Raw genomic sequence first — 72,089 nt, forward strand, 5'->3', positions numbered from 1 at the left:
GTAAAAGCATAGTTTTAATTTCAGCCCAAATTTATTATTTAATTTTAGCCCAAACCTTTTTTTTATTTATTAATTTATTATTTATTTTTGGCCCAAACCTTTTTTTTATTTTTTTATTTAATTATTTTCTTATTTTAGCCCAAATGATAATAAATAAGAAAAGGCCCGAAATTGTCGATCGGCACTTAAAATGCTGAATGAAATTAGGGTTAAAAATGTATTTAGACGGAAAAGCGGGTTGGGAATTCCCGCGCCACGGCAGGTACTCACCGTGTCACGGGAATCATTCCCGTCTGACGGTGGGATTTCCCGTGACACGGGAAATTCCGTGTCTTTTCCACGTAAACCCTTAACGTGTTTTCTTCCCCATTTACTGAAAATTTCCCGCGTCACACTAAAAATGCACCGTGTCACGGGAATGTTTCCCGTCTGACGGTGGGACTTCCCGTGTCACAGTACAGTTTTCCGTGTCGCGGGATACTTTTTTAGGGTTTTTATCATTTTAGGGTTCCGTGTGCTCCCTCAGCACATTTTCTCTATAAATTGTCCCTCATTTCTGAGGTACGGGGCATCAATTAATTCTCTATTTTTCTCTCTTCTATGCTTTAGCCTAAACACTAGCCTACCCTTCTTATTTCAAAATTCCTTCTTCAAGTACTCCAAGGAGTCCATACTTTACTCGTGGTTCTGTCCTTAAGCCAAGGCGTGAAAGGTAGAACTGTTTGAGGGTTTGGCCCCAAATCAACTCTACTTTGTTTAATTTAATTTAATTGTTGTTTTATTATTATTTCCTTGAAGTTACTAACTCGTTTATTATTTTGTAGTTGCAAACAAACAGAATCAAAGTAAGAATTATGTTCCTCTTATTTCGATTATTTTTCTAACGATTTTATATTGTTGGAATTATTGCTAAATTTCTTCCAATATTAATGTTTATTCTATTATTATTTATGATCACCATATTGCATGTTTAAAGGGAATATGTAATTGAAAATCACGCCTAATAAGATAATTTGGACAACCGGTTTAGGTTCCTTTTTAATCTTATTGTTTAATCAAGTGATCACGATATTTTAGAATTATGTGTTGCATTAATATTCAACCAATTTAGCTTAATAATAGTGTGGAGCAAATTGAATCATTGTTTGTATGTCTTTGAGATCGCAGGAATCACTTTTCACAATAAGAATCGAGTAGAGGCCAATACGGGCGGATGTGACTCAATGACTCACTTCGTACCATCATCCCCGATCCCCCTTTCGTGGTTCCGAACCATATGGAGTTAGTAATATCATGGATTATGAATGAGGTGTAACCTTCACGGGTCAATCGTTGTTGCCTATCGTTGTCCCTTAATCGTGGTTGCCTTTAATGATCCGTGAACGGTTTACAAGTTCCTTAAAAACTTGTTGGCGGCTCCCTACTTTCCTTTTCCCTAATCGTATGTCAATTCCCACTTCCTAAGAGTGCCAAGCATATTCACACATGCTTTTAATGTAGGCGCACTTCGAACGACGCCTACACAAACAAACATGGCTCAAACCATGGTTGGTTCACCCTATGCTAAATATTCCTCCTCAAAAGGCAAGTGGGAGTATAAGAATCTTGAAAAGTTCGAGAGCTTTGAAAGAGTTCAAGAAAAGTGAATTCGAAAATCTTGAAGAAATTTGAGAAGTAATCGAATCAAAACAACAATATGAGCATGATTCACCTCGTGTTACAAATGACAATGCGTGGTCTCATTAAGTGTAATGGGAATAATAACTATGTGTCGAAGGTAGTACATTCCAAGTGCACATCCTCTATTGTCGTTTCTCATTGAAAACTAAACAAAGTTGTTGTATGAGTTTCAATTGTTGCATCAAACCCACAACGATGACTAGCATATGTAAAACTTAGTCAAGGAAATATGATATCATATTGATTAAGAGTTCTAAAACATTCGTTTTGGAACATGATGATTATGCAAGTAACAAAGATGATTTGACAAGTTATGACTCCAAGTGGTTTAAAAACCAGGAAATCTGAAATAGATTTTAAGTCTGTAAGCAAGTGTATGATACTTGAATAATTTGCCTAATTGGGTGAGACTCATTATGAGCAAAACAGACAAGAAAGAAAAATGTTTTCTAACTAAAGCAAAGACCTATTAAAGGATTCAACTAATTCATAGTATAACTATGACTACGATGAAAAATTTATATTAGTCATGTTGCAAAGATCTATTAAAGATATTTTAGTGATTACTACCTTATACGATTTGGTAGATGGACTTCAAAACACTTTATTGAAATTGTTCATGAAAGAAGATTTTTATATGATACAATCAAAAGTTTGAAGATCCAATAATCCCAAGGATGCATAGCATCATGGAGTTAGTGTTCTTAATTTTGTGAGTAAATCAAATCGTTTGATGTTCTCGTAAAATGAAGAAAAGGTCTTGTGTGTACAAGATGTTTAGTGGGAGCTATGAAGTCTTCTTGGTCTAGTATAGAGAGCAATTGTTCATTTCTTGAAGGGTCAAGTGATGGCTAATGCATTTTGTATGAAAATCTTGAAGAAGAATGATGAGTACATTTGGGATTCAAAATCTATAGAGATAGGTTTTGATGGATGTTTGAGCTTGGTTAAGAAACTTATATTGATAAGATTCTTATAAAGTTCAACGTTATATTGAAAGGAGTTTCAATCCCATGTAACATGGCACATTGCTTATGATTCAATACTTTGAGAAAGGTAGATGAAATTAAGGTCTTGAGTGATGATCCGTATGCAGTTTACAAAGGATGCATCATGCATGTCATGGACTATTTCAGAAGTTGAGTGGGAGCTTTGGTTGCCACAAGATTGGATAGAGTACACCTATTTAATTAGGAATGTGTCTTGGCCCCTTGAAGAGGGAGAATTCAGAAAATGCATGGCCGTGCTCAAATGGATTACATAGTAACCATTTGTTTTGTAATTCTCACTTAGTTTTCAAGAAAACATTTGTAGACTAATATGATCACGACATGAGATCCAATCATATTATCAAATCAACACACATTGACTTAAGGAATTTGAATATTGCGCACTTGTCTCAGACAAGTGGGAGATTGAAGGAATTGTGTCTTCGATAAGTGCAATTACTAGATATATCAAGGATCACTATTATGGAGATAATATGTTCGTTCTTGTGGGGCGTCATCATCTGTTGCTAGACTATGAGAGATGACCTTTGAACTAGTCAAATAGTCCAAAGCCCGCTAGAATGGATCCTATGAGGTCACACACAAGGGTATTGGGTTAAGCAAGTTAGAGGCCCATTAATGGGCCTCATGAACAATTAAATAATCATGAAATGGATTGGGCTAGCATAGTTAGATTGGAAATAAGTTTTGGGCTTTTGACATGAGCTCTTATTTAGAGATAAGATCTATAAATAAGATCCATGCCTAGGGTTGCAAGTAAGTAGTCATAATTCACACACAATGTATTTTGACATCAAGGCAACCAATCCCAAAGACCCTAATTCCTCTCTCTAACTCACGGCTTTCTCTCTCCTCCCCTCGTCCGTACGGTCAGCCACCTTGGTGGCGCGTGTGGTGGTTCGTAGTGGTTCGTTGCTCGCACTTCTCCGTAGAAGGTCAATTGAAGAGTTCAATTGCAACTAACTAGCATTAGTGGAGGTCTTAATCTGTGCCCGTGGACCAAGTAGAGGAATCACGCTTGAGGTTCTGTATCTCCCAATGTTCTCGCTCGATCGCACGTGGAATCACGCTTCAAAGGTACGATTATATGTTCTTTATGTGTAATGCATTAGATCTTGGGATTAGGTATTGTATGAATATGATTCATGTTATTTCCGCTGTGTAGTACCTATAAACCCCTACAATTTTGTCTTTCATTTTTTGTTAGAACAAATAATGGGCATTTTGTTTTGCTTAGGCTGAATGTACTAGAGACTATTTATGTAGTAGTATATATTATTATATTCAATGTTGTGGCCATTTTTTCTAATTGAAAGGGCCGCCTTACCCCTTTGAAAGCTTCTTTAAGACCCATGCTTGTTTTCTACTTTGTCATGTGACAATGAGAGAAAAGCAAAGAGGGGAGGGTCAACTCTGCTATGCAAGTTATAAGTATTACTCACGTGGCTATTGATTGACCAATTTTTGCTTCCCTTGGTGTCTCATTGTAGGGTTTGTGTTTTTCTCCTTTTTCATTTGATTCATTACTAATTAATTTCTTGCATCGTCAACAATTTTGATGGAGTTTTTTTTTTTCAATGTGGGGTTCAGTTTTGGACTTTTGATTTGATTTTAGATGAATGTCTGAGCCGTAGAGAGTATCTTCGACTTCAGTTAATAAGAATGAAGCATGGGTAATTTTAATCGACGTCGCTGTTGATGTGCTGTGTTGCTACTTTAAATTGCTGTTGTTGAAACGTTATATTGTTTGGTTGCTGCTTATTGCTTGCTGCTTTCCCTATTCTTGCTTTAAATTGCCATTGCGTTGTTCTTGTTGTATATTGCTGTTGATGTTCTTGCTGTATATTGTTGCTGATGTTCTGCTGGGAGTGTTATTGATGCTAAATTGCAGGGCCGGCCCGGAGGGGTAGGCATCGAGTGCGACCGCCTAGGGCCCACGCCAGAAAGGGGCCCAAAAATTCAAAAAAAAAAAAATCAATTTGCATAGCTGTAGAATTTAAACTGTCTAAACTGTAGTTTTTACTCGTTAAAAAATAAGCTACTTTAAAAAAAATAATAAATGTATTTAGTTAGCAATTAATATTAAATTACTTAGATGTCAATTAGGTGGAGATAATTATGCAATATAACCTCCTCTTCTTCTTCTAATCTTCCGATTTTATGAGTATCTGTTTCAAAATATTATGCAAAGTTATTACTCCAGTATTGTGTATGGAGACTTATTATTCAAATAATTTAAGTTATTTTCATTGTCTTATATTTAAAGCTATTGCGTGTAAAAAATTTGTTTACGTAAGAGGCCATTTTCTTACATTATGCCTAGGACCCATAAATTTCTAGGAACGGGGCTGCTAAATTGAAGACTATGGCAGCCCTCTCCAGCTTTAAAAACTTTGTAGTTTTTTTTTTGGGTGATATTCAAATTTGTAATTTTCCTTAAGGGCAACAGTGTACCCTCAATTTATATTAATGAAATTTACATTAATGTTGCACATTATGCATTGCGTTTGCAAATATAAGTTTTACAACCATTAAGGTATTGATTGGTTGGCTTAATTCATATGTGTATTTAAAATTCCCATGAATTTATTTTGGACTTCTTGTTTTGTTGACAAAAATGAAAATGAGAGCAATGACAATTTATTGGAACTTTGAACTTCCTTAAAACATGAAAATTTACTAATTTATTTCCTCCATTATCAACCAAACAAGTTTGATAAATTTCCATGATTTTGATGAAGGAATTTAATTCCTACAAATTGAAATTTCATATGAATTTTCATTCCATGATAAATCAAACGACAACTAAAATGAAGGAATAAGGAGAAGACCCACAAAGAAAATGAGAGTGTGAGGAAATTTAAAAGGTGTGAGAATACTTTTTAGAGTGTAATTGTGTAAGGAGATGAGAGTACTTTTTAGAAACTTTTTAAATGTTAAGTAGTACTAATTTCTGTAACCAAATGTTATTACTTCTATTTCTTTTCGCAAAATACAAGTTTATATATTTGATAAACGAAACACGCAAATATAACGGGGTATTTTGGACATTTCCATCAATAATATGGGGGTATTACGGTAATAGAATAGGTGATGAGTAGGAAAAAAAAGTCACGTTAAAAATATCTGATACACATATGCTACATGAGGTGGTAAGCGGTCGTTGTCAGTGATAAAGTCAACCTGTTTGACGAAGTAACAGAGAAGTAGACGACGTTAGGGTATTAAAATTTAGGAAATTGGGGCAATTTGAATTGCAACAGGAGCTGGATCCAGGTTGAAGGAAATTGGTGATAAGGACTTACAGTTTGTTTGGATAAAGAAAAGAGAAGAAAAAGAAGGGGAGGGAAAGGAAGACGAGGGAAGAATGGTGAGTTTTCCATCCAAATCTCTCCATTGAAAGGATTAATGTCCAACAATTTAATCCTTTCATTTCTCTCCCCTCCAATTCCTCCGATCCCTTCGTCATTTGCTATCCAAATGAATGATAATCCATCTCTCCATTTCTCTTCCCCTCCTTTCCCCCCATTTCCTTCCATCCAAACACACCGTTAGTGTCCTGGCTTGACGAATCGGACAGTGCAAAGCAATTTTGATTTTGCGGTGAACCAATATCATTTGGGAAAACATATTCGGCATCGTGGGTGAAGCAGTTCGTCATCTCAAGTTGGAATTTGTCTTCCACTTGCAACCTATAACTTTACTTACTTTGTACGGCCATAATTCCACGGAGAAGGCCTCCCCGACTAAATACAAATCTCAGTGCTCCCGTAATCCAGACTAGATTCCCTTTCAGCTTCCACAACAAGGAAAACTCCTCAACTTCTTTTAAGGTGCCGACACGACTCAACCACCAACGAAAAGCTATAAATTTCATATTTGTCAGTGTAAATGTTAGTTAACGTCATGATTTGGAGCGTCAAAATATGTCCTAGTTTAAACTACGTGGAAGTACCCACAAACTCCTAACTCCAACAGGTACCAATGTCAGAGATGACTCAGACGCCACGAGGACAATATAAACATGCTTAATTAATCAAATCTATAAATTGGGGTGCCCTCATTTCTTTTTAATTGTAACAAAGAGGAATTATTTGTGAAACATTAAAAATTCATTTGTTGCATATAAAAAGAAACGGAGATGATATTAATTAATCAATGTTGTTCCGTAACAGTTATCAGAATATCAAATTGATAAATAACACCTTTAGAATTAAATTTTCAACCTAATTGTTTTTTTTTTTAATATAAATTTTTGTATGCTTAATCATAATAGATAGTTTAAGAGAAATAGAAAACGAGAGTACAACCATAATAAAGTGAGATAGATATGTGAAACTAAATGAAGAAAGTTCATAATAAAAGTTGCATTTTTGTTAAAAAAAAAAAAGAAAGAAAAAGGATGAATTTTAACACTTATAATTATCATAAACTTATATTAAATCGTAAAAAATATGTTAAAAACATTTTGCTAAATAATTTTTACGAAATTTGGGGGGGGGGGGGGGGGGGGGGGGCGTGCGCGTAGCGCGCATACCCACAACTAGTTAGAATAAAGATGGATCGGATATCTGAAAATTAGATTGAGGTGTTAAATGAGTGAGATTTTGTATCTTGTGTTGTTACTTTTGAGCTTAAATTATTTACTTTTGAGTTGATTGTAATGATTAAGTTTTGTACATTGTGGTGTGGTGTTGATGTTTCATAATTCTGTTATATTTTATTGTTGTTGATATGAGAATTAAGCATGGAAGGGTTGATTGACCTCAAATGGAGCACTTTTCAAGTATGGTTGACCTCCTTGGGCAATCAAATTAATTAAAAGCTCCAAATTGTTTACAGTTTATGGGGCTCCATGACAAGTTGCGGGACAACCAGGTGCTCTTGGTGCACCAGTGCAAGCAAATAGGCCACCTGAGCCACCTCCTTTGAATACCTCAACATCAGTACTAGGAGCTAGCAGCGCCTCCTGTTACTAATGGTGGTGCTCCAACTGCATAACAGCTTGGGTTCCAGGGTGCTCTTGTTGGCAGGTGCTTTGGAGGGAAAAATATGCCTGTTGTCTCTAGATATTATGTGAGTATTGAAGCTATCTGATGCTAATTGCTTATTAAAGTTGTAATTATGGTTTTGTTGTTGTTATTGCATAGAATTTGGGGTACAGGACAAGGACTATATATTAGTGAGCATATTGGGGCCAAGATCGCTCGTAATGAGTTTAATTTGTTATGAAGGAAACACTTAAAATTTCTTGTGTCTGTATTCTGCATTTTTTGAGCCTAATGTCTCTCACAAGGATCATGCTTATAATAATTCTGGTATTATGCCATTGCTTATAATAATTGCTTTAGTCATCTATTACTTAAGCAAAAACTTTGATACATCAGCTGTAATACTTAATAAATGGAAACTGTGATAGGGAACTTTGTTATTTGACCGTTGGGTGAAGCCTGCTTGATCCTTTCATTTGTTCTCATGAAATTTCACATTAGTCCATGTCCTATTTGTATGATATTACTAATGCATGTATGTAAATTCTTTTTTGTCAAATTAAGTGTAGAATATGTATCATGTGAAATTATAGATTGATAAATTTTGGTTGAACAAAATGCTACATTCTCAGTCATATATAGATTGATTAAAATTGCAAGAACAAAATGATGTTAATATCTCAATACTACTTCTAACACTGATTTTTTGTGCTTGTTTTGAGATGCATGTTTACAAGGTTTTTATTTATATCGCTTTAGTGCATTTTAAAAATGGAAGGGGGTGGGAATTGGGAGGGGGAATATATAAACAAGGCCAACATCATTAGCCCCATACTACCATGTGGCTCATGCCGTTGTGGGGAAGTAATTTTGGTGCTTACGGTGGGAGTTAGCTATTGACTTATTGTACTATTCACTATTGTTTTCCATCTCCAATGATTCACATTTATTGCATAAGTTTTCTAATTTACTTTTAAAATATTTTTATTTACTTTTTGAATGTTTAATATATATTAGCCTACTAGCTCAACATGATGAGCATTGTGCAAATGCACAAAAGATGTGAGTTCGAATCCCACGTAGGTTTATTTATTTGATAAAACTATTTTTTACCCTACTTTTGATATTTTTTTTGATTTAATTTTACAATATATCGATTTACTTTATAGTATATTGTATCTACTTTTTAGATATTTTTGATGATGACTTCAAAGTACAATCTATACCAAGTTTCTTTCTTTTTCTCTTTCTTACTATGAAACATTGTACTACCTCCGTTACATATTAGTTGCAACTTTGGGTATTATTTGTGAGAGATAAAATATTCCAAAGTTGCAACTAATATGTAACGGAGGTAGTATAATGATATTTTGGAAGAGCCGACCCATATATACTGTTGCTTTATGGTTTTTTAAGCTTTGATTTTTGAAAACTAATTTGGTTTAATTTATAGTTACTTTTGAGAAATTTCCAATTACTTTAGTGTGTGTTACATTTAATTTTAGAGATAACCTATGTAGGAATTGAACCTACTCCTCTATGCATCAGTATAGTGGTCTACCACTTGAGCTAATAGGTTTACTTTAAAGTCTTATTTATTTACTTTAGATTTTTTATTAGGTTTATTTTTAAATTACCATCCAAAAATGTAACCATTTTCGAACTAACCACCCGTTTAATTTTTTATTTTAAATTACCATCCCTTAAATTAAATAAATGCTCAGATTACCACCCATTTCAAAAATCCGTTAGATTTTCCGTCTGTAGGCCCCACCTAACACTTATTTAAACCATTTTGATTTATTTTTTCCATGATTTTTCTCTTTAAAAACGCTCTATATACTTTAATTCACATTTCCATCACCAAATTCAACCAAATTTCAAAGAGAAAAATGTGAATTGAAGTTAGAAGAGCTTTTTTAAAGAGAAAAATCGGGAAAAAAAACAGTAAAAAGGGTCAAATAAGTGATAGGTGGGGCCCACAAACGAAAAATCCACCGGATTTTGAAAATGGGTGGTAATCTAAGCATTTATTTAATTTAACAAGTGGTAATTTAAAATAAAAAATTTAATGGGTGGTTAGTTCAAAATTGGTTACATTTTTGGGTGGTAATTTAAAAATTTTCCTTTTTATTATTTACTTTAGAGACCACTTAGAATTATGATCGTTCTTTGAAATTTGACAATTGCTATTGGAAAGAAAAAAAAAAAGCTCAAATTGGTGAATGCACTAAAATAGCAGCAATTTAAGTAAGCTATCTCAAAGAACACAAACTAATCTTAATGAGGAAGGGGAAACAAACATCAGGTGTGAAAACAACTACTTTTTTCTCTCATACAATGAGAAAAATGAAGAAAGTATAGCATAATAATGAAGTTGATAGCTCCTTTACTTTTCCTGCAACACATTATATATACCTAGCATAACAACTAACATTAACGACACTGGCAATAGATTAATTTAAGAGAGGATTAGCTCACTTTTACAGAGATTTATTTTAATTTAAAAGAGATTTGATTTACTTGTATGAGATAAATACTTTCATGGAGATAGGTACCAGACCTAGCTAGCATAACAACATTGACAATCACTTCAACCTTACCATTTTCCACACAACTGACTTTGTTCTCCCTCTAATTTTGATTGCTCAAACTATAATATAAATAATAGTTTCAGTTTTTCTATTTACTTCAAACTATTATTTGTTCACTTTTACTTGATTTTTATCTACATTTTAGATTGATAAAACAATATGAAACATTAATAATTCAAATTAGCATAGATAGACGTAAAGCAAAACTGAACCGACATATTAAAGATAATAGCAACCAAATTAAAAACTTATAGTCGAAGCCACATTAGCAAAATAAGACTCTCAAAATGTACAAAGCTCCCACAACTTGTAAGTATAATGTATGGAAACAACATATGTTGTAACACCCCTAGACAACCTGAAATCATAGCCCTATTGATCACATCCTCAACCTCCACACCAAAATCGTTTAGCACCAATTAGCACAAATTTTCTTTTTACTTTTGAGACTAATTGTTTTACTTTTACTAATTTTCTAATTACTTTTAAACATAACAAGAAGCAATAACAATTCATATTCACTCAGTTTGTACGCAAGAAATTTGAATAATTCTCACCAAAATTACATACCTGAAAATTGATTAAGAATAACTAAGTTGGCCTCATTAAATATCAAAATAAGGACTATCATAATTCCAAAAAAATCAAACGAGGAGGTCAATGATTTGTTTAAAATATCTCCAATCAAATTAGTTTGCAATATTTTTCGAACAAATTCATAAACAAAATAACCCTCAAACCCAGAGATAGGAACAAATGGAATTTTATCAGGGTTGTATCCAACCTTCTTGAGGTATGAAGATACTTCCTTGATAGTTTCATCATACCTAGCCTTTGAGCACTTATGATTGGTGGCATCCATCTGTTACATACAATAAACAAACCAAAAGTCAGAATCAACCAATTCAGATACCAAAGTACATGATCATGAATAACCTTGTTACAGCAGCAAATCATTTGCCTGGCACCAAGGGTGAAGGCAAGAAGGGCGTGCTCACGGGTCTGGCCATCCTTAGAGATACCAGCCTCAAAAGCTCCAGTGGTGTAGTCAATAATGAGGATAGCACAGTGAGCCTGGGAGGTACCAGTAATCATGTTCTTGATAAAGGGGCATCAATGACAGTGCAGTAGTACTTATTAGGCCCTGCCTGGATTCCTTGAAATAATTAGGGGATTAAAATCTAATGGGGAAAAAATTAGCAGAGGATCAGGTATAGGGTAAAACTTCATTTTCCTACAGTTTGGCATTAATTCTAGAGTAAGGATTTCCTCCATTGCCTGCACTAACTTGAACGGACCTTGGTAAGCTCATAAAAATTGGAGTATAAATAATTTTTTGTTGGACTTGGCTTTGGTGGAATAAAGATGGTGGGAGTTGGAAGGTTGAAGGCAGGTTGGTAAAGAGGAGAATGAGAGAAATGGAAATCAGGCGGTGATGTTGAGGGGGAAATCATTTCACTGGGGGGGGGGGGCTGGGTAACTTTTACGCCCTTTTTTAGGGGAATATATTACTCCCTTGCAATTTTACTTTCTATCCAGGCAAGTAAAAGTACCAGAATATTTTACTCCTTTACTCTTTCCTCCCTCTTTACTGCCAATCCAGGCAGGGCCTTAGTCTTGAACTTCCTCCGGGCAATATCAATAGTATTACCACGCTCACGCTCAGATCTTGTCAAGCACCCAGGCATACTTAAAGGACCTCACCTATAGTGTCACGAATAACACCCCCTAGACCAACTGAAATCATAGCCCCATTGATCACATCCTCAACTTTCACACCAAAATCGTTTAGCACCAATTAGCACAAATTTTCTATTTACTTTTGAGACTAATTGTTTTACTTTTACTAATTTTCTAATTACTTTTAAACATAACAAGAAGCATTAACAATTCATAATCACTCAGTTGTAAGCAAGAGATTTGAATAATTCTCACCAAAATTACATACCTAAAAATTGATTAAGAATAACTAAGGGTCTGTTCACATTTACTGAACTAAGCTGAACTGAACTGAAGTGATTGGAGCTGAACTGAACTGATTGGAACTGAACTGAATTGAGCTCAAATGAATATTTTATGAATATTTTATGAATTGATTGGAGGTGAACTGAATTGATTGGAGGTGAACTGAACTGAACTGAAATTAAGTAAATGTGAACAGGCCCTAACTTGCCTCATTGAATATCAAAATAAGTAACTATCATAATTCCAACAAAATCAAACAAGGAGGTCAATGATTTGTTTGAAATATCTCAAATCAAATTAGTTTGCAATATTTTTCATAATTCGGACACATTCATAAACTAAATATCAAAAAAATCCAAACATAATTTCCAGCAAAATCATGTCTAATTTACAAAAAAATAAGATAAAATATCAATCAAAAAAATGTCGCTTAAACTTTTTATAAGCCTAGAAAAATTTTAAGCTTTATATGAATGGATTTCAAGTTAATTTATAATCGTTTACAAGTTCACAACCTCCGAAACTATAGTTACAATTCAAATTTCACTATTATCAACCCTAAATTCACCATACTGAAAATTAATTAACGATAAACCATAAGTATAGAAATTTAGAGATTTAAAAACGAGAAGAAAAAAATCATACCTCAAAAGCTGCTTCAATGGATTAAATAAAGCTCGAAAGTTGCTTCAATGGAGAATTGGAAGCTCAAAAGTTGCTTTGATGGAGAATTCATAGCAATGGCTTCAATGGAGGAGAGAGAATCGGGAGAGAGAGGGGAAATTAGGTGATCTCGATCTGAATACTACGTATTAAAATGATTTTATCCGTCCATTATTTTTTAATTTAACGGTTGTAATGGGCTCCTAGTTCCTATTATAGAATTGGTTGCTATATATATATATGAGATCATGTGAGACCGAGGTGAATAATAAGAAGTAGGAAGTAATCTCAGTCATTGATCGCACTCCATCTAATGGCTCACATTGTACCCGTTTTCATTAATGACATTCTTGTAATTTTGCTGTTTTTAAACTTTTTTCTAGTTTTTTTTTAACTTTTCAGGAAATTTCATTTACTTTAAGACTGATTTCATTTACTTTTACTACATTTTCATTTACTTTTGAAAAATAAAACTGGAAACTACTTAATAAAGTTAAAATATTACAAAAATTCCATCAATGACACGGGAAGCATGTGAGTCGTCCGATTAACATGATCTAAGGGCCTAGATTAGTTCCTAGTTCTTAATTTAGCCTTGATTCTCATTATATATATATATATATATATATATATATATATATATATATATATATATTAATAAAATGTGCAAAGTAAAAATCTGATTCAAAACTCCTCTACTTTTTCTTTCTCCGACACTCATCTCCTCAACCTCCTTCACTCTCCTCCTTATCTACATCTCCCAATCAAAAACTTTCCTCATCATCACCACCATTACCACCGCCACCTTCTCTTCCACCATTTCCATTCACTTCATTGAAAAAATATTTTACAATACGTGTTCGACTTCTTCGAGAAACTTACAATCCCAACAGATGAAACTTACCCTATAATTGAAACTCCTCTCTCTTCGGCAAGCCTAAACTCAAAGCGACGTCACACGCGAGTAATCACATATTTTTCTAGTGATCGGAAAGTACATTCGCCGGCAACGTCAATTCAATCCGTAAAATATGGTTTCTAATCTAATGTTATCATCAGCATACTCACCAAATCAAATATTCAAATTATTTTCTCAACTCTAAATCTAAATTAAAAGTTAGATATTGAATAAATTTAATGGAAGAGAAAGAAAGAGACAACACAAAGGGAAAATAAAACTAAAAAATGAATGTGTAAAATTTTTTAATTAAATATGCGTAACTTTTGTACTAATAAGCATAATTTTTTGTCTAAATGTGCATTTTGTTGCAGCATGAAAATGTGAATCGTTGGATGCGATTGTACGGTCAAGATTCCTTATCATTCTTCTCATTTTAAGATCATTCTCATATATATATATATATATATATATATATATATATATATATATATATATATATATATATATATATATATATATATATATATATATATATATACACTCTTCATAAAAACATCTATATATATACACTCTTCATAAAAACATCTTAAATTATGTAGACTTTTTAGTATAAATGTTGCCATAAATGGCAATATTGATATTAATGTTACATTTTCAAACTATAGTTTTGTTATTGTTATTTTTTCATGCAACAATTATTAGTTTTTTGTCTTAGACAAGAAAAAGGTAACACTTTAAGTGACTGTTGCCTTATATAGTCTAGAGCAACACTTTTTTTTTCTGTTACTTTAGTTCCAAGTAACAAGTAAATATTGTTGTGTTAGATTATTAAGAGTAACATTTTTGTAAGTGTTGCAATCTTAAGTGTTGTCTATTCTCATTTTTTTTTTGTAGTGCTATTTTCTTCTATCATGTTAGTATCATGTTAGGGATAAACCTTTGATTTTTGTTTAGTGACATGCTAGGATTTGTTATTAATCTTGTTAGTATCATGCCTAGGGTCTTGCTAATATTATTATGCTTTGAGAATATTATTGTGATGATGATGATTTGTTGCATCAATATTATGTTGCTTGATATATTACTACCTCCGTTACATATTATTTGCAACGGTTTGACATCAAGTAGAGAGGAAAAATGTCTAATGGTTGCAAATAATATGAAACAAAGGTAGTATTATTGTTAATGTTTGATCACGCCCTCACTTGCAGGTTTAAAGGGAATTTGTTCTTGAAATCAGACTTAATAAGATAATTAATAATTCTATTTAGGCTACATGATTATAATTCAAGTGATCACTAATAAAAGATTTGTTTGTGCATTAATATTCAACCAACATAGATTAAACAGGTTTAGGGTTAATATATTGATTGTATGTTAGTCAGAAAGCGCACATGAATATGAGAAGAATAAAGTAAAGGCCTACTTTTAGGGCAGGTTCAATCTCTTTTAGGTTGAATTTGTACCTTCATCCCTGAATATCCAGTCATGGTTCAAGACCACTATGGAGTTGTGATCTCATGGATCGTGAAGGGGTGTAACCTTCACCCTTGTGAACGGTTTACAAGTTCCTAAAACTTGTTGGCAACTCTTTTACTCTAGCTTCCTTCCCTTTGGACGCCACAATACTTAAGAGTATGATCACAATGGGGTTCAAGTGTGAGATGCTTGAACCCTACAGTTTTTGGCGACTCTAGTGGGGAGGATTTCTATTTTAATCTGTAAAATTTATTTTGGAAATAATTTAGAATGAGTGGATGAGACTCGAAACGTTCTAAATATTCATTCGCGTAATTTTGATTAACATTATTGGCATATGCATAAAAAGGTCTGTATTGGATAGACCATCCGTAATGCGTCAGAAACATAGGATTTTTATATGTAGGAAATTTGGGAAATATCTTTCAGAACTAGAATCGAAATAACGCTACAAAAAACAGGAAAATTCTAAGAACAGAAAGTTGCTGAGGCATGTAGGAACTGGCGTAGAGAAAACAGTGCCCGTCGCAGTGCGATGGCATTGTCGGTGTGCGACAGGACTAAATATGGTTTTTGCCATTAATAAAAATAATTAATTAGACTCCACGCGAAGACTCAAGCAGGAAAATGGACCATCACGCAAACAATAGGACTGTCCCAATGCGCCAGCATCGTCGCTTCACGACGGACACTAGCGTGTCTCCCCACAGGTCAAACCTCGGCGTCATTGCCGAAACGTTGGTCTGGGCCTGTTTCCAGCGTTCTACCTTAGAGGACAAAAACCATAGCCATACTAAGTCAGGTTCGATCAACTTATTTAGACTTTAATTACTTATATTAATTGATTAATTTATTAAGTAAAGTCCTTTAGTCATTAATTAGTTTATTTAAATTTAATCACAAGCCAAACAAACGATTAGTGTAAATATGCACAAGCAAGAGATGCACAAGTAGTCAAGTAAGCACAATATGATGCAATGAGTTTGCAACCTAACCATGACTCTAGTTCTCTAAAGGTCAAGGCACTACCAGAAAAAGTGGAAAAATTAACACATAATATAGAACTGTCAAGTTGGATAGGCGTTCTATAGAATTATATAGAATGCTTTTGTTTGATGACGGTTTTTAAAACTAAAATATATAAAACGCCTCTCTTTAATAACAGTTTTATTTGTTTTAATCAAATAAATAAAAAATATAAGCAAAAATCAAATTTGATAATATAGAACGCCTAGGTATGATCACAGTTGTAAGGAGAGTCAAACAGAATGCCGCTATCAGAGAAACTCTCTATCTAGTTGTACCATATTATATTAATAAATATTTTTTTTTTTAAAAAAAATCTAACCTAAACCTCTTTCTTCTCTTTATGCGCCTCTTCTTCTTCAGTTATTACCTCAAATCTCACCCCTCCATTTTCATCCCTTGAGATCCCACGATCTCAATCTCCTCTCACAAACATTCTCTCTCCTCCCATAAAGTTAAATTCAAACTTATACTCCTACAAACGAAATAGATCAACCGGTAGTATCTCCCATAAATCGATTTCACCTATATTTCAATTCTATTTTAAGCTTTAATCAAAGTTTCTCCAAACGTTCTTCCTCTTTTCCCTCTTTTTTGAGCTTCAAACTATCACCATCGTTCTTCACCAAACCCTGTAACCGCTAGCACTGATTCCAGATCACCTTCGGCTCCGATTTCGTAAACGGCAGCTGATTTGGGTATTTTATACCCTGCCAAGTGGCCCAATCAGAGCATGACACGTGTCACTGGAAGGGGCACCTACTTGGACCTTCCAGATGGTGACACGTGTCGAGCATATATTGCCCCCTGGGAATGGCGGCTTTCAAGGCCCAAATCCCAAGGGGCCCTTAAAAAACAGTGTGCCCTAATCCCTAGGTCACCAGATCCTAGGTAGGGCACACTTTCCAAAAGAACCCTATAAATAGGGTCATTCTTACATTTATGACAAGACAGAAAAAGATATACACCGAAAAAGAGAGAGAATATTCACGCACTACGAGATAATATGTCACTTACTACAGAGTTGTCATTTTCAAAGAACAGACAGCAGTTTACCTGAGCTTGGAATCCAAGCAGATAACTTTAATTCCGCACGTTTTATTACCGAACGTTTACTAACTTAATCTTCGGAGGCGGACCACCGACCATTCGGCGGTCCGTTTGCTTTGCAGGTACAGGCGCCCGTTGTTGAATCCAGTTTCAGTGTTGTAACTCTCCCAAGGGACAAAAACCCCCGAAACATTTGGCGCCGTCTGTGGGGAGAGTACCTGTGAAATGTCTTCACAAGAACCTGTACCAAATCCAGAGGTCAATCGGCCTCCAGATGATATACTGGTCCAAACGGACCATGACTCAGGTGACGACGCTGACGTCGAAACCTATGTGGATCCAAATGGATCCCTCATCTCTAAACGCATCCGTAGTAAGGAGAGGCGGGAGCGTAATCATTACCAGGCAGGGCCAAGCAAAACTGCTGGTCAGCCAAAGAAGCCCTCGGGGCGGCCGGTTGATCCTTCCTAGGCGGCAGGATCAACTCCGGTCACTCGAGATGAACTAATGAGGCTCCTGAGCAGCCTCAGGGGTGAAATCAAACTACTCGCCTCAAAGAAGTCGCCTACTCCTAGAATATGATGCAATGAGTTTGCAACCTAACCATGACTCTAGTCGGCCAAGAAGCCAGCCTAGGCTGGCAAACAGAAGTCGGTCAGGGACCGTCAGCCGAATCCTCATCCTGCCCCTACGGAGAAGGCCCGACCCCAATTTGACCTTACTCGGCTCCGTTTCCCGGAAGCGAGCACAAGAAAAGCCATCCGGCACATACATCCGGATGGTAGCAAGAAAACATTCTCTGATGCTCGGCAATACATTGAGCAGAAGAGGACCAAGCTATCAGAGTCGGCTTCAACGTCAACTTATCATGATAGCTTCCGGAACACCTCTGTGAGGTGTTCCCAGTCCGTACATGAGACACCAGCTAGTAGCCCTGGTACTCATATGATTCAGTCGGCCCAGTACATGGCACAATCATTGTACCAGGCGCCGATCTTACCTTACATGCAGCCTGCCCTCTTTGGAGGACAGGCGGCATACGGCTATCAGCCGATGGACTGGCAGCTTAGGCTGCAACGCCTTGGGGATCAACCCTCTGCTTTCTCCAAGGAAATAACTAAAGTCGTACAGCCGGCTAAAGTTAAAAATGTTCTGGTTGGAGCCTATGACGGGACCTCCAACCCAAAAGACCACCTGCTAGCATACACCCACCTCATGTATCTACAGGGGTTGGATGATGCCGCATGGTGTCGTTGCTTTCCAGCCACCCTGAAAGGCATAGCCCAACAGTGGTTTGGTAATCTGCCGGCTGGTTGCATAAATAGCTTCAAGACGCTTGCGTTCTTGTTTGCTTCAAACTTCTCTATGAATATCCCTGCCAAAAAGACAAGTCTTGATTTGGGCAATGTTCAGCAGGGAGATAGAGAAGGTTTGCGTTCCTATGTCAGGCGGTTCAATCTGGTCTAAATCCAGATTCATGGGCTGTCTGATGAGGTCGCCTTCACAGACTTCTTTAAGGGTCTGAAGGATGGGTCTACTTTTAAGTATGAACTCGTCCGCAAACAAATCTTTACTCTGCAAGGGGCCTTGCGAGAGGCGGAAGCCTATATACAGGCGACCGAACTCTGCTCCTCCAATAAGCAGACGGACCATAAGAAGTCCGACCGGCAGAAAGAGAGTCGGCCTGCTCAGCCGGCTCCTAAGCCAGAAGAGAGCAAAAAGAAAAAGCAAGTCTGGGTCATTGATAACTTTGATCAACCGGCCCAGAAGAAGAAAAAAGAGTGGGAACCGTATGTCCCAAGGTACGAGTTCCACAAGGACTGCTGCTCCATCCTCTTGGAAATTAAGGATCGGCTAACTCTTGAGAAGCCGACTCCTATGAAAGGTTCCGCTGAGAATCGGAACAAGAATAAGCATTGCTATTTCCATGAGGATGTTGGCCATGACACGAACGACTTCTTTAGTCTCAAGCGAGAGCTCGACCGTCTAGCCGACAAAGGACAGCTGAAGTCCTATGTGAAGTCCAAAGTGACTTCAAAGGCAAATCCGGGGCAGTCCAAGAAAAAGACTCCCCAGCCTGCTATGAGTGCCGAAACTGATGAAGAACCAATATACACCATAGCAGGCGGCTTTACTGGTGGTGGCCCGACCATTCGGGGCACCAAGGACCATCTAAGGAAGATGGTCAACTCTGTTGAGGAAGGGGATGCGGCAGGCACATCCGCCTTCCCTAAAGTTGTCATCACCGAGAAGGACAGAGGCAAAGTCCGTCGGCCGCATGATGATCCTGTTGTCATTGAATGCAAGGTCGCCAACCAGCTGGTTGGCCGAATTCTGATTGACACAGGAAGCTCCTCTGACCTAATCAGCCTCAAATGCTTATCCAATCTCAAGTACAAACCGGATAGCATGATGGAGGTCTCCCACACCCTTGTTAGGTTTGGGGGAGGACTTGTGCACCTAGTTGGACGCATTGACTTACCTGTCCGCTTGAAAAGTAGGGGAAACCGTCGGCACATGACCATCCGTTTCCTCGTGGTTGAAGAGCTCACAGCTTATAACCTCATCTTTGGCCGTCCCACTCTTAACGAGTGTAAGGCCGTCATCATCCCTGCACTCATGCTACTAAAGTATGAGAAAGATGATGGAACAGTTGGTTCCCTTAATGGGGACCAAAAGACGGCTCGAGAGTGTTACATCTCGGACGTCAAGCCTGCGCCCGTAGCATCCGGTCGGGGCAAGCAAACGATTGACCTCGACGATGTCGAGGAGGAACAGTCGGCCCCATCAGCCGGAAAGAAAAGAAAGACTGATCCGCTGGTGGTGGTCAAAAAAGAAAAACAATAGCAATCACTGATCGGGGAACGGTCGGATGATCTCCGTCCTCAGCCTACTGGTGAGCACATCGATATCCCTCTGGACGACAGCCGCCCAGAGCGGACGGTTAAGGTGGGGACGGTTGCACTTTTAGAGCTGGGTGAAAGCCTTCATCAGCTGCTGAGAGAATTCAAAGACATCTTTACCTTTGAAGTGGAGGAGATGCCAAGCATCATCCCGGATCTTGCTGTCCACAAACTCGTCGTGGATCCTAAAAAGAAGCCCATCCGGCAAAAGAAAAGAAACCATTGCGAGGAAACAAGTCAGGCGGCTGCTGCCGAAGTAAAAAAGCTGCTGGATGCCAAGTTCATTCGGCCATGCAATTTCCCTGAATGGGTAGCTAACGTTGTGTTAGTAAAAAAGCCGAATGGAACTTGGCGGATGTGTGTTGACTACACAGACCTCAACAAGGCATGTCCAAAGGATAGTTATCCATTGCCCAAAATCGACAGTCTGGTCGACTCAACAACCGGACATGCCTTGATGAGCTTTATGGACTCCTATTCAGGTTTCCATCAGATCCCCCTGTGGAAAAAAGATCAAGAAAAGACGGCATTCGTCACTGATCAGGGGTTGTTCTGTTATACGATGATGCCGTTTGGTTTGAAGAATGCGCCTGCTACTTTCCAAAGAATGATTAATACGATTTTCATTAATCAAATCGGAAGGAATGTAGAGGCGTACATTGATGACATGATAGTCAAATCCAAACAAAAGGTGGATCATCTTGCTGATCTCCGAGAAACATTCGCCACACTCAGGCGGCACAAGGTCATGCTAAACCCAAAAAAGTGTGTCTTTGGTGTTGAGTCTGGGAAGTTTCTCGGATTTTTTATTGATCAAAGGGGAATAGAGGCCAACCCTGAGAAAATACAGGCGGTAATCGACATGCAGTCGCCCCGTACTGTGAAGGAAGTGCAAAAGCTAACAAGTTGTCTGGCGGCCTTAGGGAGATTCCTCAGTCGGTCAGGCGACAGGTGTCTCTACTTCTTCCAGGCAATCAAAAAGAATACCAACTTTGAATGGGGGGATGATGCAGAGGTGGCCTTTCAAAAGCTGAAAACTCATTTGTACTCTTTGCCAAGGCTTGTCAGCCCCTTGCCCAAAGAGAAGCTCTTCATGTACTTAGCCGTCTCTGACCATGCCCTCAGTGCCGTTCTCTTAGCTGAAAGAGACGGCACTCAGCTCCCGGTGTATTTCATTAGCCATGTTCTGAGGAATGCAGAGCTTCGGTACCCCATGGTTGAGAAATCCGGCCTTTCCCTATACATGGCCATCAAGAAGCTAAAATCCTACTTCTTGGCGCATGCAGTAGAAGTCTATACTGACCAACCGATCAAACGGCCACTCACAACCATGGAGTCTTCTGGACGAATGCTTAAATGGGCTATTAAAATGCAAGGATTAGAAATCACTTTCGAACCAAGGAAGGCAATAAAGGGGCAAACATTCGCCGACTTTATTGTTGAAATGACAAGGCTGGAAGTACCGGACAATACAGACCAGGTTTGGAAAGTGTATGTGGATAGGAGCTCCACTGTGAACGGCTGTGGTGCAGGGATTATCTGTCAATCTCCTGAGGGAGATAAGTACGAATACGCACTACGGTTCAAGTTCCAGGTCTCTAACAATGAGGCCAAGTATGAGGCCCTGCTGCCCGGCATTCGGTACTGCAAGGCGGCAGGGGCAAAGAAGATAGCCGCCTGCTCTGATTCTCAACTGGTCGTACTCCAGGTTAATGGAACGTACGAGGCCACTCATCCGGCCATGATAAAATATTTGCAGGCGGTCAAGAGTGAAGTTGGGACACTTGAAGAATTCCATCTAACTCAAGTGCCCAGGTCTTCAAATAATCAGGCGGATGCTCTGTCAAAACTAGCATCATCCGCCTCTTGTGAAACGCCTCGGTCGGTCTTCTGGGAGGTCATGGAAAAAAGAAGTATATCTAATGAAGACCCCATTGGAATTCTCGACCAAAGCTCTACCTGGATGGACAACATCCGGGCTTATCTTGCAGACGACACGCTCCCTGATTCACCCCAGGAGGTGGCTGTTCTAAAAAAGAAAGCGGCAAGCTTCGAGCTGAGACAAGGGGAACTTTTCAAAGCTGGTTTCTTGAAACCCCTATTGAATTGTGTTACCCCAGAAAAGGGTAGAGAGGTCCTCGAAGATTTGCATGCGGGTTTCTGCGCCTCCCACATAGGCGACAGGTCTTTAGCTGCCAAGGCCAGGCGACTCTATTTCTCGCCAACTCTGGAGTCGGACGCTATGGAAATGGTTAAAAAATGTGACAAGTTTCAAAAGTTTGGCAAGCTCATCCATCGTCTGGCCACGGACCTGACGGCCATCCACTGCCCAATTCCCTTTGCCAAATGGGGCATGGACATACTTGGGCCTTACACCGCGGCCCCAGGTGGCAAGCGCTACATATTGGTAGCTGTGGATTATTTTACCAAGTGGGTAGAGGCGGAGGCAGTCAAAAACATTAAGACAAAAGATGTCATTTCCTTCATCTGGAGGAATATTATCACTCGTTTCGGGGTGCCCATGTCTATGGTTTTTGACAATCGTCCTCAATTTGAGACGCCTCAACTCAAGACTTGGCTGGGAGAGCAAGGGGTCTCAAGCCTCTTTATATCAGTCGACCGCCCTCAAGCAAATGGCCAGGTTGAAGCCTTCAATAAGCTAATCTCAGACGGGAGTGAACTGGCTGGTGGCCTTTGGGCGGATGAACTACCACACGTCCTCTGGTCCATCAGAACGACTGCTAAAGGGGCGATTGGAGAAACCCCGTTCCTCATGGTGTATGGTGCAGAAGCTGTCCTGCCCATTGAACACTATGAGTCGACTCTTCGAGTCATGTTATATGACGAAGAAGCTAACTGGGAGGCCATGCGGCTAGCATTGGACTCACTTCCAGAGCGAAGGGGCAATGCCACCTTGCTCCATGAGATTTACCATCTGAGAATGACACGGGCTTACAACAAACGAGTACACAAGCGTCCTCTCAAAGTGGGGGACTTTGTGTTACAGAAAATGGAGGCAATCGGTAGGGCGAATGAGCAGGGAAAGTTGACCCCAAATTGGGAAGGTCCCTACCAAATATATGAGGAAGTAAGAGACGGCACCTACCGCCTGGAAGAACCAGACGACAGGCAGCTACCTAGAACTTGGAATGTGGACAACTTGAAAAAGTACCATTTCTAAGTACGAATGTAAATACCTCAAATTTTGTCATTTCAAACTTTGCTAATGAGAATATGCCTTCATTTTCCAAATTTGTCTTTTTATTTTTAATGTCGCCTGTACAAAATACAGACGGCCAATGTATTTGGGGAAAGTATGTCCCAATAACAGACGCCCCAACCTTTATGAAGGAACCGACTGCTCTAGAGTAGTCGTTCCTACGAAATTCTTACTGCATTATGTTAAACACTTAACGAATATTTGCTTAAATCATTTTGAGGCCAATGGCCGGATATTAAGAAAAACGCATAGAGGCCGAATGGTCACAGTATACTCCAATATGAGTATGACCGTTTGCTCCAACATGAGTCAGATAACCGGCAACGCCCATTCGGGCAAATTCGTCGAGGAGAAGCATCTCCCATTTGGGTGGCATATTTCTCTACAAATACATCAAGCGGCCCTACCGAATGCTAAGGCAGCATTCGCAGTTGTTTGGTTTAATCGAAAACGAAATCCAAGAGGCCAAGAATTTTCTAACTGTTCTAGCACAGTCGGAAAAGGATCACTATTTCATAAGTATAAACTATTGAGGCATTAGGCCGGATGCGCCTGTTTTTGCTCTAAGGAAAGACAGGCGGAAAACTTTTACTGACCTACAAGTCACCTAATGAGGCCTTTGGCCAGATACACCTGTTTCTATCCGAACGCAGAATAGGCGGACTATTACTTACGAGAAACGAGCTAAAACACTTAGCAGATTAAAATAGAGACTTGTGGGTCGAATGCGCCTGTTCTTTGCTCTTGGGGCAAGACAGGCGGATTATTCTAAAGAAAAATCAAGACTAAGTTAAAACTTAGCACCTTATCTCGTCAAGGCCTAAGGCCGAATGCGCCTGCTTTTAGTTCTTGGAACAAAACAGGCGAGGGATTTCTTTTTATCAAAATTTGCTAAGTCAAAAATATTATATTTTGCCTGAGCCAATGGCTGAATGAAAATGATTATTCATTCGCTCCTGATGGCCGTCTGTCACATGGTTTGGGGCAATCACCATAGTGATTGATTGACTTAGAAACCATGTATACTCTTCTATGTATCAATAATTTCTAAGCCAATCAATCCACTCAACCGAAACCACTCGACATCCGTCCAGGGGCAAGAACATTCGCATGCTATACAGGTTATAACACTTAGCCAAAAAAACATGGAATGAAAAAAATTTAAAGAACAGCAATATGAATAACTTCAGCCAATGGCCGAATGATTTTAAATTAAAAAGGCCCAATCACCATCAGACGATTGGGTAAGATTGTTAGCTGGAAAAGCCAGGGGAATTGTCAAATCACCTGACCCCTCGGTCGGTAAAGATACATGGATACTCGGCACGCAGGCCGGAAGATGAAATTAATGGCCATTCGGCCGCTTTAAGGGGCAGAGGGATTACCAGCATTGGCAGCAGCATCATGAGTTGCCGGCTGCTCTTCATTGTCATCACCATCCTCTTCCCCGTCTTCATCCCCGGAGGAGCCTGAAGAGGAGTCGGCCTCTTCACCATCCGCATCCTCCTCTTCAGCCCGGCGAAGGAGTTCAGCATTGTAATCCTTGTTTGCCCGATCAAACTTGGATTTCCAGATGCCAAAATCAGCACCCGGTTGTACCGCCTCCCATGTCGCCCGCATGATGGATTCGTAGTCTTCCATCATTTGTTGGACAAGGGCCTGTTTCTCCTCCTCAGTCGGGGACTCGAACTTGGCCTTCAGCTGCTGCTCCTGGTTCGCTAGGCGCCCCTCCAGGCGGCTCACCCGCTCCTTGGCCCTCTCAGCCTCATTCTTGGCCTCTTGAAGAGGCTCAAGTTTTTCCTTAAGGCCTTTAACCTCGGCCTTAAGTTCCCTGACTTTGGAGCGGGCCAAATCCAGGTCCTTCTTCTCTTGCAGGTTGGCGTCCGCTTGGGAATACATCATATCAAGGGTCAGAAGCTCATTCTGAGCAATTTCAAATTGAGCTCGGTCTAAGGTGGACTCGGCCCGAGCTTTAGCGGCTGTTACCTCTTTTGATTTTTCTTGAATTGGCCGTTTGAGCCCTTGGACGCGCTGCATGGCCTGGAACTAAGAAAACACCGAATGGTCAAAACCAGTCGGATATGTGTTAAATATTATGGAAAATTTCCCCAAGATGACATCTAAGTTAAGGGTGTCGACTCCTCTTACGGACGCCCTGTCCTTAGAATCAAGCGACTGTAGCATCTCCTTGGCCATCTGGACGACGCTCGACCTTTGTGGGGGGGGGGGCTGCAAAATTATAAGTTAGTCAAATTCCAAGAAGCAACATTAAGCATTGAAGTTTAATAAAGATGCGGCCCATACCGTCCGGCTGGGCCTCCTCCTCCTTCTCCTTCCACTGACGTCTCTTCTCTCTTGTTGAGCCGACAGCAGTGCTGGGTTTCTTAAAGCCACCCTTTGATGCCTGAGTATCATCCGGTTTGCTGACCTCCCTGCCAGCTTCGAGAGTAGAGCCGTCCCCTCTCTTGGACTTTTGAGCAATGTGTTTCCGGTGTTTGCCGGATGCACTCACATCACCCGCCCTAGTTTTTTGAATTTTGAGTTGGGATTGTTTGGAGGGAGAAGGCCTGACAGAACCACTCTGTTTGGACGAAAAGAAAGGCGTCAGAAAAGCAGGCGGACAAAATTTAATCTTTGTTGAAAAATATTCCAAGTATCATAAACAACTACCTTGGGAGATCCGGCTGCTTTCTGCTCGTCATTCGCCCTGTTAAGGACGTTGGTGCGGTACTTTGCTGCAGAGACGGCAGACGACTTCTTTGTTGCTGAGAGCTTTTCCATCGCTTTGTCTGCACCAAAAGAAAGAGTTAGGTTTTATAAACAAACACTGAAATTTTTTTTAAGTTTACTCTAAGACAGACGGCCGACTACCTCTCGGCATCTTAGAACTTAGACCACAAGCGGCCAAGAACACCCCATCTTCTAGCCACTTGTAAAGGGGAATGTAGCTTTGGGGGACGACTATTTTCTCCCCATGCTCGTTTGTACGAACGGACACTACAAACAGACCCAGGTCGAAAATTTCCTCCTGGGCCCGCTTAGGGAGAGGGGGCAAGGCACTCTTGCCAGCCAGAAGGGGTGGATCCTTGTTCCACCGATAGTATTTTTGGTTCATTCGGCTTTCAGGGGAATGGAAAATGTAGAACTTAGTTCTCCAGTCCTTCCATTTGTTCTCTTTGCCGACTGCCATCATGTACCCCTTGCAGGTGGTCAAGGTGTACCAGCCTTCGCCGCCCTTGGCAGGCGCTCAGCTGAGATAGTGCATGTGGGCGAATGCCTCAAAGCTGGGATCCACCTCCAGCATTTCACATGCGGCAACGTACCCGATGATATTTATCCATGAATTCGGGACAAGTTGCCAGATACCCAGTTGGTATCCATCCAGTATCCTCTCCACGACCGGATGGAGAGGGAAGCATAAGCCAGCCTGAAGGACCGCCTCGTAGCAGCCGAAGGCTTTGTCCTTATAACTGGCCAGGGAGGGCCAGGTTATTGTATCCTCCTTGTTGGGGACGGATAAGGAGAAGCAATGTCCCATTACGACCTTGCGCCTGTAATTGGCAAGACCGGATGTCATGGAGGCCCGCTTGCTCTGCGGGACATGGTGAAAATAGGGGGCGCGCTCTAAGCGCCTGGAAGCACTCGGCTCCGCCCAGCCTTCCCCCTTTTCTACTGACAAGGACTCCCTTGCAATATCTATTTTTGCTCGGACCTCCTCTGACTCAACAGAGGCACTATTAGAGGATGACGAGGCCGAATCGTCATCAGAACTTTCCCCAGAGCTAAGGGACTGCCGGCTAGGGCCAGCAGGGTCCTCCCCTAGACTCTCCTCAGGCGCCTGTTCTGAAGGCTTGGCCTGGTACTAACTGTCGGCTTCCCGTAGTATAGAATCATTAGGGGTGCCGCTTGAGGAAGAGGGAGAGTAATAAGTTGGAGTTGGGGGAAGGTCAGAAGAGGGGTTTGGGGGGTGCTCAGAAATTTCGCTAACTGGCACCCTAATGGAGCCGCCTGAAGCTGGAGTCTCACAGTCCGAATGGTAAAAGAAACCATCCGGCCTATATCTCCTTGCTGTCTGCTTTATTCGAGCCATTGTGTCCTGCAGATGCACAGACACTGTCGGATTTGGAGACGCACTTAAAGGAAAGTTCTCGAACGAGCATTCGGCACTCCTAGTTCTAGATTTAGCCGTCCCTGGTAACCGGCTGATCGCTAACCTAGGCCGTCCCGTGTACGTTTGGGAAACCATTTGAATAAACGAAAAACACAAGAAAAAATAAAAGAAAAGAGCATGCGGTTACCTTAGAAGAAGTTATTTGAGACGCCTGGTTGGCTGAAGCAGTCGGTAGGAAAGGCCGAGTGTTAGATGCTTGACAAAAGTCAGGGTCTTTAAGAGTCTTTGAGAGTCAAAAGTCCAGAGATTCTCCAAGATTCGCAAAGGTGTAAAAACAAAAATGAAGTCAAACCTTCCTATTTATAGAAAGGGGAAACCCTAATTTTTCCCCCCAAAATACAATTTGAAAATTCAGCCAGTCAGACGAAGACGCCTGTCACAGGTGCCACATGCAATACATGTGACCCCTGTGAGGAGCAAATGATTTGGGTATTTTATACCTGCCAAGTGGCCCAATCAGAGCATGACACGTGTCACTGGAAGGGGCACCTACTTGGAACTTCCAGATGGTGGCACTTGTCGAGCAGATATTGCCCCCTGGGAATGGCGTGCCCTAATCCCTAGGTCACCAGATCCTAGGTAGGGCACACTTTCCAAAAGAACCCTATAAATAGGGACATTCTTACATTTATGACAAGACAGAAAAAGATATACACCGAAAAAGAGAGAGAATATTCACGCACTACGAGACAATACGTCACTTACTACAGAGTTGTCATTTTCAAAGAACAGACAACACTTTACCTGAGCTTGGAATCCAAGCAGATAACTTTACTTCTGCACGTTTTATTACCGAACGTTTACTAACTTAATCTTCGGAGGCGGACCACCGACCATTCGGCGGTCCGTTTGCTTTGCAGGTACAGGCGCCCGTTGTTGAATTCAGTTTTAGTGTTGTAACTCTCCCAAGGGACAAAAACCCCAAAAACAGCAGCAGTGCGTCTTTCGTTCTACGATCTCTTCACGGCTTTCTAATGTTTAATTTGTCATCTTTGGCCTGGTATGAATAATAAATCTTATGAACTTTTTTCTTGAAATTATTGATTTGATACTATTGTTGAAATTAGGGAAAATTTCTTTTAATTTTTTCTTATTTTGGATCGATTTTTTTTTTAATCAGGTTTTAATCAATTTAATTTTAGGAAAATCGGAATTGGATATTATTTTTGATCAATTTTTTTATACTAGCAAATTTATGAATATTTTCATGAAGATTAGATCCAAAAGTGATATTTCTTACAATTTCTAATTTCTTGATGTTGAGCGACTTAATGTTATAAAATCTAAGGTAAATAAATATTGATTTAGTTTATTCATACATAGCAGAGTTCTTTTAATTTTGATTATGTTATGAGTAGTTATAATTTTTTATCCTAAATTTTCTCCATATTTTGTTTTCCTTTTGATGCAGATTTATCAATGGAAGCAAGAATAGCTGATAATTAATTTCCTTTGCACTTTTTTTCTTCGTAATTTTTGATCTTATTTTTCTTCATCATACGGAGAAGTTCGGTTAATGTATTACGGAGTAATAATATTGTATTATTTTTTTTGAAGAGGATTGGAGTTGTAGTATACGAATTACAATACGGAGTACTTCGTATGAGTTATAAATCTAGAATACGTATCATTTTGTAGCCTACTTTTACGGAATTGAAAATGTTATTATGGCAAGGAAAATCATTTAAATATTTTCTAATTTATTTTTTTCGAAAAAAAACGACGAAAACAGGACTGTTATTAGACATAGGCGTTCTCTTTTCACATAATTATAGAACGCCTAACATAAGAAAGGCATTCTCTTTCCCTTGTATTTTTCTTGTTTTGTTCATAGAGTTGGAAGCGCCTATCTTGGTGAGGCGTTATGAATTGTATTGAATATAGAACGCCTCAAATAGGCGTCTTATATAGTTTATAAGGCACCCCACTCTATATTGCCTATTCCACACATTCTCTATTGCCTTTTTTATACGGTTAGTCAAAGAGGGTCCATGGTTATGAGTCCGAATGCATCACGCAGAAGCCTTACCTTTGGAAGGTTTGGCGCGTATGGATGGGACCCCGGAAGTTAAACTTGCTTCCACAGTTTGGTGAATTCACAAACTCGGATGTACCCTTCGTTGCAATGAGCGTTCGATTGGGTAGATGGAGCGTGAATTCCCAGAAGGTTATGGCCATATGTAAAACACATATGGGTTCAGAAAATTGAGAAAAACTCAATCAGGGAGTAGAATCGAGTAAACAGTACTTGAACTGGTCAAACCAAGAAGGTAGATTTCTGGCTCGATATTGCAAGAACTTAGCACGAGACAACAGGGCATGTCGCGAGACATGACCCTTTCGCCACACAACATTGCTGTCGCACAGCGACAATGCCATTGCACTACGACGTGCACTGTTTTCTCAACGCTAGTTCCTACATGCCTCAGCAGCTTTCTGTTCTTAAAATTTTCCAGTTTTTTGTAGCGTTATTCCGATTCTAGTTATGAAAGATATTTCCCAAATTTCCTACGTGTAAAAATATTTCATAAAGATATTTCCCCAGTGGAGTCGCCAAAAACTATAAGGAATATTCAGGCATCCCACACTTGAGCCCCACTGTGATCATACACTTAAGTATGGTGGCGTCCAAAGGGAAGGAAGCTAGAGAAAAAGAGTCGCCAACAAGTTTTAGGAACTTGTAAACCGTTTACAGGGTGAAGATTACACCCCTTCACGATCCATGAGATCGCTAACTCTATAGTGGTCCTGAACCATGACTGGACATTCGGGGATAAAGGTACAAATCCAACCTAAATTAAAAGAGATTGAACCTGCCATAAATAAGCCTCTACTTTATTCTTCTCATATTCATGTGCGCTTTCTGACTAACATACAAACAATATATTAATTCTAACCTGTTTAATCTATGTTGGTTGAATATTAATGCACAAACAAATCTATTATTGGAGATCACTTGAATTAAAATCATATAATCCTAAACAAGATTATAAATAATTATCTTATTAAGCGTGATTACAAGTACAAATTCCATTTAATCTTGCAAGAGAGGGTGTAATCAACCAATAACAATGATATATCAAGCAACATAATAACAACAATGATCATCATAATAATATTCTCATCAAAACATAATAATAGAAAGGTCGTAGGCATGATACTAACAAAATTAATAACAAATCCTAACATGTCACTAAGCAATAAAGATTAAAGCTTTATCCCTAACATGATGCTAACATGATAGAAGAAATAGGAAGCAACCTAAGCATGATACTATAAAGCAATAAATAACATCATAACATGATACTAGGAATTAAAATAATCTAAACATTATTTCTATATCAAAAGAATAATTAATAAGTAAATTACTTACTTTGATGCCTCGTATCTCTTTCTATCAAAACAATACACACGTTAGTAACTTCAAGGAAAATATTAAATCAAACAATAAATTGAAATAGGGATTTGGGACCAAACCCTTAGAAATTATCAACTTTTCAGGCAAAAGAAACTTCAAGCTTGACTAGGTGTGTCTAGAACTCGTGAATGCGGAATGTTGTATTTGAAAAAGCAAGGTTTAGAAAGAGGGAGAAAGAATAAGCTTTTAGCTTGAGAGAGAGAAGAGAATAGAATTAGATGATTGATGATGATTGTGAATGAATAAAAGCGGGGAAATACGACCCTATTTATAAGAAAAATAATTCGAAAATGATCAGAAAAAGACTGAATCCCATTTGGAATAACACTATTTTTGTCGTAACGCGACAGCTTTGTCATGGCGCGCTATTTCTGTCGTTTCGCGATGGTTCACACGTTTTCTTAAATCCGTATGAAATCCTTAATCTAATTAAATTAGAATAATTAAAGTCCGTACTTATCTTTTTGTAGACACCTAAAAATGTCTCCCCAAAACAAAACCCGATGATAAACACCTTTCACCACCATTATTGTTCAGGTTGAGTATTTAATCTTTGGATTACTTAAATCCATGTTCTATCCAATATATTTCATGAACTAATCCATTTCCTAGCTCATTTCCCTAAACCATAGCTTGTTATCCACTTTTCGTGTCCACATCGCAAAACCGAGAGAAACTGATTTTTTAGCCTTATAATTTTGATCCAATTATTTTTTTTTGAATAGGCCTTTAAATAAGATTTCCAACCATGTATCATAAGCCCAATTCCGAGCTATAACGAAAAAGATATGAGCAAAACACTAAACTCGGCCCAAAACCGACACCCTTCATCTAAAACGGCCATATCTTAAAATATACAAATAATTTTAACCTGATTCTAATTGATTTAGAAATTAGACTTGATAATATTTCCAATGATATATCATATGCCTTATTCCGAGTTACGGATCAAAAGTTATGATGATTTTAAAAACGCGTACAAAAATTGGAATCGTCGCGCAGGAATCAAAACCACCGTGTCACGGGGCAAAGTAACCTGGCACGGGTCCTAGTACCGTGACACGGGAATTATCAATGTGTCACGATGCCTAGTGCCGTGACACGGAAATTCTCGTGCTTATTTCCGCATACTTTTCACGCAAAATTCCCCGCGTCACGGGAGATGATGACATGGCACGGGGTATGGTACCGTGACACGGGATTTTTCATCGTGTCACGGTGCTTTTCCGTGTCTTTTTCGCGTTTCTTTTCCATGCGCTTAAGAATCTGGATGCAAAAACTCCACCGTGGCACGATATGTCTTCCCGTGTCACGGTGTATATCCCGTGACACGGGATTGCTCCGTGTTTTCTCCGCGTAATCCCCAAACGCGTTTTAACTTCTCGTAACCTAATTATTTCCCGCGTCACTCAATTTTCCCCGCGTCACGGGATTTTATCCCGTCTGGCGGTGCCTTCCCCCGTCTGACGGTGCCTGGCACCGTGTCACGGTGTCCTCTGCCGTGTCGCGGTGTTATTTTTTAGGGATTTTATCTTTTTAGGGTTCCGTGTGTTCCCTCTGCTCATTTTTCCTATAAATAGGAACCCCCTTTCTGCAGTTCGGGACATCAAATCATTCTCTCTTCCTCTCTTTTACACCAAAAATCATTCTCTTCTCTTTCTCTCATATTCTAAGCCTCAAAACTATATTCCTTAGTACATCATTCTTCCCCTAAGCACTCCAAGGAGTCTATACTTAACCCGAGATTCCGTCTTAAACCAAGGCATGAAAGGTACAAATAACTAAGAGTTTGGACCAAACCAACTCTACTTTTTATTTAATTTAATTTAATTTTCTATTTCTTTTATATTTTTTTTATTGAAGTTACTAACAATTTATTCATGATGTATCAATTCAAAGGAACGCGCGGAATGTGAGTAATTAATTAATTTAATTACTCTTATTTTATTTTCTTATTGCTAGTATCATGATTAGGTTTATTATTTGATTTGACTAACGATATTATTGTTGAATTGCTTCCAATATTAATGTTAATTCTTCTATTATTTATTGATCACCATATTGCATGTTAAAGGGAATATGTAATTGAAAATCACACCTAATAAGATAATTTGGACAACCGGTTTAGGTTCCTTTTTAATCTTATTGTTTAATCAAGTGATCATAAATATTTGAGAATTATATGTTGCATTAATATTCAACCAATTTAGCTTAATAATAGATTGGAGCAAATTAAATTTTTGTTTGTATGCCTTTGAGGTCGCAGGAATCACTTTTCACTATAAGTGTTGGGAATAATTTCAAGCTTTAATCCCACTAGCTTGAACCCCACTGTGATCATACACTAAAGTACGGTGGCGTCCAAAAGGGAAGAAGATAGAGCAAAAGAGTTGGTAACAAGTTTTTTTTAGGAACTCATAAACCATTCACGAGGTGAAGGTTACACCCCTTAACGATCCAAGAGATCGTCAACTCCATAAGGTCTAGAACCAAATAAGGGTTCGGGGATGAAGGTACAAATCCAACCTAAAAGAGATTGAACCTGCCCTAATAATAGGCCTCTACTTTATTCTGATCGTATTCATGTGCGCTTTTTAATTAACATGCAATCAATAGGATTAACCCTAAACCTGTTTAATCTATGTTGGTTGAATTTAATGCACAAATAAATCTATTATTGGCGATCACTTGAATTATAATCACAATTAACCCTAAACAAGATTATTAAATATCTTATTAAGCGTGATTACAAGTACCAATTCCCTTTAAGCATGCATAAAAGGCGTGATCAAGCAATAAATAATAAATAAGCAAGCAACATAATAACAAAAATCAATATCTTGAATAACAATTAATAACCATAATAATAATCATAATAATAATAGCAAGATCCTAGGCATGATACTAACAAGATTAATAACAAACCTTAGCATGTCACTAAGCAATAAAAATCAAATCTTTAACCCTAACATGATATTAACAATCATAAATATTAGGAAGAAAATAAAAGGCATCGCAGGAATCATAATAAGCATATTTGATATTAAAGTTACCCTAGACATGATACTAGGAATATCATAATAACAATATAAACATGATTTCTACATCATAACATCAATTCAAACCATTAAAGCACTTACTTTGATGCCTCGTACCTCTTTCTAATAACAAAATACACACGTTAGTAACTTTAAGGAAAATAATAAACAACAATTAAATTAAATAATTGAAATAGAGATTTGGGACCAAACCCTCAGAAATTAAAACCTTTCACGTCTAGGGCGAAGGCAACTTTGAATATGGCTAGGTGTTTCTAGATCTTGTGAATGCGGAATTTTGTATTAGAAAAAAAAGTTTGAAAAATAGAAAGAAGATGAATGAAAGAATGCTAAAGAATTAATGATTGTAGATGAAAACTTGTGAATGAGAATTCGTGAGAATTAGTCCATTAAAACGGAGTTTTTAATACGATATTTATAGAGAAAATCAGCCAAACAGATAAATAAACAAAACAGAGTCTGACGCAAAGAAAACAGAGCTGGCGCCACCCTTAGCTAACTGGCGCTAGGCACCAACACTAGCGCCAGGCGCCAATGGCTAACGCCAGGTGCCAGGCCTGGTTCCAAGCGCCAAGGCCTGGGGTTAGGCGCCAAGCTTATTTCCAACGCGTTTTCGAAAATTAGATAAGTTTACCGTACTGGAGGATAAAATCATATAATTTCCTCGAAAATGCTATTTGATTTTGATTAAATCTCTGAAAAGTCAACAAAAGTCAATTTATCAATGCTAATTGAATTAGGAATGAAAAGAACCTTCTAGAAGATTCTAGAAGACTAAAACCATTCCTAATTACATTAGGAATGATAAATCATATTAGGTCCTCCCCTAGATCATTGGGCCGTATATAAGGCTCAAACCGGGCCCAGTTTAGTAAATTGGCCATAACATCCTCAATATTCATCGGAATTGGGCTTATAATATATCGTTGGAAAGGTCTTTGCAAACCCCATCCAAATACACTACTTTTGGACCCATATCATGGACCAACCAAACTGGATTGACTGTTTTCTTAAAATAAGTTTTCAAAAACAGAGAGAAGAGAAAAGAATTAAAACTATCCGCAACACTAGACTTTCCACACTTTCACTTCATTCGATTATGATTCGACGTGAAAGGTATTCATCACTGGGTTTGGTTTTGGGGAGACACAAATGGGTGTCTACAGAAGCCCCCACTTTGACTGAGTTTGGAGAAACACAAGTTTCGAAAACAAAAGTCAAATTATCGATAGGGACGGAGAATGATTCAGAACGTTATGCGATCCTAAACCAATCTTGTAACGCCGATACCTGCAAAACTAGAGTTAGTTAAACAGATAAAAGAGTTAAGAAACGCGTATCTTGCACCGTTGAGCACACGTCTCTGAAAGATAATCGATCTATTTTGATGACCTCCTGCAAGCTAGAGAATGCCATCCCGCTTGAAAACCGCTACGCCTGCAACTGCTTCCAATTTTAGAAGATTGCTTCGCCTGAAACGATCCTCCCCGCAATGATACTATTCCGCGTCCAAGGGAATACTATCGAAGATTATTTCTCTTGAAACAATCCTCATCCGCATTGATAATATTCCACATCCAAGGGAATACTATCGAAGATTGCTTCTCTTGAAACAATCCTCAGTTGTTTGTGGCAACTCTCCACAATCTAGGGAACGCCACCTTGTTGTTTCGGTGTTCACTTGCCTCTGAACAAAGAGCTTCTTTTGATATGACTTCAATTTCCGCTGTGATAGTCTTCGAAAAGATCACTACTTCTTAATGTTTGCTATGCCAGTACGTCGGTGCTTTGTTGCTTGTGAACCAGTATGTTGACAATCCTCTTGTATTTGGGAATAGTTGCCAACACAACTCTTGTATGATGTATGACAATCCTATTTAGGGAAAGTTTTGCAAAAAATCCAATCTTTGGAAAATTTGCCAATGTTTCGTAACAATCTTTCATAAGAACTTTGCTACGATCGACAATCCATGTCTTGGAATATGACTCTTGTAAGCAATCCGCCTTGGAAATTTGCCAACGCTATGCGACAATCTTTTTAGGAAATTATTGCCATAATTGACAATCCGCGTCTTGGAACATTTGCAAAAAAGAGTACGCCGACAATCCACTTCGGGAAAATTTGCCACTTGCTGAAGACAATCCACGTTGAGGAACTTTTGCCGAAATGTATGATGAGTAGAGACCTACGACAATCCTTTGGGAAATTTTTCCATAGGGAACTGGGTACATGACAATCCAATCTCGGAAAACTTGCCAACGATCTGTGAATGTATGACAATCCGAACTTGGAAAAACTTGCCAAACAAAGAAGGAGCACGAAAATCCACGCTTGGAAACTTTGCCAGAGATGACAATCCAATCTTGGAAAAATTGTCGTTGAAGAAGATGCACGACAATCCATTTTTGGAAATATTGTCAGTTGGGGATGACAATCCAATCTTTGGAAAACTTTGTCGTTTAATCAGAATGCGCGACAATCCATATTTGGAAACATTGTCGTTTAAGTGCTTGCTTTTCAATCGATGCTTTGGTGCTTGTAATGAGCCAATACTTAGGCGCTTAAGCTAAGTGAGACGATTTTTTTGGCAGGTCAATAACTTATTTGCTGTTGTAATCAAACCGACTACTTAATCATGTCAAATTGCTCATAGGGGCTAACTAGCGTACCAAGGAACCCGAAATCGCTGTATGAAGTCAAAATCACCTTTCTGAGAGGCTTCGAGCTCTGTCGCTGCTGAAATATCTATGGCGCCAAAAATTGGAGTAGGGTCCTCCCTATTCTGCTGCACTTGTATTTATTTTTGACTATAGAACTTTGCCAATCTCTTTAATTATCTTAGGGTTAACCTAAGGTTTAGCATGTTTGACACATTGACTTGACACGACTCAAGGTATAAACTTGACTCTCTGTGATTGACTGACTCGAGGTTGATTCGATTCAAACTGTTTGACACATGTGTTAGACTCAAATCAAAGTGAAATGACACGTGTGACTCATGACCCGTGTGTGCATAGTGTTGACTCAAAAAAGCAAAAAATTTCCGTCATTTTTGTGGAGGGTACCGACTTTCTCCCAAAAAAGAAAGAGGCGAAAAAGAATCGAAGTTTTGAAGGTGCATGTTGAATGAGCTTAGTCAAATTTCATTTGATACTATCTCTCAAGGTGAAAGGATTAATTCATCCTAGGCTATCTCAATGGTTGACTCAATGATGAAAGTATTTGGGTAACTTAGGCACAGAGGCTAAGCACTTCATACTTCGATGCAATGATGATTATGATTGATGAGTGATGTTGATATGACAAGGCATGCTTCAATGTTGTGTTAAGATTTCATGACAAAGGGTTCCTAAGGGAAGTATATTTGGTCATGTATCTGTGCAGTGTGTGAAAGTGACACTAAAGTTAGGCCGCAAGAGCTAAGTGTGTGGGAAAATATTATTTTTAGAAGAGTCAAATGAGGGTGACTCTCAGGCTAGGTAAGCTAATGATGTAGGGATCAAGCCCCCAAGTCTAGCTCTAAGTGAATAGGGATGAGCATTGGATATCCCTTGATATGATCATGGTGCAAGTGTGTGAATGTGAATATGAATGCATGCTTATTACGGCCGCACCTCGATGTGAGGTTGCCTACGTATCCGTTAGGAATCAGGCCGAACGTAGCTCTAGCCCTTAACGATCATACACTAAAGTACGGTGGCGTCCAAAAGGGAAGAAGATAGAGCAAAAGAGTTGGTAACAAGTTTTTTTTTAGGAACTCATAAACCATTCACGAGGTGAAGGTTACACCCCTTAACGATCCAAGAGATCGTCAACTCCATAAGGTCTAGAACCAAATAAGGGTTCGGGGATGAAGGTACAAATCCAACCTAAAAGAGATTGAACCTGCCCTAATAATAGGCCTCTACTTTATTCTGATCGTATTCATGTGCGCTTTTTAATTAACATGCAATCAATAGGATTAACCCTAAACCTGTTTAATCTATGTTGGTTGAATTTAATGCACAAATAAATCTATTATTGGCGATCACTTGAATTATAATCACAATTAACCCTAAACAAGATTATTAAATATCTTATTAAGCGTGATTACAAGTACCAATTCCCTTTAAGCATGCATAAAAGGCGTGATCAAGCAATAAATAATAAATAAGCAAGCAACATAATAACAAAAATCAATATCTTGAATAACAATTAATAACCATAATAATAATCATAATAATAATAGCAAGATCCTAGGCATGATACTAACAAGATTAATAACAAACCTTAGCATGTCACTAAGCAATAAAAATCAAATCTTTAACCCTAACATGATATTAACAATCATAAATATTAGGAAGAAAATAAAAGGCATCGCAGGAATCATAATAAGCATATTTGATATTAAAGTTACCCTAGACATGATACTAGGAATATCATAATAACAATATAAACATGATTTCTACATCATAACATCAATTCAAACCATTAAAGCACTTACTTTGATGCCTCGTACCTCTTTCTAATAACAAAATACACACGTTAGTAACTTTAAGGAAAATAATAAACAACAATTAAATTAAATAATTGAAATAGAGATTTGGGACCAAACCCTCAGAAATTAAAACCTTTCACGTCTAGGGCGAAGGCAACTTTGAATATGGCTAGGTGTTTCTAGATCTTGTGAATGCGGAATTTTGTATTAGAAAAAAAAGTTTGAAAAAGAGAAAGAAGATGAATGAAAGAATGCTAAAGAATTAATGATTGTAGATGAAAACTTGTGAATGAGAATCCGTGAGAATTAGTCCATTAAAACGGAGTTTTTAATACGATATTTATAGAGAAAATCAGCCAAACAGATAAATAAACAAAACAGAGTCTGATGCAAAGAAAACAGAGCTGGCGCCACCCTTAGCTAACTGGCGCTAGGCACCAACACTAGCGTCAGGCGCCAATGGCTAGCGCCAGGTGCCAGGCCTGGTTCCAAGCGCCAAGGCCTGGGGTTAGGCGCCAAGCTTATTTCCAACGCGTTTTCGAAAATTAGATAAGTTTACCGTATTGGAGGATAAAATCATATAATTTCCTCGAAAATGCTATTTGATTTTGATTAAATATCTGAAAAGTCAACAAAAGTCAATTTATCAATGCTAATTGAATTAGGAATGAAAAGAACCTTCTAGAAGATTCTAGAAGACTAAAACCATTCCTAATTACATTAGGAATGATAAATCATATTAGGCCCTCCCCTATATCATTGGGCCGTATATAAGGCTCAAACCGGGCCCAGTTTAGTAAATTGGCCATAACATCCTCAATATTCATCGGAATTGGGCTTATAATATATCGTTGGAAAGGTCTTTGCAAGCCCCATCCAACTACACTACTATTGGACCCATATCATGGACCAACCAAACTGGATTGGCTGTTTTCTTAAAATAAGTTTTCAAAAACAGAGAGAAGATAAAAGAATTAAAACTATCCGCAACACTAGACTTTCCACACTTTCACTTCATTCGATTATGATTCGACGTCAAAGGTACTCATCACTGGGTTTGGTTTTGGGGAGACACAAATGGGTGTCTACAATAAGAATCGAGTAAAGGCCAATACGGGCGAATGTGACTCCATGACTCACTTTGTACCATCATCCCCGATCCTTCTTTCGTGGTTTCTAACCATATGGAGTTAGTAATCTCATGGATTATGAATGGGGTGTAACCTTCACGGGTCAATCGTTGTTGTCTTCGTTGTCCCTTTATCGTGGTTGACTTTTATAATCCGTGAACGGTTTACAAGTTCCTTAAAAACTTGTTGGCGGCTCCCTAATTTCCTTGTCCCTAATCGTATAATGTCAATTCTCACTTCCTATGAGTACTAAGAATATTCACACATGCTTTTATCGTAGGCGCACTTCGAGCGACGCCTACAATTTGGCGACTCTATCGGGGAGAATTCTTGGTTATTTGTCGATTTGAGTGATCGATATTTAATTAAGATGAGTGGATGAGACTTGAAATATTCTTGATAAATATTCTTGTGATTAATTTGGCATTTTTGCATAAGCATAGACGTTTTAACGTCGCATTTAGGTTTGTCCCGTAGAAAAAATTGAATAACTTGATTGCGTACGAAGGAAAATAGGGTACCAGTCAGATCTTCTGACTGCCATGCCACGACAGAGTCACGGTGCAGTTAACCGTCTGACGGTGGGCTGCACTGTGGCACGGTGCTATCTGCCGTGTCATGGCAGTCCTAAAATCAGTACGGTGGCTTGTTTTCTCTTCTTCCAGTCAACTTCCTTCGATTTTTCTGAAAAAACGTGTGTGTTCTACATGCCTCTTAGCCCCGGGGGATTTAAGCTCTATCAACCCAAAACGCTCATGGCAATAAGGGTTCATCCGAGTTATTAAATCCACCCAAACCATGGAGTCGAGTTCGATTTCATCACGAACTCGCGGAGTCGCCCGTTGGCATGCACCCTTAAGAGAGGCTTCCTTGCTAACGCGTCCAAACTCTTAACCATGGTACCCTTTTGACACCAAATAAACCTGACCATGGTCGAACATAGAACTTGACCTTAGGTTGCGAACTATTCTTTGCATCATTGTGCCTACGTGTTTTATGTGTGTATATTTGGTCATTTTGATTCTAACCTTAACGAACTTTCTTTGTTTATTGGTGGATTATTTTATGACTAACAATTGCCAATGGACCGTACTCACTTAGTAATTAGCGACAATTAAAAAAAAAAACTCGTGCCACGTCAGCATCCACTGTGCCACGGGAAAGTTCACCGTGTCATGGCAAATTCCACCGTGGCACGGTGGATTTCCAGCAAAAAAAAAATCCCGTGCCACGGGAAAGTTCACCGTATCATGGCAGATTCCACCGTGGCACGGTGGATTTCCAGCAAAAAAAAAAACAAAAAAAAAACTGGAAATGATCACCGCGTCACGACAGCTTGTACGTCACGGTGATCTGGAAATAAGTCCAGTCAACTTTTTTTTAGTTTTTCGTGTTAATTTAGTCCTCGCGTCAGTCATTTTGGTTACTGTTCACATGTCTAGCCATACGATCATACCACAAGTCTTATAACATCACTTAATCACTCACGAGTTAAGTATAGTCCACACACTTTCTTTATTTTCGGACTCGAGTTCTGCACCAGGTCGTTTATGATCGTATACTAGGTTCATGCACCCTTTTTTCGTTATAATAAAAAAATGAGTGGAGTTTTCTCACCTATTTTCAAATGTCTATTTTTTCCTTCCTTTCCTATCTTGAGCAATGAGTCAAACAATTAAGTGAATTTATTTCATTTACAGTACTTGGTCAAGGACCAGGGGTAGATTGGTATGGTTCGAGTCATTACTACATCAACCTCTTAGACCTTAGAGGCATTTAAAGAGAACTTTGCCATCTCCACGTCACTCATCATCTTCAAACTACTATATGTTTTTCCCAATGGCTACTAAGGAAGATATTGAGAACATTAACAAGTCCATTGAGATAATGTCTAACATGTTACAAGCACTCACTACCAGAGTCAACACAGTAGAGCAAAACAATGTTACTGCGGCTGCAATGGACAAGATCAAAGAGCAAATGAGCAAGATTTCTGAGGGTTTCACCTATGTGGAACGGCCTCCCATTCCTTTGGATGTGAAAGACAGACTCCCTGAGAAGTTCTCCACTGCTGATATTCCAAAGTTCAAGCCTACTAACAATCCAATATTCCATTTGAAGGCGTTCTCTGCAACCATGGCTCTTAAGGGATTGGACGTAACACTCTTCCCTACGGTGTTCCCTCTCTCCTTAGAGCATGCTTGCCTACAATGGTTTTATTCCCTAGATGCCAAGCGTACTACGACTTGGCAAGATGTCACCGACAGTTTCATGAATCGTTACAAGTGTAACATTCAAACTAAAACTTCTGAACGTGAACTCTCCATTCTCAAACAGAAAGAGAATGAAGGCTTCACCGCTTATCTGAACAGGTGGAGGGAAACGACTTCACTCTTGGTAGATCCTCCCAAAGAAAGAGAGATGGTTTGCAGATAGGCCGTCGTCAAGCCTACCAAAGATAAAAACCTAACTTGGTCTCTCTAATGGGTAGAAAGGGCAAGTAAGGGTCGATCCCACAAGGACTAAGGGGAGCACTAACAAGTATCGATTTGTGATAAGCTAAGTCAAGTCTTTTGGTGTTTTGAGTTATAAAGAAAAACTACAAACAATAATAAAAAGGATCTTGGGAAGGTATCCACCAATTAAGTCATTCACAAACTACAATTTAACATACAAAACATAGCAATTTGGGGATAAATTAGGGGAAGTCATCTAAGACACCCAACTACTTTCTCAAGCTAGAGGGATTACTTGAGTCATGAATACAACCTACTCTCGTGGTTACAAAGAATAATCACGATGACATAAACATTCCCTTGACCGGAAATTCCTATTCTCATGGCATTTCAATTCAAATAAGCATAAGGGAGCTAACTCAAGTTCATCTCTCGATCCTTCGTTGAGAAAGCTTAGATAAATAGTTCTAGCAATGGCCACTTACAAGAACTAACAATGAAACCACTTAAGCTCAACTAATTAACATCCCACATTAGTTAAATCAACACATGCAAACAAGTATTTTTTAATTCATCAATGGTTTCAACCATCCCAAGTAAAAGAACTACTCACAAATCATAATAAATTGCAAAACTAAATGAATAATTAACAATTAAGAACATGAAATTAAACACTAATTTAACATAAACAAGTAATAAAACAAGAAAAGATACAAAAATAAGCAGTTAAAGCAATAAAATAAGAGAGAGAGTAAGAAATTATCATTGATAATGCAAGAAATAATCAAATCTTCAAGTCTCCTTCCTTCAATTCTTTATATTCCAAGCTTTCAACAAGTTTTTCCCACTTTCTCTCTCTAGAAATTGAGATTTTCTCTCTCTAAAAACCTAACCTAAGCTAAAACTACACTAAGAAGATCCCCCTTTACAAATGAAGCCAAAGGGGTATTATATAACCCCCAAGTAAAAGGACGGAGAACACGAGGAAACAACTCATCTACAGGTTGGCACGGACGTGCCAAAGGTTGCACGGACGTTGTATGGAATAATTTCAAGCCTTTAAAATCCCACTAGCTTGAACCCCACTGTGATCATACACTAAAGTACGGTGGCGTCCAAAAGGGAAGAAGATAGAGCAAAAGAGTCGCCAACAAGTTTTTAAGGAACTTGTAAACTGTTCACGAGGTGAAGGTTACACCCCTTAACGATCCAAGAGATCGTCAACTCCATAAGGTCATGAACCAAAATAGGGTTCGGGGATGAAGGTACAAATCCAACCTAAAAGAGATTGAACCTGCCCTAATAATAGGCCTCTACTTTATTCTGCTCGTATTCATGTGCGCTTTCCAATTAACATACAATCAATAGATTAACCCTAAACCTATTTAATCTATGTTGGTTGAATTTAATGCACAAATAAATCTATTATTGGCGATCATTTGAATTATAATCATATTAACCCTAACAAGATTATTAATTATCTTATTAAGCGTGATTACAAGTACAAATTACCTTAAACATGCATAAAAGGTGTGATCAAGCAATAAATATAAATATCAAGCAACAATAATAATAATAATAAATAATAATAATAATAATAATAATCATAATCATGTTAAAGCATAGCAAGATCCTAGGCATGATACTAACAAGATTAATAACAAATCCTAGCATGTCACTAAGCAATAAAAATCAAATCTTTAACCCTAACATGATACTAACAATCATAAATGTTAGGAAGAGAATAAAAGGCATCATAGAAATCATATTTAATATTAAAATTACCCTAGACATGATACTAGGAATCATAATAACAATCTAAACATTATTTCTACATCATAATATCAATAAATCAATTAAAGCACTTAAAGTACTTACTTGGATGCCTCGTACCTCTTTCTAATAACAAAATACACACGTTAGTAACTTCAAGGAAAATAATAAATCAAAACAATTAAATTAAATAATTGAAATAGAGATTTGGGACCAAACCCTCAGAAATTAAAACCTTTCACGTCTAGGGCGAAGACAACTTCGAATATGGCTAGGTGTATCAAGATCTTGTGAATGCGGAATTTTGTATTAAAACAAGGTTTAGAAAAGAGAGAGAATAATCAAGAAAATCTTGATGACAGTTGGTTATTGAAAAAGGGGAGATATGACCTCTATTTATAGGAAAAAAGAGGGTCGAAGAATTAAGAAAAGAATTCAAATTCGAATCGAAATAAAACTCGTAGACAGCAGTTTTTGCGGATTTTGTTTTTATCATATCTTTTGATCCAGAAATTGGAATAAGATGAATAAGATGTCGTTGGAAAGATCTTGAATTCTACTTTCTAACCCAATTAGAATCGGATTAAAATATATTGTAGAATAAAATATATGAATGAAATAGTGAGACGGTGTCAGTTTTGGATAGAGTTTGATATCTTATTCATATCTTTTCCGTTATAGCTCGGAATTATTATTATAATATATCATTGGAAAGATAATTTCAAGATCTATCCAACCATATAAAATTTGGATAAAAAATATTAGGCACGAAAATAATATCTGACTGTCTTTGAACATGTTTAAATTCGAATAGAATTAGGACTTTAAAAAAGGAAAGTTTTATATAAAAAAAAGGAAAGTTTATATTTAAATCAAATTCTTTAATCTTATCTTTTCAAAAAAGGATAATTAAGATATTTTAGAAACTTATAGAAGATTCTAATCAATCCTAATTAATTTAGGAATAGGATTAAACCTTTGAACCCTCCTCATGATCATTGTGTCGTAGGTAAAATCCGGTTTGGGCCTAGTTTAGTATTTTGGCCATAACTTCCTCATTATTCATCGGAATTGGGCTTATAATATATCGTTGGAAAGGTCTTTTCAAGCCCCATCCAACTACACCATTATTGGACCTTTATCATGGACCAAACTAAACTGGAATTGACGTTTTCATAAAATAGAGTGGGTTTTCGAAAACAGAAGGAAAGAATTTTAACAAAACCTAACCGCAACACTAGACTTTTCCACACTTTCGTTTCATTCGATTATGATTCGACGTGAAAGGTACTCATCACCGGGTTTGGTTTTGGGGAGACACAAATGGGTGTCTACAGACGTGAAAACCTTTTAAAATACGACCAGTAGCTACTGCCTGGCCTTGCACGGACGTGCTTCATTTGGCACGGACGTGCAGTGACTTGCACGGGCGTGCCACTTATTGGCACGGACGTGCATCCCTTTTCTAGCGAAACAACTTATTTTCGGAAGGTCATAACTTCTTCGTTACTCATCGGAATAAGGCATGTGACCTGTCGTTGGAAAGATCTTGAGATGAACTTTAATCTCCAATTTGAATCACTTCAAAATTTTAAGTGAAACAAAGTTTATGATCAGTTAAAGTTGACCTTAGTGTAAAAATCCTTCCAAAACTTTCCAAAAGCTTTTCATTTCTCTTTAAGGCACTCATCCTTCTTCCTTAATTGCTCTATCAACCAAGATTTCCCTTCTCCTTGTTCACTCATGCTTGATCACGTCCATATATAGTGCTAAAAATAGCAACATTACATCAAAAACACAAACAACCCGTGAAGCATGGATGGTACAAAATTTGTATAAAAATAGGATAAATAATGAACTTTGATGTCGAATAATCACGAAAATAAGGTTCAAAAGTACCCTAAAATCATACCAAATAACACGTTGTCATTTGCCTCTTTATTCAAAATCTGACTCACAAATATAAGGAACATCTCAAATTTCTTCCACTGAACACTTTCGAAGCTGTATACGACATTGGCATCAATATCGAGGATGAGCTAATAAAGATTGCTAGTAGTAACAATAATAACACTTGGAAAAACAAGAAGAATGACCATCCTTCTTCTTCGTCTTCTAAGCACGAAAATATTACCAACAATATAAGCCAAGTTGATCTCAATGAAGTGTTAGCTCTTGATGCTCCATTGCCCAAGAAAAAAAGAACTTACACTCCTTTAGGAATGACTTATGATGCGGCCTTTGATCGCCTTTACGGTCAAGGCTTGATCACACCTATTGGGCTATTTCCAGAGCCAAAACCTGAAGAAAGGAGCGCCAAATGGAATCCCAATGCCCATTGCAAGTACCATCAAGGAAGGGGCCACACTACAGAGCAATGTTGGAATTTGAAGGACGTCATTCAAGACTTGGTGGATGCAAACAAACTTCCTGTCCCTCCAGGCATCAAGAAGTAATGAACGCAAGGCGCACAGCAGATCCTTTGTGCAAAATTTCATGATTTTTTTATCATTCATCTCCATTCCCCCAATCATGTCTAGCATAGGTTTTCCATTTCAATTTTTTATATGTTTCATGTGTTTCGTTCACCTTTATTCCATTAATAAAATGAGCAATTTCCTTTACATCTTGATCATAGCATTTTTCATTCACTCCTACTAAAAAAAATCAATTGCCGAACTAAACACAAGGTACACTAATGATTTGAGGCGCCTTTGCAACCCTGTCATTCCCTGTTACCCGTTCAATCACATATCCATTTCTTCATCAACCACTTTGAGCCTCGTCTACCGTTTGGCCTTCATTTCTTCAACCAACATTCACTTAACCCTGGGATTGGAAGATGTGTAATTGTATCACATTCAAAAAGCAAGTAAAAAAAAAAGAAAAAAAAAAAATCATCAAAGCAACAATAAAACAATGTCTAAGGGCAAGTGTTCCAATGTCTTTGATATGAACACGTCTCAAATTGTGTCTCTCATCGAGTGCTTGGTACCGTGCCTGAGAAACATGAATGCTAACTAAGTGATGGAACGCATGATCTGAGATTGCCTACATTTATTCAAAAGAATAAAAAAAAAGAAATTAAAAAAAACATATGAGAATAACTTGCAAAATTCAAAATTTTTAAATTTAAAATTACACATCTTAGGGATTCTCTCGGGTCTTGAGCCTTTTATCTCTTTCTTCCTCAAACCATCAACTTAACCACATTACAACCCTTGAAAGACCTCTTTGAGTTGTACATACACTTGTGCAAAGTTTGGCTAGAGCTACGTTAGCCTGATTCCTAACGGATACGTAGGCAACCTCACATCGAGGTGCGGCCACATTCATATTCACATTTATATTCATATCCATGCTTGATCGAGTCAAAGAATATCCAATGCTTAATCTTATGACCCTATCCATCTAGAGCTAGACTTGGGGGCTTGAACCCACATCATTTAGCCTACCTATCTTAAAGAGTCACCATCTCGACTCTTCTCACATCTATTTCCCTCACCATAGCCATTGCAGCCTTACCTAGTACCACTTTCACACACGTCTTTCACACATACATAGCCATATCAGCTTTCCCTTAGGAACCTTTTATCATGAAATATTGTTTCCCCACTGTGCATGCTTCATCATATTTCAAGACAACATTCGTTAAAAGAAACATTGTATACTTGCTTACCTTCCTGACCCGAGCAATGTTCATTGTTTCATGCATCGCATAATGTGCTGAGAAACATTTATATATCAATGATTTGTAGCATATCGTTCTTAGCTCCTTAACCTTAGCAACGTTCATTATGCAATAATCACTTCATCTATATATGTGCTTAGCTTCAAGACCTGAGTGACGTTCAAGATCGTTTCTTTACACCATATATTATGCTTAGATCCATGACCTAAGTTCATTCATCTATCGTGTCACATGATGTAATTGTCCTTAGCCTCCTGGCCTAAGAACATGCATCATGCATAAATTATTTTCAGGAAAAGAGATTCAATCCACACGATTCATTTCATCTTGCTCAAGGAGGAAGTTCAAAACTTCTTCCCTTTTTCATCATTTTCTTTTGGGGAAGTTCAAAAACATTTTCAAAATTTTTATCGAGGGAAGTTTGAAAATAAAGTTTCATTTTTCACGTCTTTCTTTTTCGGGAGAAAGTCGATACCCTCCACTCGTCTCATAATAAAAATGACAGGAAATTTTTTCTTTTTGCATTGTTGATTGCTTGTGTTTGCTCATACATTTAAATCACACTTATACACATGTCATGTCATGTCAAGTCAAGCTTGGTCAAGTTAGTTGGTCAAGTCAATCATATTTTATACGAGTCCCTTGACAATTTTTATTTTGCAGGCCTCAATTGCAGCCCACGTCCGGGGACAAGCGGACCATCTACAACCCACGTCCGAGGACTAGCGGACCATCTACAGCCCACGTCCGGGGACAAGCGGACCATCTACAACCCACGTCCGGGGACAAGCGGACCACCTACAGCCCACGTTCGGGGAGAAGCGAACCATTTACAGCCCACGTTTTGGGACAAGAGAACCATCTACAGCCCACGTTCGGGGACAATCAAACCACCATCATTTCACGACGCAAGGTTCTCAATACACAGAGACTTGCAATCTCATCATCCGTCGACTTTCCTCAAGCATGGAAAGTATTGTCGGTGGGTTTCTTCAAGCATAGAAAGCCGCCAAATTCTTTTGTCGGCTTTCCTCATGCATGGAAAGTATTATTGGTGGGTTTCTTTAAGCATATAAAACACCAAATTCATATGTCGTCTTTCCTCAATCATGGAAAGTATCATCTGGTAGATTTCTTCAAGCATAGAAAACTACCAAACTCATCAGTCGACTTTCCTCAGGCATGGAAAGTATTTCAAAAAAACGTCATTCGGTGGATTCCTTCAATCATAGGAAGCTACCAAACTCATTTGTCACCGATACACTGTTGTCAGATAATCATTCTATTCCTTTACTCTTTTATCTGTGGAATTAACATTTTTGTGCAGGTATCGACATATACAGAGTGATTTAGGATCGGAGAACGTCTTAAATCATTCTCCGTCCCTATCAACTACTTTGACTATCGTTTTCAAAACTGACGTTTCTACAAACTCAGTCAAAGTGGGGGCTTCTGTAGACACCTAAAAATGTCTCCCCAAAACCAAACCCGATGATGAACACCTTTCATCGCCATTATTGTTTGGGTTGGGAATTTAATCTTTGGAGTGCTTAAATCCATGTTCTATCCAATATATTTCATGAACTAATCCATTTCCTAGCTCATTTCCCTAAACCATAGCTTGTTATCCACTTTTCGTGTCCACATCGCAAAACCGAGAGAAACTGATTTTTTGGTCTTATAATTTTGATCCAATTATTATTTGGTTGAATAGGACTTGTGTAGGCGTCGCTCGAAGTGCGCCTACGTTAAAAGAATGTGGTGAATATGCTTGGCACTCTTAGGAAGTGGGAATTGACATATACGATTAGGGACAAGGAAAGTAGGGAGCCGCCAACAAGTTTTTAAGGAACATGTAAACCGTTTACGGATTATTTAAGGCAACCACGAATAAAGGGACAATGATAGGCAACAACGATTGACCCGTGAAGGTTACACGCCATTCATAATCCATGAGATTACTAACTCTATATGGTTCGGAACCACGAAAGGAGGATCGGGGATGATGGTACGAAGTGAGTCATGGAGTCACATTTGCCCGTATTGGCCTCTACTCGATTCTTATAGTGAAAAATGATTCCTGCGATCTCAAAGGCATGCAAACAAAGATTCAATTTGCTCCAACCTATTATTAAGCTAAATTGGTTTAATATTAATGCAACACATTATTCTAAAATATCGTGATCACTTGAATTAATAACAAGATTAAAAAGGAACCTAAACCGGTCATCCAAATTATCTTATTAGGCGTGATTTTCAATTACATATTCCCTTAAAACATGCAATATAGTGATCATTATAAAAATAGAATAAACATTAGTATTGGAAGCAATTTAACAATAATAGCGTTAGTCAAATCAAATAATAATAATAATAATAGCCTAATCATGATGCTAGCAATAAGAATAAAAATAAGAGTAATTAAATTAATTAATTACTCACATTCCTCGCGTTCCTTTAAATTGCTACATCACAAATAAACTGTTAGTAACTTCAATAAAAATATAAATTAAATGAAAATTAAATTAAATAAATGTAGATTTTATTTGGTCCAAACCCTCAGTTAATTATACCTTTCACGCCTTGTTTTAAGTATAGAACTTCGGGTATTGTATGGACTCCTTGGAGTGCTTAGGGGAAGTATATATTATGGAAGAATAGGGAGGCTAGTGTTTAGGCTAAAAAGGGAGAAGAGAATTATTTTATGATTAAGCTTGTTGATGATTGAAAAAGGGGTGATATGACCTCTATTTATAGGGAAAAAAGAGGGTCGAAGAATCAAGAAAAGATCGAGTTCGAATCGGATTAAAACTCTTGCGATAAACACCAGTTTTTGCGGTTTTTGTTTTTATCATATCTTTTGATCCAGAAATCGGAATAAGATAAATAAGATATCGCAGGAAAGCTCTTGAAATCTTATTTCTAACCCAATTCAAATCAGATTAAAGTATTTTATATAATAAAAGATATGACCGAAATAGTGAGACGGTGTCAGTTTTGGATAGAGTTTGACATTTTATTCATATCTTTTCCGTTATAGCTCGGAATGGATATTATAATATATCATTGGAAAGATATTTTTAAGGTCTATCCAACCATATAAAATTTGGATAAAAAATATGAGGCACGAAAATAATATATGTCTATCTTTGAACGTCTTTCAATTCGGATAGAAATAGGACTTTAAAAAAAAAGGAGTTTTATTCAATTTCAAACTCTTTAATCTTATCTTTTCAAAAAGGATAATTAGGATCTTTAAGAAACTTATAGAAGCTTCTAATTAATCCTAATTGGTTTAGGAATGGGATTAAATAATTTGGACCCTCCACGTGATCATTGGGTCGTAGGTAATGTGGGCTTAGGTTCGGTTTGGGCTCAGTTTAATATTTTGGTCATAACTTATTCGTTATAACTCGGATTTGGGCTTAAAATATATCGTTATTGGAAAGCTATTTTCAAGCCCATCCAATTATTTAATCATTGGACCCGGATTATGGACCAAAATAAACTGGAATAAACGTTTTTATATAAAGGACACGAAATGAATGATTTTAAAGGACACGAAATGAATTATTTTGGGTTTAAAGGCCCGAAAAGAGGAAAATAAGTTACGTTTTGGGGAAATGGGCTAGAAGTTGGGTTGGTTTATGAAATGGAAATATGGATTTAAGCACTCCAAGATTAAATACTCAACCCGACCAATAATGGCAGTGAAAGGTTGTTCATCATCGGGTTTGGTTTTGGGGAGACCTTTTTAGGTGTCTACAACTTGAAATAATCTTTCCAACCATGTATCATAAGTCCAATTCCGAGCTATAACGAAAACGATATGAGCAAAACACTAAACTCGGCCCAAAACCGACACCCTTCCACTAAAATGACCATATCTTAAAATATACAAATAATTTTAACCTGATTCTAATTGGGTTAGAAAGTAGACTGGATAAGATATCCAATTATATATCATATGCCTTATTCCAAGTTACGGATCAAAAGTTATGATGATTTTAAAAATGCATAAAAAACTGGAATCGTCACGCAGGCATCAAAACCACCGTGTCACGGGGCAAAGTGACGTGGCACGGGGCCTGGTACCAAGACAGAATTCTCAATGTGTCACGGTGCCTGGTGCCATGACACGGGAATTCTTGTGCTTATTTTTACGTACTTTTCACGCGAAAATTCCCCGCTTCATGGGAGATGATGTGTAGGCGTCGCTCGAAGTGCGCCTACGTTAAAAGCATGTGTGAATATGCTTGGCACTCATAGGAAGTGGTAATTGACATATACGGTAAGGGACAAGGAAAGTAGGGAGCCGCTAACAAGTTTTTAAGGAACTTGTAAACCGTTCACGGATCATAAAAGGCAACCACGATAAAGGGACAACGATAGGCAACAACGATTGACCCGTGAAAGTTACACCCCATTCATAATCCATGAGATTACTAACGCCATATGGTTCGGAACCACAAAAGGAGGATCGGGGATGATGGTACGAAGTGAGTCATGGAGTCGCATTCGCCCGTATTGGCCTATACTCGATTCTTATAGTGAAAAGTGATTCCTGTGATCTCAAAAGCTAAATTGGTTGAATATTAATGAAACATATAATTCTAAAATATTGTGATCACTTGATTAAACAATAAGATTAAAAAGGAACCTAAACCGGTTGTACAAATTATCTTATTACGCGTGATTTCAATTATATATTCCCTTTAAACATGCAATATAGTGATCAATAAATAATAAAAGAATTCACATTAATATTGAAAGCAATTTAATCAACAATTCCAACAACATAAAATCGTTCGAAAAATAATAGAAGTAAAAGGAACATGATTCTTACTTTGATTCTGTTTGTTTGCAACTACAAAATAATAAACGAGTTAGTAACTTCAACGAAATAATAAAACGATGATTAAATTAAATTAAATAAAGTAAAGTTGATTTTGGGGCCAAACCCTCAAACAGTTCTACCTTTCACGCCTTGGCTTAAGGACAGAACCACGAGTAAAGTATGGACTTCTTTGAGTACTTGAAGAAGGAATTTTTAAGTAAAAAGGGTAGGCTAGTGTTTAGGCTAAAGCATAGAAGAGAGAAAAATAAATCAGAGAATTACCTGGTGCCCCGTACATCAGAAATGAGGGGGTATTTATAGGGAAAATGTGCTGAGGGAGCACACGGAACCCTAAAATGATAAAAACCCTAAAAAAGTATCCCGTGACACGGAAAACTGTACCGTGACACGGGAAGTCCCACCGTCAGACGACACACTTTCCCGTGTCACGGTACATTTTTGGTGTGACGCGGGAAATTTTCAGAAAACGGGATAAAAACGCGTCAAGGGTTTACGCAGAAAAAACACGGAATGTCCCGTGTCACGGGAAATCCCACCGTAAGACGGGAAGGATTCCCGTGACACGGTGGGTGCCTGCCGTGGCGCGGGAATTTCCAACCTATTTTTCCGTCTAAATACATTTTTAACCCTAATTTCATTCGGCATTTTAAGTTCCGATTGATAATTTCGGGCCTTTTCTGACTTATTATTATTTGGGCTAAAATAAAAAAATAATTAAATAAAAATAAATAAAAGGTTTGGCCAACAATAAAATAAAAAAAAGTTTGGGCTAAAATTAATTAATAAGTTTGGGCTGAAATTAAAACTATGCTTTTACCAAACATCAAGACTAATCCATGGACTGTTCAAAAATATGAATTTAATCAAATACGATTTTTTAAGCACTCTCGGGATTAAATACTAAACCCGACCAATAGCGGCGGTGAAAGGTTGTTCATCATCGGGTTTGGTTTTGGGGAGACATTTTTAGGTGTCTACAGAAGCCCCCACTTTGACTGAGTTTGTAGAAACGTTAGTTTCGAAAACGAAAGTCAAAGTAGTCGATAGGGACGGAGAATGATTTAAGACGTTCTGCGATCCTAAATCACTCTGTATACACCGATACCTGTAGAAAAATGTTAATTCCACAGATAAAAGAGTAAAGGGATAGAATACGTTTCTAGCACCAGTGTATTGGTGACAAACAAATTTGGCAGCTTCCTAAGCTTGAAGTAATCCACCGAGTGACATTTGTTGAAACGCTTTCCATGCTTGAGGAAAGCCGACTGAAGAGCTTGATAGCTTTCTAAGCTTGAAGAAAGCTACCGGGCAATACTTTTTATGCCTGAGGAAAGTCGACGAACGAAATTTGGTGTCGTTCTATGCTTGAAGAAGTCCACCGTTAATGCCTTCCATGCTTGAGGAAAGCCGACAAAGGAATTTGGCAGTTTTCTATACTTGAAGAAAGATCCACCGATAACGCTTTCCATGCTCGAGGAAAGCCGACAAAGGAATTTGGCGTTTTTCTATACTTGAAGAAAAATCCACCGCTAACGCTTTCCATGCTTGAGGAAAGCCGACAAAGGAATTTGGCGGTTTTCTTATACTTGAAGAAAAATCCACCGATAACGCTTTCCATGCTTGAGGAAAGCCGACGATTGCTGAAATTTGTAAGTGTATGATGGTTCGATTATCCCCGAACGTGGGCCGCGGATGATTCACACCTTTAAGTCGATTATCCGACCATGCCGAAAAATAGACTTTGATGCTTGCTAGGGGTAAAATGGTAATTTTAGTTCCCTTTTAGTATCAATTACAATTTTCCGCGTAATTCCAGCGAAAAATAACTATCCAATTTATGCAAAAAAAAATCGTGCAACCTCAGTCAAAATGTCAGGAATATTCGCAAATAAATGTACAAAAACCACCGTGTCACAAAAAACATTCCCGTGACACGGCAAGGGTCCCCCGTCACGCGGAGCTGCTTCCCGTGACACGGCAAGGGGGTCCCGTGGCGCAGGAATCTAGTGGCTGAAAAAAAAGGTCAAATGGCATCTTTGACCGGTCAAAGCTTGTGCACCACAAAAATCTGACCGTTACGTGGGAACGGGGTCCGTTGCACAAGATTTTTATGTTTTAAATATCAAACATTTTTTCTCATTTTGACTCATCCACTTTCTCGTCCGATTTTCACCCAAAAGCTCGAAAATATTTTTTTTGGTTTGCCGTGTCTCGGTTGCTTCTCACCGGCGCTCGGTTTTCTTTCCCGTCGGTCGGCGTTCATCACCGTGTCACGGCGGTTTGCTTCCTCTCTCTTTTTTTTTTTTGGTGCGACTTGCTGCTGCTGTTGTTCGTTGCTGCCCACTGCTATCGCTGTTGTTGTTTACTGCCTGAAGTTGTCGTCGGAGTCACCGGAGTTCCGTCTTCTCTCAAGCTCACCGTGACACGGGACAGGCTCACCGTGTCACGGCGTTATTTGACCGTGTCGTGGCGGTCTGCTGGGTTGCCGGAGTTTTCTCGAGCCTTTGTTGCTCGATTTTCCACCAAATTTACTCCAAATTCTTGCCATACTCCTCATATTCGAACCTCTACAAGGATCTATGTAAGTTCTTCTTAATTTGTGTCTCAAATTTGCTTCAAATAAGTGATTTCATGAAAAAACCCTTAAAAATCAATTTGGGGATTTTTTATTTTGAGGTTTTATGTTGAAATTCTTGCCATAATTTTACTTGTATATGTATGTATGTGTGTTTGTGAGAAGTTTGAGACAAAAATTGCATGATTTGATGGAGAATTGAGCAAATCACCATTTTTGGGTACTACTTTTGTGAAATGATGTTCATGTTACTTCATTGCACTTGAAATGGTGAAGATATGGTGGTAGACTTTGTAAAATATTTCATGATGTGTTGGTTCATTGTTTTTATGCAACTTCGAAACATATTTTGCGTATGTACTATATTGTCATGGAGAACATAGTATCATGCGGCTAGGAGAACTGTAGTATTAGTTTGTCATGAAGAAACTAAATACCACAATTTTGCCAATTTTTAGCCTGGAGGTAAAAATTTAGCGTATTATTCGATAAATAACTAAATAACTTAGGAAATGATGTTAAGTATTTAGATCTTTATTTTTGTAAAAATGCAACTTGAATTAAATGTCTTAGGAAATGATGCTAAGCATTTAGATCTTTATAATAGCATGCCTAGGCGACGGGATTGTGATCTTTCTACCCATGGCCGACGTCGAGCTTTTCGGGAGGACACTCCCACTATTCCTGAGGGGATGGACGATGATGCTGTAGAGTCTGAGCCTCGGGCTTCTACGAGTAGGGGTAGGTGGGTTCCACCTCCGTGGACTCCAGACCAGTTGGTTTTCTGCCGCGAAAACCATGTTTCTCATCGCCCACTCTCCGGCATAGTCGACGGCACGCTTCGCCACCACGGTTCTGGAGCCGACGATTTGATTCCTTGACTTCACCAGATCATTACGAGGGATCTTGCTATGAACGCCCTATGGGAATCGGCTGGTTTAGTAGATTTCTATACGGCGGTTGTAGGGTTTCGCAGCCCCCGGGTTTGCGGTGCGACGGTCGTTCACGCATTGTTGAAGTATTTCTGGGATACTACTAACACTTTTCATTTTACTTGGGGGGAGATGACAGTGACCCCTCTGGACTTCAGTATGATTAGCGGGCTGCGCTTCACCGACCGAGCTGTAGCTCAGATGTCTGATCTGTCTTGGAGATCGGCTGAGGCAGCTGATTTGTTAGGTCCGATCGTTCAGCATATCAGGACCCGACCAGTATCACGAGGTGGTCCTAGGAGCGGGCGATCGGAGCTGGCTTCAATTTTAGCTCGTGGCTTCGACATGGAGGATACATTGGCTGAGCAGCGAGTGCGGATCTTCATCCTGATTCTGATCTCCATGACCCTTTCTCCTGATAGGAGTTCACGCGTACTCCTTTGCTACCTCCCCTCTTTGGTCAGGATCCATGAGATAGGATCCTATAGCTAGGCCAGCCTCGGATACGCCGACCTTCTCCTATCGCTACGTCATGGCTGTTGGCAGCTGAACAACGAGTCTCCGATCACCGTCTATGGTCTGTGGAGAGTCGTAGAGGTGATGATCTTTTCCCCTTTTGTTTCACTTTAACTTGTTCGACTCATGTGCTTAAAGATTACTTTTCATTGCAGCTATGGTTCTACGAGTACTTCCCAGGCTTGGCTCCTCGCCGACGTCGTGGAGCGGTCCATGATTTCCCCGTCGGGGCCAGCTGGCGTGATCGAGGAGAGTCGCGAGTGGAGTCTGTCCCTACGCTGCGTGGGCTGCTATGCCGAGGCACCTCTTTTGTTGGCGTAAGAATTAGTTTTGTTGCCTGTTATTTTCCTTCTTACATTGTTTCTGTTGTTTCACGCCAACTTTTTATGGTTTTCAGGTTGCCATTGATGTCTAGTATCGTCCTTGGGCCGGGATGACTGATCTACCTGAGGCCTTGCGTCTTTCAGCGCACCGCACCATTTTGGTTGGTACTGGACGCTTTGTCTGGTATTTGGGGGAGCGAGTCGTTTGTCACCATAGCGGCGATCGCTTTATGGTTCCTTCATCTCCACCAGATTCGATGCTGGACTCACGCTTGATCAGAGAGTTGATAAACAGGGGAGAGCGATATAATTTTCCATGGCAGGAGCTTGTACACATGGAGAGTGACTATGCACAGGATTTACTTCCCTCTCTGGCTCCTCCACCTCGTTCGTTACTAGTCTCTGTTTTAAATAGTCGAATAACTTGATTATTCGATCATATTTTCAGACGACTATTCGCCCTGTGGGGAGGATCGGGATTCCGCCTCAGTCTGTTCGCTATCCAGGGCTGATTGGTATCACCGAGGACCATATTGCTGACGCGCCAGAGGGTTACATACAGGCGCAAGAGTCTCTGCCCGAGGTCTTTGAGCCGGTAAGTTTTTTGATGCATTATTCATCCTTTTAACACCGCTTATTACTGACTTTTCTTTGTTTTATCCTCAGCCTAACCGCCCGGAGATGATGGGACGCATGAAGCTGGTTGACGCCCTAAAGTATTGCATCATCAAGCTTCGGCGCGGTGCGAGTTGTCGGAGCTCTAGCGACGTTCTTGAGGTATCATTCATTTTTTTACTTCTACCATTTGTTTTATTTTGCATTGTTGATACCTTTTGATTGTGTATCTTTCAGGAGCAACGGAGGTCCCGCTCGCGCTCGAGGCATAGAGGCTCGGACGAGGAGGAGCTTGGTCGTGGTAGACGATCTCTTGAGATTCACCGGCATTCTCATTCTCAGCGAGAGCCTCAGTGGCAGCAGCCTCAGTCTTCCCAGTGCTTTCCGGGCCAGAGTCAGGGGCAGCGTCAATCGTTTTTACAGCCTCCACAGCCTGAGCTTGGGTCTGTTTTGACTCCCTTGGATCCTGGTTCATTTTCAGCTCCATTGTCCGGGATTCCTCCACCGGTGTCGGGCTTGTTCTCAGTTCCGATGTATGGGATGATGCCTTCACCGACTATTCCTATGTCCTTTAGCCAGTCTACACCGTTTTCCGACTGGACGGGTCTTGCCTTGAGCTTGACTACTGCTGGGGTCACAGGGACTAGTAGGGACACTACTCCCCGTACTCGGATGATGGAGGGATTCTTTGGCTCACCGTTCCCATATTCGCAGGGTGGAGATGATACTGATTCTGGCTCTAGAGACTTTTGACCGAGGGTTTTTATTTGTACATACTATGATGACACTTGACATGTTTATTTATTATGACTCTTTTGTACATTATTCATAGTTTATATATTTATTATTGTGTGTTAGTGTGTGCTTGAGACTCATTGTGTGTGATCGTGTATTTATTAATGGCGCGACAAAAAACATAAGTGGAGTAATGGAGGGTACCGACTTTCCCCAAAAGAAAAAGAAATAAAAACACAAGCAAAAATAAATAAAATGATAAAGAAATAAAATATTAAAGTGATGAATAAATAAATAAAAAAAAATTACCTTCCCCAAAAGAAAAAGAAATAAAAAGACAAGCAAATATAAATAAAGAAATAAAATATTAAAGTGATGAATAAATAAATAAATAAATTAATTAAATAAATTAAATAATAATAGAGATAAAAAAAGTTGAGAATTTTATTAGAAATAAAACTCTCAGAAAACTGAAAAATAAACGGTGAAGATAAAATACTATAAAATATCCGGATAGATACGGGAAAAGATGAAAAAAGAAAACGCGTGAGGTGTCGTGACACGGCACTATGCACCGTGTCACGGCAGAACTTGCCGTGTCACGGCAAAAGTTCCCGTGTCACGATACGCGTATTAATCAGCGGTATGTTTTACGCGTATGAAAAGATAATTTCTGGGCAGTTTCGAGTGCTTTTGCAATAAAATAAGACTAGTTTATTCATGATATGCATAATTACGAAACACAAAATAATTTAGAATTTCATATTTCAATAATCATGTCTCAGAATTTCGATAATACATTGCGCGACTGGTCTTATTCTTTGACCAATGCTGAAAAAAGAGAGTTAGAATTATTTCATGTCAGGGGTTTGCTAGCCCTGCGACATGTAGCTATTGAACATGATTTTCTTAGGGCAGCATTAGATTATTGGAGTCCAGAAACACACTGTTTTAATTTTGATTATGATGAAAGTTGTTCCCTACCGGAGGAATTCGATGCAATCTTTGGATTTCCTGCTAGAAATCTTATTGCCATGCCTACCCTGCGTGAATATTATTACCAAGATTTTGAACGCCATCTGAATCTAACAGATCCAGATTTAAATAGAATTGTGTGTGGTAATGAGGTAGACTTAGAAAAACTTGCAAATTTATAATTTAATCGCCCTATCTCTGAGTCTTATCATGTATATCGTAGAAGGGCATATATTTTTTGCATATTTAGCAAGATTTTATTTGCAAACGGTAGGGTAGGACATGCTTGTCTAGCGTCTGTGCTTGAACATGTCGAATCTAGAAGATCTCCTATGCCGAAGTGCCTTGGAGAAACATTTCGTGGCCTTGACGAAGCAAAAGCTGACCGGAAAGCCATCAGGAAGGGCTCTCTGGTACTGCTACAGGTAAAAATACGCTTCGAGTAGCCCCCGTGACACAAAACAGGCACCGTGTCACGGTGGGTGTCTGACGTGACACGGTGAAACCTGCCGTGTCACGGGAATCTGCAATTTTTTTTTAAAGACTGGTTTTTTTTTTTTTTTTTTTTTTTTTTTTTTTTTTTTTTTTTTTGCAGATTTGGTTGATGGAGCGTTTAGAAATATTTGAAGCCCCCGACGATGTTGAAAAATATGGCCCTAACGACCTAGTCCGCAGGAAAAAGAATTACTCTGCGAATATGTCGTATGAAGATTGGAAAAATTTCTTTGCAAAAAGGGAATTTTCCATTCGTTGGGTGGTGCCTTGGTGGAGGCTTACTTGGATGGTTGGCACGAATGATACTCCATATTTCCGTGTTCCTAGTATCTCAAAACTGACCTTTTATTGTCCTTCTCGACTGATGCGGCAGTATGGACTTGAACAAGTAGTTCCACGCTATAACGATAGTCCTCGTGAAGTATCGTTGCATGAAAGTAACGTTCACAATTACGAAACTTATTGGATTGGAAGACCCTTGTGGACCGTTTCTGCAAGTGACCAAGCTCCTCCTCCTTAATCTAGTGCATATAAAGCATGGTTGAACCCTAGAAGTAGGAGGGAAAGATTCGAATCACGCAAGTCTGATGTGAAGAGTCGTCTTGGAAATAAGAAAACCCCTCCTAAAGATCGTCTAGGTCCGAGAACACAAGGGATTGAGTTTAAGACTCCTATAATGCCAAGAAAGAAGAATTATGTGAAAGGGAAGGGTAAAGAAAAGATGGTCTATAGGGAGAAACAACCGAAAAAATTCAAGAAAGGTGAAAGGGGTGAAAGTTCGACTAGGGGTGTGACGGTTCGGGCTACGAAAGACACATTAATGGTGAAGGCCGACCTAATTGACCAAGAGAAGGATGTTCCTAAAGTGAAGAGAGATTAGATCAATAGTACTTTGCTTTTTATGATTTATAATTTTTATTTAAAATAAGGCATATGATGCCAATAATTGTAGTCGCACTTATTTTAATAATAATAGCACATTTATTTCAGCCTTAAAAATAAAAAATGACAACGACTTTTATTTATTATTTATTTATCCGAGTCAAGGAGTCGGACGCAATGGAAGAACGAAAACTAAAAAAAAAAACCTCGAACAAACAATGAATTCGCAACGAATGCGTCACTTAAAAAAACGGAAAACCTTAAATTCCAACGTGTCACGGGATTTTTCACCGTGACACGTTACAAATTCCCGCGTCACGACAATTTCCCCCTTTTTTTTGTTTTTTTTTTGCGCTCAGGGCCACCGTGCCACGGTGAACTGTACCGTGACACGGTGGAATGTCCCGTGTCGCGGCAACACCCTTTTTTTTTGCGCTCAGGGCCACCGTGCCACGGTGAACTGTACCGGGACACGGTGGAATGTCTCGTGTCGCGGCAAAACCCTTTTTTATTTTTTTTATTTTTTTTTGCGTTCAGGGCCACTGTGCCACGGTGAACTGTACCGGGACACGGTGGAATGTCCCGTGTCGCGGCAAAACCTTTTTTTTTTGTCGTGACGCAATGCTGAACTGACGCGCATATTTGATCAACAGAGGGAGGATTTTTATTTTTTAAAGTGGCCGGGCCCCCTTGAGGGGTTGCCTACGTATCCTAAAAGGAATCAGGCCAAACGTAGCTCTATCGGGTCATGAACCCATGGCGACTAGGCATAGAATTTCTTGAGTTGATCCAAGTTGGTTAAATTATGGAAGTCGTTACCGTCCATGTCTACTAATTGTGCCGCTCCACCAGACAGGATGGCTTTAACAATGTACGGGCCTGACCAATTCGGTCTGAATTTTCCTCTTGGATCTAACACATTTTTACGAAGTGCCTTAAGCACTAGGTCACCCTCTTTGATATTCCTGGTCTTGACTTTTTTATTAAAATGTCGCGCCATACGCTGTTGGTAGGTTTGGACATGATGCAAAGCTGCCAAGCGTTTTTCATCAAGTAAGACCAGTTCGTCGTATCTTGCTCTAATTCGGTCGACTTCATTTAGTTGGCTTTCCAATGCGATTTGAAGAGAAGGGATTTCGAGCTCGATTGGTTGTACAGCTTCAACTCCATAGACCAACGAGAAAGGGGTAGCCCCCGTTGATGTACGAACAGAGGTTCGATAACCCCAAAGGGAGAAATGTAGCTTACTTGGCCAATCCTTGTAATTTTCTGTCATCTTTTCGATGATAGTTTTCACATTTTTGTTGGCAGATTCGACTACACCATTTGTTTGTGGTCTGTAACGTGATGATCTGTGATGCTTGATATGATATTTCTGTAATAATTCCGCGCATTCGGCTTGGAAATGTGTTCCATTATCGCTGATCATCTCATGTGGTACCCCATAGCGGCATATAATATTTTTCTCAATGAATTGAGCTACATGTTTCGCCGTCAGCTTAGCATATGAGGCAGCTTCGACCCATTTGATGAAATAGTCGATTGCTACGAGAATGAATTCATGCCCCCCTTGTCCTGGTGGTGTTATTTTTCCAATGATGTCAATGCCCCATGAGGAGAAAGGCCATGGAGAAGTATATGTGTAGAGAAGCGAAGGTGGAACATGCTGTAAATTTGCGTAGACTTGAAACTTCATACATTTCTTGACGTATTCGTGACAATCTCTCTCTATAGTAGTCTAATAGTAACCTTGTCGTTGAATCTTTTGGACTAACATCTTTGCATTCATCTATGTTCCACATATACCGGCATGAAGATTTTCCATGGTTTTATGTGCTTCTCTCTTGGCTATGCATAAGAGATTTCTTCCCGTTGCAGTTCTCTTGTGAAGTTCTCCCCTGATGAGCACATACTGTGAGGCCAGGAGCCTCAAAGCATGGCGTGCCCTTTTATCAGTATTAGGAGGGTATTCTCCTCTTGTCACATAATTAAGGATGTATGTATACCATGGATCTTCATCTTCTTCTTGTGGTTCTTGTTCATCGTCTAGTGCGTGAACATAAGCCGGCTCATATCTTCTTTCTATGGTCAGTGGTATTCTGATTGTATCAGTCGTTGGAATTCGCACCATTGATGCTAATTTAGCTAGTGCGTCGGCGAATTGGTTTTCTTCTCTTGGAAAATACGTATATCCACTTCATCTAGTTGCTCCGTGAGAGTTTCTAAATGAGCTTGATACGTAGCGAGACTTTCACTTCTCACTTTCCATCTCTTGGAGATTTGGTTAATGATGAGTGAAGAATCACCATAGATTCTGATTTTCTTAAATCCCAAGGCGACATCTGTTTCTAACCCCAAAATGCATGCTTCATATTCTGCGGCATTGTTAGTGACATCAAAGTCAAGCTTCATGGAAATTGGGATGTGCTCTTCATTGGGTGATACAAGCAAGACTCCTACACCACATCCTTTTTGGTTTGAAGCTCCATCGAAATAGAGTGTCCAGCTATCATCTTCAGTCATGAGTAAATCTTCGTCAGGGAAATCGTACTCATCTTCTTCTTTTTCAACTTCTTCTAGCGGAAAGTCCGCTAAGAAGTCAGAAACCGCAGAACCTTTGATGGCTTTTTGTGGCACAAATCTCAAGTCAAACTGAGCAAGATTGACTATCCACCTTGATAATCTGCCATTGAGTTTTGCTTTTTCGAACAAGTATTTGGGAGGATCCATCTTGGACACGACATGCACTGTAAGAGTGAGCATGTAATGTCTTAGTTTTTGTGCGGCCCATACAAGTGCGAGACACAACTTCTCAAGTGGTGTGTATCGCGTCTCATATCCTTGAAGTTTCTTACTCAAGTAATAGATTGCATTCTCCTTGCTTTTGATCTCTTGCGCTAACATTTCCCCCATCGTTTCTCTTGTGACCGTAAGGTAGAGTCGAAGAGGAAAGTCAGATATTGCTGGCGCTAGCACGGGTGGGTTTGCCAAGTACTCTTTGATTTTGTCGAAATCTTTTTGGCAATCGTCATCCCATGTGACTGGGACATTTTTCTTGAGCTTCTTAAATATAGGTTCACATATCGCTGTGAGCTTTGATATGAACCTACTTATATACTGCAACCTTCCAATGAAACCTCGAATCTCCTTCTCATTTTTGGGTGGTGGCATGGCCATGATTGCCTTTACTGATCACGTATCCAAGTAATTTGCCTGACGTGACTCCGAATGCACATTTTGCTGGATTTAATCTCATGTTGTACTTGCGGAGTCTTTCAAAGAACTTGCGAAGTGCAATAATATGGCATGTGCGATCTTTAGACTTAACGATCATATCATCGACATAGACCTTCACCTCTTTGTGCATCATGTCATGTAACAATGCTGTAGCTCCTCTTTGGTAGGTGGCACCCGCGTTTTTCAACCCGAATGGCATTACTGTATAGCAATATGTACCCCATTGCGTGATGAATGTGGTTTTCTCCATGTCTTCTTCGGCCATCAATACCTGATTATATCCGGCGTTACCATCCATGAATGACAAGAGTGCATGGTTTGTTGTATTATCGACTAGAATGTCAATGTGAGGTAGAGGGAACCCATCTTTTGGGCTTGCTTTATTGAGATTGCTGTAATCAACACACATTCTGACCCTTCCGTCCTTCTTTGGAACTAGAACCACATTTGCTATCCATTCTGGATATTTGGATACTCTGATGAAACCTGCGGCCAACTGCTTCCTGATTTCTTCCTTGATTTTGAGAGCCACATCGGGTTTCATACGGCGCAGCTATTGTTTGACAGGCTTCATACCTGGAATGAGTGGTATCGTATGCTCAGCTATATCCCTGTCAATTCCTGGCATATCTTGGTATGACCAAGCAAATACATCAACAAATTCACTAAGAAAGTTAATTAGCTCTTTGCGTTCATCTTGACTTAGTGTTAATCCAATTTTTACTTCTTTAACAGTCGTATCATTGGAAATGTTAACTGTTTCTGTATCTTCGATAACTGCTGTTTTATTTTCGTGTTCTTCCATTGCTTTTATTATTTCTTTTCATTTTTATCATTAGCAAAGCAATATTGATCAAGGCTAGGGGAATGACACGCATCGTAAGCAAAGGTACTCATTTTATTGAATTCATTGGCTAATACATCAAGAGGGGCAAGGTCGGCAGCGACCTCACCGGAATTATTAGGACTAGAAAGAGAGGACTCAACAAGGGACTCAGGGTTGAACTCTATAGCAGAAAGAGAGTCGGCTTTAGACTCTAAGGACTCGTCTACAGACTTAAACTCAGACTCGGACTCGGACCCAGATGACTCAGAATCATCAAACATAGGACCCTCGCCAGCGGTTATTTCCAACTTCTCTCCACTCGGCATAGTGATCCTCAATGTCTTGCGCCATCCCCTTGAAATGTTGTCAGCTTGGACGATTAACTCGGAGGGGTTAAAATCGTTGTTTGCTATGACAGCTTGAACGAGTTCGGAGTTGTCATTGCGGACCGTCTTAAACTCACTCTTCTCCATTCTAAAAAGCAGGTTGATTCCTAGATCATCAGAGTTCGGGCTAGCTGGCTTCTCGGTTGTGAAGAGCTCTTCGTCTTCATTAACAAAGTCACAATCGAGGAACATCTCGAATCCTGGTTCACGGATCCCATCGTGGACGAATGGCTCAGGGAATTCATAGCATGGGAAGTCTTCCCCTTCTTTGATGTACTGGCCATTGAGGGTGAACAGATATGGATCCATGGCCATTTCCGTCTTCGTGATTCGAGCATTATTGCGAGCCTTCATCTTCAATAAAGCTTGTTTCACATCTTTTTTTGTTTGCTTGAATCCCAAGCCAAAAGTATCCTTCTTGAGTGCACCAGGATGGCCCCAAGATTCAGCCATTTTCTTCTTGAGTCCAAGGGTCATTCCAGGGAAATGACCTTGCTTCTTCAGAATGGCATTGATACTGGTGCTTGAATAGGGATCGAAGTCGAGATGGCACTTTTCCTCATCCTCAATCACGAGAACATCATCAAGTGAAAACCCCCAAAGATCTTCATCTTCTTCATCATGTTCAACATGGACGATAGGAGTATCAATAACTTGAATGCACATAGGAGAAGCATCAATAGTAATCGGAACCCCTCCAACTATGGCTTTCACTTTCTGGTGCAGCGATGATGGAATCGCCTTTAGCTCATGAAGCCAAGGGCGTCCTAACAACAGATTGAAAGAGGCCTTAATGTCCACCACCTGAAATTTGGTGCGATGTTCAATGGCCCCAGTAGTTATATACAGTATGATAGTACTCACGGCTTGACGGCGAGTATTATCATAAGCGCGAATCCCTTGAGTGGAGGGAGTCAGTTATTCATTCTTTATGCCCAACTTCTTTGCAGTACGGAGTGGGCACACATTGATTGCAGAGCCATTATCAACCAGGCTCATAGGAACATTCATCTGCCTACACACCACAGTGAGGTGTAAGGCCTTATTATGTTGGTCCCCTTCTGGGGGCAGATCCTTATTAGAAAACGAAATCAGATTGCTATTACTTGGCAATTCAGTAGTGAGAAAGTTGACCAGTCCTTGAGGAGTCATGTCATCATCAACTCCTATCTTCACCAGTGCATTCATCACAGCTTTTCGATGCTCATGGGAAGTGGCCAAAAGCTTCCATACATTCATTTCCACCTTGGTCTTTTGCAGTTGTTTGACCACATCGCTATTCACAGGGTCGATGGGATCAACTATCGGATTTGATTGTGGTGGAGGTGGAGGTGGATTAGGTTGTTGCAACCGTCCACTTCTGGTGAGAACCTTGACTCAAAGTCCCCCCAAACATCTTCACTTGTGCCAAGAGATGAACAGGCTATATCCTTGAGATAGACGTCTTCATCATCACTATCCCAAATCCCATTCACTTCTTCAGTACTTGAGATAAATACAACTTCCGGTAGAGGTTCATTCACAAGTTGAATGAGTATCGACGGATCAAAGGAGACTTCATCTCCCATGATAGCCAAAGCATCAGAAAGAGGACCTGTTTGAATGTTAGGCTTCTTTCCCCCTGGAGGGACAGGAAGTTGATTAGCATCGATCAGGTATTGGATTACATCCTTCAACCTCCAACACTTCTCAGTGTTATGACCCTTGCCTTGATGAAACTTACAATAAGCATTGGGGTCATAGCTAGTGGTCCTATTCTCAGGTCGAGGTTCTGGAAATGGTCCGATTGGCATAATCAGTCCTTGACCATGCAAACGGTCGTAAGCAGCATCATAAGTCATTCCCAAAGGCGTGTTGTAGACGTCGCTCGAAGTGCGCCTACGTTAAAAGCATGAGGTGAATATGCTTGGCACTCTTAGGAAGTGGGAATTGACATATACGATTAGGGACAAGGAAAGTAGGGAGCCGCTAACAAGTTTTTTAAGGAACTTGTAAACCGTTCACGGATCATAAAAAGGCAACAACGATAAGGGACAACGATAGGCAACAACGATTGACTCGTGAAGGTAACACCCCATTCATAATCCATGAGATTACTAACTCCATATGGTTCGCAACCACGAAAGGAGGATCGTGGATGATGGTACGAAGTGAGTCATGGAGTCACATTCGCCCGTATTGGCCTCTACTCGATTCTTATATTGAAAAGCATTCCTGTGATCTCAAAGGCATACAAACAAAATATTCAATTCGCTCCAAACTATTATTTAACTAAATTGGTTTAATATTAATTCACACATAATTCTAAAAATATGGTGATCACTTCAATTAATAATAAGATTAAAAAGGATCCTAAACCGGTTGTCCAAATTATCTTATTAGGCGTGATTTTCAATTACATATTCCCTTTAACATGCAATATGGTGATCATAAAAAAAAGAATAGAATAACATTAATACCAATTTAATCACAATCCCAACAACGTAAAATTGTTAGAAAAATAATAATAATAATAATAATAATAATAATAATAATAATAATAATAAATAATAATAATAATAATAATAATAATAATAATAATAATAATAATAACAATAATAATAATAATAAAAGAGCATGATCCTTACTTTGAATCTGTTTGCTTGCAACTACAAAATAATAAACGAGTTAGTAACTTCAAGGAAATAATAAAACAATAACTAAATCAAATTAAATAAAATAAGGTTGATTTTGGGGCCAAACCCTCAACGATTCTACCTTTCACACCTTGGCTTAAGGGCAGAACCTCAAGTAAAATATGGACTCCTTTGAGTGCTTGAAGAATGAATTTTGAAGTGAAAAGGGTAGGCTAGTGTTTAGGTTAATAGTATAGAAGAGAGAAAATAAGAATAATAAAATTCTGGTTGCCCCGTACATCAGAAATAAGGGGGTATTTATAGGGAAAATGTGCTGAGGGAGCACACGGAACCCTAAAATGATAAAAACCCTAAAAAAATATCCCGTGACACGGTTAGACTGTACCGTGACACGGTTAGACAGTACCGTCAGACGGTACATATTCCCGTGACACAGTACAGTTTTGGAGTGAACACGGAACTTCCCGTGTCACGACAGACCTCCCGTGTCACGGGAAGTCCCACCGTCAGACGGGAAGGGTTCCCGTGACACGGTCAGACTGTACCGTGACACGGTCACTTCCAGTCCATTTTTCCGTCTAAATTCATTTTTAACCCTAATTTCTTTCGACTTTTTAAGTGCTGATTGATAATTTCGGGCTTTTTCCTGACTTTTATTATTCGGGCTAAAATAATAAAATAAAATGTTTGGGCCAAAAATAAATAATAAAATAAAAAGGTTTGGGCTTAAAATTAATTAATAAGCTTAGGCTAAAATTAAAACAATGCTTTTACCAAACATCAAAACTAATCCATGGACTTTTCAAAAGTATGAATTTAATAAAATACGATTTTTTAAGCACTCTTGGGATTCAATACTAAACCCGACCAATAGTGGCGGTGAAAGGTTATTTATCATCGGGTTTGGTTTTGGGGAGACATTGTTAGGTGTCTACAGAAGCCCCCACTTTGACTGAGTTTGTAGAAACTTTAGTTTTGAAAACGATAGTCAAAGTAGTCGATAGGGACGGAGAATGATTTAAGACGTTCTAAGATCCTAAATCACTTTGTATACGCCGATACCTGCAGAAAAATGTTAGTTCTACAGATAAAAGAGTAAAGGGATAGAATACGTATCTGGCACCAGTGTGTCGGTGACAAACGAATTTGGCAGCTTCCTAAGCTTGAAGGAATCCACCGAGTGACATTTGTTGAAATGCTTCCCATGCTTGAGGAAAGCCGACTGAAGAGTTTGGTACCTTTCTAAGCCTGAAGAAAGCTACCGGATAATACTTTCCATGCTTAAGGAAAGTCGACGAACGAATTTGGTGTAATTCTATGCTTGAAGAAATCCATCGCTAATGCCTTCCATACTTGAGGAAAGCCGACAAAGGAATTTTGTGGTTTTCTATACTTGAAGAAAAATCCACTGATGATGCTTTCCATGCCTGAGGAAAGCCGACTTGGAGGTTTTCTATACTTGAAGAAAAATCCACCAATAACACTTTCCAAGCCTGAGGAAAGCCGACTTGGCGGTTTTCTGTACTTAAAGAAAAATCCACCGATAACGCTTTCCAAACCTGAGGAAAGCCGACTTGGCGGTTTTCTATACTTGAAGAAAAATCCACCGATAACGCTTTCCAAGCCTGAGGAAAGCCGACGATTGCTGAAAATTGATAAGTGTATGGTGGTTCGATTATCCCCGAACGTGGGCCGCAGATGATTCACAATTTTAAGCCGATTATCCGACCATATTAAATGCTTAAAATGACGAAAAATAGGCTTTGACGCTTGCCAGGGGGTAAAATGGTAATTTTAGTCCCCCTTAAATATCAGTTGGGTTTTTCCGCGTAACTGTAGCGAAAAATAATCGCCCAATAAACTCGAAAAATCAGCCAAATTAGTCAAAAAGCCAAGAATATTCCCTGACCAAGCTCAGTTTTACCGTGACACGTCATTAGGTTCCCGTGACACGGTCAGGGATTCCTGTCAGACGGGACTAGTATCCCGTGTCACGGGACTCTAATTTTTTTCTTTTTTCTCTTTTTTTTTCTTTTCGCAGTTTGAACCAGTCAAAGCAACGATCACTTTTCTTTTTGTCCTTTTTTGTCTTTAAATTCGCACACTTGCTTTCACACTTCACCATTTCACATTTCTTCTTCATACTTGCTTTCACACTTCACCATTTTTGATTCTTGCTTACCAAAAATTTTCGCGCCACGCTTGAGGTTAACCGCCGGCCGTCGAAGCTCACCGTGACACGGTAACGGCGACCGTGACACGGTTAGTCTACAGATCTGATTTTTTTCTTCTTTCTCTTTTTTTTTTGTTTTGCTGCGGTTTGTTGCTGCTGCTGTCTGTCGTTTCTGTTTCTGTTTCTTTCCCGGAGCTTCCGCCCAAATCGTCAGAGCTCCGTCAGCCTTGAAGGTCGCCGTGACACGAGACTGCTTCTCTGTGTCACGGTTAGTGCTGACCTTGTCGCGGCAGTCGCGCTGGTGGATTGAAATTTTTTCGAGTTTTGGAGTTCAAATTTCATCAATTTTGCTGTAATTTCTCGATCTTCTCCTCATTTTCGACCCTCTACAAACATTCATGTAAGTTTCCTTTAATTTTTTCTTTGAATTTGCTTCACATAAACAATTTCATGACAAACCCTAAAAATCAATTTGGGGTTTTTTTTTTTATTTTGAAGCTTTATGTTGAAATTCTTGCCATGATTTTACTTGTATATGTATACATGTATGTTTGTGAGAAATTTGAGACAAAAATTGCATGATTTGATGGAGAATTGAGCAAATCACCATTTTTGGGTGCTACTTTGTGAAATAATGTTCATGTATTGAAATTGTGAAAAAATGGTGGTGAATCTTGTGAAATGATGTGTTGATTCATATTTTTCATATGTACTATGTTGTCATGGGGAACATAGTATCATGCGGCTAGGAGCTGTAGTATTAGTTTGTCATAGAGAAACTAAATACCATAACTTTGCCAATTTTTAGCCTTGAGGTAAAAATTTAGCATATAATTCAATAAACAACTAAATAACTTAGTAAATGATGCCAAGTATTTAGATTTTATTTTGCAATTTAAAATGTTTAGGAAATGATGCTAAACACTTAGATTTTAATAAAATTTAGCATGTAATTCAATAAACAACTAAATAGCTTAGGAAATTATGCTAAGTATTTAGATATTTATTTTTTTATTATAAATATGCAACTTAAAAATGTTTAGGAAATGATGCTGAACATTTAGATTTTTATAATAGCATGCCTAGACGACGAGATTGCGACCTTTCTACCCGCGGCCGGCGTCGGGCTTTTCAGGAGGACACTCCCACTGTCCCTGAGGGCGTGGACGACGACGTCTTGGAGTCCGAGCCTCGGACTTCTACGAGTAGGGGTAGGTGGGTTCCACCTCCGTGGACCCTAGACCAGTTGGTTTTCTGCCGTGAAAACCACGTCTCTCACCGCGCACTCTTCGGCATAGTCGATGGCACACTTCGCCAGCATGGTTTCGAGGTCGATGATTTGATCCCTCGACTTCACCAGGTCATTACGAGGGATCCTGCTACGAGCGCCCTATGGGAGTCGTCTGGCTTGGTCGATTTCTACGCGGCGGTTGTATGGTTTCGCAGCCCCCGGGGTTGCGGCGCGACGGTCGTTCGCGCATTGTTGGAGTATTTCTGGGATACTACCAACACGTTTCACTTTGCTTGGGGGGAGATGATGGTGACCCCCTTGGACTTCAGCATGATCAGCGGACTGCGCTTCACTGACCGGGCTATAGGCCAGATGTCCGATCTATCTTGGACATCGGCTGAGGTAGCTGATTTGTTGGGTCCTGTTGTTCAGCACATCGAGACCCGACCGGTGTCTCGAGGTGGTCTAAGAAGTTGACGATCGGAGTCGGCTTCAGTTCTTGCTCACGGCTTCAAGATGGAGGATACGACGGCCGAGCAGCGGGTGCGGATCTTCATCTTTATCTTGATCTCTATGACCCTCTCTCCCGACAGGAGTTCACGCGTGCTCCTCTGCTACCTCCCCTCTTTGGCCAGGATTCCCGAGATAGGATCCTACAGCTGGGCCAGTCTTGGGTACGCGGATCTCCTTCTATCTCTACGTCATGGCTGCCGTCAGCTGAATAACGAGTCCCCTATCACCGTTTACGGCTTGTGGAGAGTCGTAGAGGTGATGACTTTTTCCCTTCTTGTTTCATTTCAGCTTGTTCGACTCGTGTGCTGAATATTATTTTTTTTGCATCTATGGTTCTACGAGTACTTCCCAGGCTTGGCTCCTCGCCGGCGTCGGGGAGCGGTCCACGACTTTCCTATCGGGGCCAGCTGGCGCGACCGAGGAGAGTCGCGGGTGGAGTCTGTTCGGTGCTTCGTGGGCTACTACGCCGAGGCACCTCTTCCGTTGGCGTAAGGATTAGCTTTGTTGCGTTTTTTTCCTTCTG

General features: G+C 39.2%; 1 protein-coding gene and 1 long non-coding RNA gene across 2 annotated transcripts; both read right to left on the reverse strand.

The window, feature by feature from the left end:
• Positions 1–10,928: 10,928 nt before the first annotated feature.
• LOC110700045 lies at positions 10,929–13,298 on the reverse strand. Its single transcript, XR_002507087.1, has 2 exons — positions 12,886–13,298; positions 10,929–11,137 (listed from the first exon to the last, which is right to left on the reverse strand). It is a non-coding gene; the product is annotated as an uncharacterized LOC110700045 (long non-coding RNA).
• Positions 13,299–24,847: 11,549 nt separating this feature from the next.
• On the reverse strand, positions 24,848–26,363 carry LOC110700109 (protein Aatf-like). The gene is made up of 3 exons (XM_021877597.1): positions 26,354–26,363; positions 26,153–26,271; positions 24,848–25,522 (listed from the first exon to the last, which is right to left on the reverse strand). Exons 1-3 carry the CDS (start codon positions 26,361–26,363, stop codon positions 24,848–24,850), a joined length of 804 nt encoding a protein of 267 aa, XP_021733289.1.
• Between the last annotated feature and the right edge of the window lie 45,726 nt (positions 26,364–72,089).

The sequence above is a fragment of the Chenopodium quinoa genome, unplaced genomic scaffold (assembly GCF_001683475.1).
Source record: "Chenopodium quinoa cultivar QQ74 unplaced genomic scaffold, ASM168347v1, whole genome shotgun sequence".
NCBI lineage: Eukaryota > Viridiplantae > Streptophyta > Magnoliopsida > Caryophyllales > Amaranthaceae > Chenopodium > Chenopodium quinoa.

Bases quoted from the DNA above. Each gene is read 5' to 3' on its own strand.
- LOC110700109 (XM_021877597.1), bottom strand. The intron at 25,523-26,152 runs GTAGTTGTTTAT...TCTTAGTTCCAG, and splicing joins AAGCAGCCGGATCTCCCAAG to GCCATGCAGCGCGTCCAAGG.